The sequence below is a fragment of the Anoplophora glabripennis genome, unplaced genomic scaffold (genome assembly GCF_000390285.2).
Source record: "Anoplophora glabripennis isolate ALB-LARVAE unplaced genomic scaffold, Agla_2.0 scaffold109, whole genome shotgun sequence".
NCBI lineage: Eukaryota > Metazoa > Arthropoda > Insecta > Coleoptera > Cerambycidae > Anoplophora > Anoplophora glabripennis.
The window spans coordinates 915,986-988,074 of record NW_019416246.1 but is presented as its reverse complement, the minus strand read 5'-3'; the positions used below and the strand labels follow the sequence as shown (position 1 = coordinate 988,074).

Genomic DNA, 72,089 nt, shown 5'->3' with positions numbered 1-72,089 from the left:
TTCGCTGAGGGTGAAGGTGTGGTACTCCTCGCCTTTGTCTGTCAGTGTCTTTGTCAATAGTCTGTGGTCATTAGGTGTGTTTGGGTATATGGCTATACCGTCTTTAGTCAATTTGGCTTTTGTATAGTTAATGTTAAGTGTCGTGAGTATTTTTTGTACTTGCGTCCACCGTTCTTGCTTTCGCAAGATTACCGGGGGGACTTGTTTGGTTTTGTCTGTCTGTTTTTGTGTGTTTTGTGGGGTATTTTGTAGGGCGCTTGTGGAGGGTGTAGGTGTCGGGGGGCGCGTGTTTGGTGTTTGTGGTCGTGTTTTGTTTGTTTTGTCTGATTTTTTATGTCTGGGGGCTTCGTCCTCGCTAGAGGATTCCGCTGTGTGTTTTTTGCGTTTCTCTGTGCATGTGTGTGTGGTGTGTGTGTGTGTGTGAGGGTGTGTAGGTTTTAGTCGTGTGGCGATGCCCCCTTACGGGGGCGTACGTGTCTATTGGTATATTAGTCTGTCTGGTATATGGTCTGTCGGGGGTCGCAATTTTAAAGAAATGTATTAAAAAATTATGCAAATAACTGATAAATAAAGTAAAAACTTACCTGGGCATAACCCCGGCACAGATACCTGTAACAAAGATGCCGACGGCCTCTATGCTTAAGCCGGGGATTAAGTCGGTGGTTAAGAGGAAAGAATGGGATTCTTTCCAGGTAGCCTTGATAAAGGCAGGTAGATCTTGCTCGTTGCTATGCACTTTACTTCACAATAAACACGTCCGCTCAGTTCGACCGCTCGCACGAGAATGTCATTTTTGGTCAGTGTTTGTGAATATGAAGTACCTTATAAATATATCGAGAAGTTATCGTATGCCCTTTATGCCCAATGAACTTATGTTATACTCCTCGTATATACAATAATTGACCTTGAAAGTGTTTCGTACTGCAAACACTGATGGCGTATTTAATACATTATTTCTAAAGTCACTAGAACACTAGATATATGTATATCTTGTGATTTTAATTATTTAATTGAGTTGTAATCTATTTCTTACAAGAGAGCCCTTCGATTTGGCAAAAATAGTAGCTATTAGTAGCTAATAGCAACTTAGAGTTGCTCTGAACTGATATTAGTTGCTAATAGGTACTATTTTTGTCAAAACGAAAGACCCCAAGGTATATCTTATCTATGTTTTGTATCCTATATCTATGGCTATGTTGTGTCAGTGGTGTTCAATGGTATCCATAGATAATAGAAGAGAGTGGTATCATCTTATTTGTCTGTTATTTACATTTACAAGTTTGAATAAGGTTTAAATATATTTGTATCTTATTTCGCAGTATTACCTAGAAAAATTAAAAATATTGTCTAACACAATAATATCCAAATACGTAATTTAACACTTAAATGATAGAGAAACTCGGCAGCGGTGGGTATATATTTTTTTGGACTTTCAACTCTGATTAGTTTATTTGCCACATTTAATAAATACTTAATATAGACTTAAATTTGACACTGTAAGTAACAAAAATGGTCCTATCGAAACCTTTGATAAACGCCCTAAGTTTTTATTTTGGGCAATTATATGAACATCCACTTAGGACAAAAGCTATCAGCTGGTAAGTTTATAACTGGAACAGAAAACTCGAACTGATAACTTCTATTTATAGCTGCGTTATAGCAACGGCTGGAAATTATGCTTCTCAAAGGATAGCAGGAAGTAAAGTCCTTGATTATCAAAGTTTATTGGCCTACGGAGTATTTGGGTAATTGCTTAATAATAACTACAGTAGCAATTTTTTTAAATGAAAATTTGTTTTAGTTTACTATTTGGTGGGACTATACCCCATTATTTTTATAATTTCTTAGAGAGTGCCATTCCCGAAGAGGCATCATTTGTGATAGCGAAAAAATTATTTTTTGAAAGGCTTATATATTCACCTCTGTATCAAGCATTTACTCTATATGTTATAGCAAGACTGGAAGGAAAAGACCACAAAACGGCTGTAAAACAATTGCAGTCTCTTTATTGGACCGTCCTTACAAGTAGCTGGAAATATTTGACAGTCATACAGTTGCTTAATCTTAGTGTCGTACCTCCTATGGTAATTAGAAATTATTATTTATTATACATCAAGTTGTACGTAGCAGCGTGTTTTAAGTTTTCTTAAAGGCTTGTGCATACATTTACATTATATACCAACAAAAATCTACACACCAGTGATGGCTTACTAATATTAAAGTGGTCATATTTTGATAGTTAAATATGGGATGCATACCGTTTTTGGCCCACAAAAGGGGAATTGCCCTGAATTTCAAATGAAATTGTGAACTAAAAAATTTAAATGGCTATTCAGGTTTTTTATTTCTTTGCAAAAAATGAATTTTCATTGTGATATTTTAAATTTGAATGTTAATATCAAATAAAACATCCCATTTTTGAAATCTCATAATGCTGCACCTTGAAAAATGAGAATCGGTTGTGAAAATGAAATGGAAATGTACGTACAGTCGGTACAAAATTTGTTGAGATAGAATTCCAAGAAAAGAACAAGCTAATAAAGTTAAATAATGTAAATGCCTCTAAAAAATCAAGGCTAACGTGAATAGTTTTCAAAATATTTGAAAAAAACAGATTTTGGAAATCCGTTTTTTGTTCAATTTCAGCCTTGTTTGAGGTGATACGGAAAAGAGAAGAACACTTTCTCATAGCAATTTATTGCCCTCTATCGAATGGCATAATCAATTTTTTATGTAACGTTTCATCTCTCCAAGACCATCATCAACTTCATTTTTTTAAATACGACCCTGGAAATTTTATTACATTTTTTACAAGCCTTCATGACTCCCAATACTGTACTGCCTCGGCTTGAACGTTTTGTCTATAAAAATTCATCTTCAGTGTATTTGTTCCAAATTTATCCAATTTTTGTTTAGATTTCTGTTTCTTGAATTATCATACATTCTTAAGTGTCGTTAGACCCTATAAAATCCACCTAGTTATTTGAACTATTACCATCACACGTTACAATAAAACATTATTGGAATTCCTAGTCATAGATAATTCGATGTGTTGCGTCAAAATTAAAACATTACTACAATTTTGATTTCATTATGACTAATTATTAAAAATGCATATGAACAACCAAAACTACAAATAAATATTATACAAAACTACAAATAAATATTATACTTTAAAAAATTACAGAAAATGTTCAAAAACGTTTCCATTTTGGCAAATGTTGAATATGAAGATAAGCATAATATGATCGGAATTTATTATGCCTGTAACTGCAACTGTGAAAGAGAAGATGTATTTGTATCAATATCCTGAAAAAAATTAGATTGAAATTTGTTTGAATTTTGAGCACTCGAGAAACCTAGAAATAACTATGGACACAGAAATAAAACTCTAATAGTTTTATTTTAATGCATGGTGGTAATAATTTAAATAACTAGGTGGATTTCCCAGGGTCTAACGACACTTACAGTGTACGATAATTCAATAAATAAAGAAATCTAAATAAAAAATTTAGATAAATTTTAACGAATACACTGAAGATAAATTTTTTGAGACAAAACGTCCGAATCTGGTTCCGGCTGAGGCAGTACAGTATTGGAGGTCATGAAGGCTTGCAAAAAATGTAAAAAAATTTCCAGGGTCGTATTTAAAAAAATGAAGTTGATGATGGTCCTGGAGAAACGAAATGTTACATATAAAAATTGTTTATGTTATTCGATAGAAGGCATGAGAAAAATGTTCTTCTTTTTTCAATATCACCTTAAACAAGGCTGCAATTAAACAAAAACGGATTTCCGAAATTTCCATTTTTTTCAAATATTTCGAAAACTAATCATGTTAGCCTTGATTTTTTAGAGGCATAATATTGGTTCCTTGATTACGCAACTTTGCCCCACATCTCTTACTGTTTCCGAGATCCCTGTAGTAAGAAGCGAATTTGTAACGGCCTGTATAAGGTAAATATACAAATATAAAGCAGATTTTTTGGATTTAAATGGGTTTTTATTTCTTTTACATTACAGTAGAGTACATAATTAAATTGAACAATTATTAATTGAATTATTTAATGTTACTTGTTCTCCCAGAAAATTAATAATTATTCAAGAAATTATTTGGTCAGGAAGAAAAAAATTATACATAATTAAACTAGAACGCCACACCGCCAATATCTTTCTTCCATGTGATACAGGTGTCTTGGAATCCTATCTCAACAAATATCGAAAGTACTATATGTGCAACCCTTTTTGAGATCTTGGGACCAGCCAACCCGACTTTAATTTTTTATTTCATAAATTTCGTTCGAAATTTTTTTGTCAAGAAAATTCTGTGTGGACTTAGAAATCATCCCCTAAAAATTATATGGATTACATGTTTCATTATCAAAATATTACCATTTTAATTTTTGTGTCTTCACTACAGGGTGATCCATTAACAGTATGGGGGAAAAAATCTCAACAAATATAACCAAAAGAAATTGATTTAAAATTTTTTCAAGTTTGTAACTTCACCACTAGAGGGCGCCACTGCTATAGTGTTACCGAAAATTATCATTTTTTCTAAATTTCGCTTATATTACCTAAGTTGAAAATACACTTATTAGATACACTGTTAGACCCTTCAAAAGTTTTGTTTGAATTTTTTTTTGTTATTACAATAGCAACGCCAGTATAAAGGATGCCATCTTGAAATTTTTAAATTGTCATACTTCTAATAATTCCTTAATTGATTTCAAGAAATGATGGCTCATTTTAAAAAAACTATTAATAAAATTTATATTTATATGGGAATAAAAATATTATTTTCGTGCGCAATGGTAGACGACGCTAATCAGAAAAGTTTTGTAATTGTCTCCGTTTACTAAAAAAATTAAATATGTTTTTTTTTTCATGACTTGGTCGACCATTTATTAAGGAAAACAAATATACAAACCAAAAATCGATATCTTTTTTCGTTTTCAAGTTATTGCTAAAATAGTGAAGTTGTGCTAGAACATCCTCCTTTATTTAGTTCTCTTAATAACATTGACATAGTCCAAGCCTAAACTAAATTGTAAAAGTATGCCAAGCTTGTCTTTAAAAAAGTACTTGCTATATTTTGAAATATTTTTGATAATTGCAATTATTTTTTTTATTCTAAAGTATCTGAGTATTTATAAAGATTATTGTTTCCACAATGAGGCAGGCCTATGCAAATAGACAATTGAAAAATGATGTCCAACGAAATGTGACAACTCTTGCTACATGCAAAGTTAGTGTTTACATATAGTTCCTTCTACTTGTGTAGTCTCCCTGGTTGCAACTTTAGAGTTAAAATAGTGGTAGGTGGATGACATCTATTATCAGAACTGTTATATTTTCACGGTATAATTCATAAAAAGCACAAATTGTAGCAACTATTGCAGTTTCTTACTTTATTCTAATCAGTAAATTAGAAACAAATTCAAAACTTGTATTGCGGACAATACTTAGGTAAGTTTTAACGAAAATGTCATAATCATAATTTTCAAAGCCAAAATGGCAAATTTGTGTTACTCTCTCAATTGAGAGACTCCTGACTCTAAGGTGAAACATAAACATCATGTTATAGACAAAGACTAGATTACCAAGTTAGATACCTAGAAACTAACAATAATTTCCCACTAACTCATTGAACTTATAATAAATTCTGGCTATATCGACTTTTTTATCAGAAATGGGCGAGTTAAAGCTTATATCATTATGGTCCTAAGGAAACTGTCTATATCAATATTTGAAAATATATGGGGTCTTTTATTTATAAAGAAAATTTAGTTTATATTTCTAAAATGCAACATTCAATAGTTTCTATACAGATTGCTTTGAAATCACATGAAAATTTCCTAACACTTTAGTTTTTATAATTTTTTTCCTGGATATAAATGCAAAAAAGTGAAAGGTGAAATGTTAGATGAATATTTCTGTATACAAATATTTAATAGTTAAATAAATGTATAGGTAATGAAAGTTGATTTATTTGTGTGATGTTTTTCCTTAGTAAATTTGACAAAATGGTAAAATCTATTATTATTTTGCAGCTTAGAGTTTTGATAATCAATCTAGTGGGATTTTTCTGGACTATCTACATAGCAAACAAAAGGCGACAAGAACAAGAAAAAAGCAAAAAGAAATGAAGTATAATTTTATCAATCATTATGTTAATGTTAAAAAATGTATTGGGTGATTTGTTAGTTTATTTTTTATGGAGGTATATTTTTAATCAAGGTGTAAATGGTACTTGAATTTTTCATTATAATATAGACAATCCATTCCAATATATTATATTGTTTATAAAAATAAAAGCTATTTTAATAAAAATGTATTGTTAATACTGCTTTTGTCTTACTCGTTACTCGTTTCTTTAAAAATGACTGATAATACATTTAGATGGAGATTATTATATTATTTTCTTTTAAAATAATATTTGATAATATATTTTATTTTTCACTTCTCTATTATTTGTTTATTTTGTCTTGGATACGGCTACCATAAACCGAAAACTGGCTTTATGTTATGTAAGATTGTTAAAATAACAAGTTGTCTACAAACTAATGTTCCCTTTGTACCACGAGTCATCATTTGTTAATAAATCTACAAAATTTTAGTTTTGGTCTGTATTTTTGGAGTTTTCCTGTGTACTTTGTCAAAGGGGTTTTGTAAAAATAACGGAAAGTGGTGAATCCATTAAATTAGGTTTAGAAGCCAGAATACAAATGTGAAAAGTTATTAACATTAACAAAAGAACTATTTTTAATCACTCAATCTAAAAGTTAGTATCGACTTTATAAAAAAGCAGTAGTATGCTCAAATTTATCTTTAAAATAGTTATGTAGTTAGGATCACCCAGCATCTCCTCTGGAATAATTAATTTAAATTTTAAATCCATTTGAATTAAATTATTAAGCCCTTTACTTGTTATTAAAACATCAGTTGCATCAAGATTGGCCAAGTAGCATTTGATATAATTGAAAAAAAAAGATATTAATTTTAGCACTCTTATATCTCAAAAACAAAGCTTTAAAACATACAAGTTCATGTCAATTTATCTTTATATTTTTGCGAGGGCTATTACCTATTAAATTTCCCTGATTAAAACCTGAGACATCTCATAATTATAAATGAAAAATTATTTATCATTTAAAAAATTGTCTAGATTTTCACCAATCAAGCGATGGCTCAACCTTCCTAAAGCAACATAATATTTTCAAAATATGTTACCGCAATAAAACAAAACATGGAAATCTAAGTAAATAATTTCCTTGTATTTTGGAAATTGAATAAGGGCATTTAATGACTAATTTCTAAAAATAAAAGTATCTTATATTTGAAAACTGAATCATTTCCCAATTACATATTATTTTGTTCAAAAAACTGAAATATTTAAAATATTTTTTAAAAGCAGTCGTTTAAAAGAATACAGTAGAACTTTTTTTATTCAAATACTGTTTTAAATACAAGGTAACTATAGAACATCGGAATAATAGTTATTTATGGTACTAATGTGTTACGGTATATATAAGTCACGAATTATCGTGAACACACGAGTGCCGTACAAAAATTTATCCAACACTCGTAGAATTTCGTTTTATTAATAAATAAAAGTAACTTAAAATATTATACAAAGGATGCGAGTGTCAACCTAAATTGTGTCTGTAACCAAGGCTTGTCAGGAAACAAACATTATTTTCCGAGTTAAAATCACGTTGAAATCCAAAAACCAAAACTGAAAAAATGGAAAATGTGGAAATTCCATCTGAAATTTTAGAAAAAGCTAATGCGGCTATTGCAGGCATCATTCCGGAGAAATCAAAATCTATATATGCAACAAAGAACTGAAGAAATTTCAAGATTGGGGAATCAAAGAAGGGGCGAAAGGCGTAAATGAAGATGTCTTGCTGGCTTATTTCTTCAATTTAAGTGGGAAATTAGCTCCGTCCAAATTGTGGACTAAATATTCCATGCTGAAGTCAACTTTGAGAGTTTACAAGAACATTGAAATTTCTAAATTCGGAAGACTGGTGGCATTTCTAAAGTCTATAAGCACAAACATTTTCAACCAAAAAAAAATCCTAGGTCTTAGAAAGAGAACAAATCGAACAATTTTTGCGTGAAGCCCTAGACGAAGATCATCTTATGAATAAGGTAGGTTCTACTGAATTGTTTAACTGAGTTATATTTATTAAATTTGTTGTTGTTAGATGTCGTTGATATTAGGAGTTCTTGGCTCTTACCGTTGCGAGGAATTGGACGCATCTAAGCATAGACCATATGAAGGGCAAAGGGCAGTATATCCACATCATGATTTCAAATAGTAAAACGAACAAATCAAGAAGCTTCGCTGTGTTAAATGAAGTATTTTGTGTTAATCCAATTGAATTAATTAGAAAATATTCTAAGCTAAAGCCTCAAAATGTGCAGCATAAAAGGTTCATTTGCAATTTTCAAAAGGGAAAATGCACACGTTTAATGTGTTAGTGTTAATATAAGCTATGGGCTTGACAGATTCTAATTTATATACAGGGCATGGCTTGCGTCTCGTATCTAGGGATATTACAACACTCAAACGCCGCGCTGGATGGAAGTCATCTACCGTGGTAGAAGGTTTGAAGGTTATATAGAAGAGTCAATTTCCACTTTCCAGCAAAATTGATACTGCTGAAAAGATACAAGGGGTGCAGGTGCCTGAAGCAATCACACGCAAAGAAGCAACTTGTTCTATAAATTTACCACAATCACAAGACGATTCCAATAATCCATTGGCGTCAAATTTTGGCTGTACCATAAATGTTAATGTTAATATTAATAAGTAGGTAGCATTTTAGGTTATTTGTTGACTTATTACTGTTTCAAATTGGTTTTCTAATAAAAACTGGAAAAAATAAACCAAACATTTGTCTTTTATGATTTCTACGTCACTAGTGGGTTATAACAGAGACAACCCTCTGGTTATAAGTAAAATTAAGATTTCTATACCTACCTCTGGGTTTTTGTAATAAATTGCGTTTCAAATAGTAAATTTCTAAACATCTTTTTTCCAAAATTAGTTAGTTAATTAGTAAAAATTATTCAAATCTTTATTTTGAATTTAAAAAAAACAAACGCGAAAATATCTCATTTTTCAAAGAAATTGAAAGATCTCGCATTTTTTTTAAATATACCTAGGTAGGTAATTAAAAATTTCACACCAATTCATTTCCAAAATTCTTATCCAATATTAGGAAGTTGCATATATTGTTTCGCTGGTGTAATTACATGAAACAGTTTTTATTTTAGCAGAAATTGCACACAAAAAGTGGAGTCCCGAAAATATGAAAAAAATTAGGAACCTTTTATTCAATTTCTAGAAACTGCTTGTTTTGAGTTTTTTAATTTTCCAATTTAAATTTTAAAATAAATATTTTTGCACCGGAAATGTGTTTCCTTTGTTCCTGTGTTTTTCTTATTAAATGTATATTTTAAGCAAAAGGAAAGACCTGTGTGAAATTAACAGCCAAAAGTTATCCGTTAAATTTCCGGAAATAACCAAACGTTATATTTTATATGGTTCAAGAAACGCTTAAATATGTAATAACAGAAGTCGTGCTATTGCCCCAGAAATCACCAACAGGATGAAAATACTAATGGTAGTCAAAGAAATAGTTGAAAATTGGTTGTCCTAAAGGAAATGAAATATAATATAATCATAGAAAAACTCTTGTACCTCAAGGAAAGTGTTCAAACTTGGAAATAACGAGGAAGTTTACAAAATGTATGGAAAATTAACATCCATTCTAACATTCTCACGAAATCTTTTTAAGGGGCGAAAGGGTAAAAATTACTTAGATGTGTACAAAATTGAATATTAACAGAAAGTAGGTAGCTGATACATCGACATCTGCTCGAAATTGATCAGCGAATTACGGAGGACTATTAAACAGAGAACATTACATTCTCTCAGCTGTTGGCGATGGGGGTGGAAACTGCCAAAGCTAATTATAAATTAAGAGTCACTTGAATAACAGGGATCACCGTGTTCTCAAAGCGGTCGTAGAAGGGGATGAAAACAGCCATAAACCTATAAAATAAATTTTATCCCTTGAGGAAAATCAGGTATCAAATTGAAATTTGCCAGAACGTTGCAGAAAGTCTTATCAGAATTACGGCATAAGAGAACACGATGATCACTGCCATGTTATTTCCGTGCGGCTTTCCTGTAAATTTCAATAATGTATCATTTTTTTTTTCAAGGGAATAAAGTTTATCTTATTTAAGGCTATTTTCATCCCTTTCGACAGCCGCTAAGAGGACGGTGATATTTGTGATATTATTCTGCGTTTCTCTGGTAGGATTTGATTCTGTTGACAAAGCCGACTTCAAGGGGGAGGGGGGGAGGTCTACCGGGCCTCACGGGGGCCTCGCAAGATCTGGAAAATTGAATTTTAGTTTTTTTTACAATCAAACCAAAAAGTGTTTAGTATTTCATTTTTTGGGGCCTGCGTAAAGGTTGCCTCACAATAGATTTTAAATTAGCTTTTAACAGTCTTCACCTCCTTCGGTCGCCACTGAAAGTTCCCTGTATTTTGCTGATGAATTATTATTTATCAGTTTTCTCTCATTGATATTTAATTTTGTACACCGCTAGGTTAGTCCTTTAAAAGGATTTCGAAAGAATGTTGTAAATTTTCGGTAATTTTTTTAACTTTCCCATTTTTCCAAGTTCGATAGCTTTCTCTAGAGGCCATAAATAGAAACTGATTAACCTTTCAAAAATATTTGCAGAAAGTGTACGATGCCGTCATAATAAAAAATATTTTGCTAAAAAGGTCTATTAGGTAAAACCATATTACGGTAGCTATTAGTAGAGTTTTTAAAACAGTATAAATTTCTATCGCGGTTGCTAGGAGATTGTCATTCTAGGATGACGAGTCTTATGACAATACCGGCAAATACCTTCTTTTACTAGATAGGTATAAGTGACTTTTTAGACACTATGTGATTTTTTTGCTATAACTGTGTGCACATTCTTCAAATTTAAAAAGTTGCAAGTAGAAAACAAGATAGATATCTTCTTACATATATAAGTGAACAGTCTCACTATGCCCCACTTTTTACTTTAAAACTTTTTAAATATGAAGCAAAAATAATGAGCCAATTTATGGAATATTTTACATAACATATTTTTTCTTAAGGCTGACATTTTATAGACAAGAAGTCGCATTTTTAGTAAGACAATGATAAAATAAGTAAATCAAAATCCAGAAAGTGACGAAGCATTGTAACGCTAAACTAAAGCAACTTCCTTTAATTTTCCGCATTGAAAGATCATGGAGAACATGTAAATCTCAGAAAATGTATCTTTCCTGTTTTATCCAGCAAATTTGAAAATATCAATAATTGTGATTAATGTATGTGTAATAGTTTCCTGAAAGCATTCTACGGACAATGATTATGTTTATAGTACCTACCTACCGTAAGCGATTTTCTGTATATTCAACAGGAGTGTAAAAGTCAGGAAATCTAAGATAAACAAGAGGTAAAAGTATCCGTATTTTGAATGTATTTTCAGTTGTTTTATACCCCGAAGAAAACTTATGTAAACTGGTAACTGGTACAGTAAAGAGATATGTGTGTTTTGGTACTGACAGAGACCGGTTCTAGGACGGTTCTAATTAGTTGACCATTCCATTCATCAAGAAAATCTAAACCAAGACGTACTGACAATACAGTTGGGTAACTGTTTAGAACTGTCCTAGAACTTCTAGGACTGACAGAACCGAAACAAGCTTATTGTTTCTAACTTGCTTCTATTTTCTAAAATGTTGGACAAAAAATTGGGCATACAAACGCCCCCCCTCAACGTAATGTATGTGCAACACACAAGCTTTTTATTGTATTACTGACACACTGAGAGAATTTCTTTGTTACGGTTAGTAAAAATCCATTAACCGTAGCAAAATATCTGCATTAAATAGGCGCCAAGTGAGTTGCCTTCCTACCACAAGAAAAACTGCTTTGCTGGAAGGAACTCACTTGCAGTAAGTAGACAGTTTTGCTATAATATTTTTGCTACCTCAAGTAAGTCAACTTATTAACCACAAACGACTCAACTCATTAACCCCTAACGAGTGAACTCATTAACCCCAAGCGAGTCCTCATTAAGCCTAAGCGAGTCGACTCATTAACCCCAAGCGAGTGAACTCCGTATTTACTATTTTTCAGTGTTGTTGGCTCTCCTCACTCTTTCGTGCACCATGCAATGCAACTTACATGTTGTACATATTTTCAAACAAGCATAAAATGAAAATCCCCATTCGAGAAGTAAGAGTTTGTATCCAGCCTGCATTGTGTGCATGTAATCACGCATGCATATAAGTATTATTGCATACCTACGCAAATACCCTAATTGAAAACTTTCTGTCGATTATTAGACAACTGAAAACTGACTCAACACTCGATCACAAAATATCTATTTATTATAAAGGACCCATCGACTAACGATTGACGAACGTATATCCAGTGCTTACGTGTTACAGCAAAATGACGATACCTCTAACTTCTCTATGGACGAAACCATGGTCAGTATAAGGCACGCGTAATCCGCATGCGCACTGAGACGAATTCCGGTTTATTCTGGAAATTATTAAGTGAGGCCTCAGTTACAGTAAGTGAGCCCTAATTTGCTACAAATAAGGACTGACTAACCCCAATTGGATTAATTCTAAAAAAGTACATTGAAGTCAATGTACTCGGGGTAAGTACCCGAGCAAAGCAACTCACTTGGGACAGATAGACAGTCGACTAAAATAAAATTTCAACTGAACTATCATATAGCCACAAGACTTTTCTTTGTTGTGGTAGCAAACACGTTTCAGCAAAACGTATTTACTTGTGGCAGCATGAATTTTTTTCTGTGAGAGCAAAAATTGTACCTACTGTAGCTAAAATATCTTAGCAAAGCCCCTCACTTGGTGGATTTCTTTCAGTGCATTATTCAATACGCTATTTGTATGAAAAAACGGGCCCTTGCAATTATGATTACTACGATGATTACTAAAAATTCTACAATTTTTAACCGTTAATAGGTGCGCCTCAACTAATTTATCTTATGCAATGAGTTATCTTTAGTTGAAAAAAATAACAGAAAAAAGTATCTACTACCTATTCACCGTAAGAAGGTGCCCACTTGTTCTAGTAAAGCGTCGTCATAAAGTAGAAAAGTGTGTTAGCAATAATCTTATTTATTAAGCTTGGCATACGATATTTCAACAATAAAAAGAAGAATTGCCATTATAAAACAAATCTTAGTAAATTGGTCGATTTCACTGAGTGTGAGTGTATTAAAGCCTCGATTAAAGCTTTTCTATGATTACAGTTTTCATCATATATGAAAACCGATTTTCAACTATTTTTTGGCTGTTATTAGTATTTCATATTGTCGATTATTTCTATACAGGATGTCTCATAATTAGTGTCCAATAATTTACCACTTGATTCTATTGCCAAAAATAAGAATATTTTTCATATAAACATGGGTCGAGAAATCCCATAAATGGGATATGAACGACTTTTTTTCATTAAACATTTTTTTAAAGCTGTCTAAAGTTAGGCTATACTTTCCTTCATTTGTAAATAATTGCAGTTAATTACAAAAAATCGTTTATGTCAAATTTCGTCATATTGATTGATTAAGTATGCCCCTTTATAGCCAAACTATGGGAACTGGAACGCAAGTATTAGAGACCGTGTTATCTACAAATGGACAATGAACAATTATTCCTATCGGAATGGCATTCGGTAGGCTGCCGGTTATCTCGGTAGCATCAGTTACATATCATTAGCCTGCACCATTAATCAACAGAAATCAAAGTAAGAAAAAATCACTTAGCTACCGCCTGAGTTCGATACAATCTGAACACTGGTAAAACAAAACATTCCTAGTCGGACCACGGCATAATTAGTTATTTCCATTGCGATCTGATTACCATAACAATACACAGATCCATTTTGGTCTGTCAGAAGTGAACGCCACCACACCCTGATGATGATTATGCCCAGCTAATGGTCCTCATTGATTCACATGTCAATGTGATATCTTCCTTTTTAATATATCTCAGGGCTTCAGAACCTGGCTATCTGTTTAGATATTGCCCAAGCTGGTGCCGTTACTTGAAATAGACGAAGATGACCTGCGGTTAACCTGAGGTCTGATTTGTTTGCTGATAATTTATGGAATGGAGATTGGTAAGAATTAAAACAATTAGAATAAATTCAAGTTCATAGAAACATTGTTAAATATTTTTTCATATTTTTCAAAAATTATTTAATTTACTGCAAGGGCGTATTAAATTCTGATTTTTTTATTGAAACGAAATGTTCTATCAAATTTCAAAAAAAGTCACGCGATACTAATGACGAGAATTTCGATACGACCAAACTGACAGAAAGCGACCTGCTATTTCAGAGATGCTATAAGAGCAAGACATGTGTCGTTACAAGGCGAACTGTTTTTTTTCTGACGATATTGCGGGAAACAACTATTCTGCAGGGTAATGCCCCGAATTATAAGGCGATAAAATTATTTGTCACCAGAACTACCAAACACACACCGGTTTCGATCTTATTAGATGAGTATTTCATAAAAAAATTGAATATACAAATACATCTTCAACTTTATCTCTTATTATTTTTCATTATTTTCGGACCGGTTAGTACTTACACAATAAGGGTATCTTTTCCGAAAATGGTTAATAAAGGAAACATAATAACCTTTTACAAGAGGATTGTATGTAGGTATCATTTACACATAGACTATAGTCTGTTTAGAAATGAAAGAGAGTAATAAAAGCTCATTATGTATGCAAATCGTAAATAAATGTAGTACTGGTGCTTATATTCAATATTTTTATATTATGTATTTTTGGCATAGATGAGGTCTACTTTTAACAAAACTTTGTGCGATCGGACTGTACTAAATTGTAACAGGTAGCTAAAATTTAATCCCCGACAATCCGTCTTTGTCTACGCCGCTTCAATTTCTCGGTCCATTTCTCTTATAAGTAAACAATATAAAAACAGCATTTCAAAACATGAGGCTACTTTAAGCATCATAACCGGGTTAAGAGGGTTTTTAGTAATTCAAATAAAATTATTCAATATTATTATCAAAATATTTATTTAAATTTAATGAATAGACTTTTATTCCACACAAAAATATATGTATTTTGAAAAATCAAATTATGGTGAGTAAATGTAGTGTTGTATAAATGTACAATAAAGAAAATAAAAAAGTAGGTATATTAAAATTCATCCTCTGAATATTCTGATGAATTATCTTCGACTCCTAGATTGATAACGATAGGTTCCACAGTAATGTCAATTAAATTATCGAGTTCCCACATTTTCTCCTCTTCTTTTTGTATATGATGTATACATCTTTGCCAGTTATCTGCGTTACTCGTTCCAAGGAATTTTTTAACAAAATTTTCACGTCACTTAATATAAACGTCGTATTATTTCTCCTTTTACTTGCGCCCAGACTAATTCGATTGGGTTAAGTTCACAGTGATAAGGTGGTAACCGTAGTACCGTTATTTGGCGATTTGTTGCCATTTCATCGATAACATATTTTTTCTGATCTTTATTAAGATTGACAAGTGTCAAAAGTTCCTTTTTCACCATATTTGTTTCAAAAGAAATGTTTTTTCCGGATAACCATTGAATTATATCGGCTTTCCTCCAAGCAGTCGTAGGCGTCCGCTCGGTCTGCCGTGAATGGTAACTGGCATTATCCATGACAGTTACAGACCCCGGAGGAATAAGATCCAACATGTCTTCGTGATAGTCACCTGTATTTTTAGATTCAAATAAAAGTAAACCGCCATCTACAAAACCACTGGCAGTACCTATATGTGTCACTATTAATCTTCGACCTTTACCTGAAGGTGCCTTGAACCCTGTTGAAAGTCCATCCAGAAATGCTTGTCGAAAACTTTTACATTTTTATCTTGCCATACTTTTGTTACAGTATATCCCTCGTTGACCCAAGTTTGTTGCTTCTACTGATTTTTGGCAAATCGTTGTCCTCTGAAAGTTCACTTAAAATTTTGTTTAGCGTCGGTATTTCTTTTTTAAAATAAAATGAGTGTACTTTAGTCACTAAACACAAGTCGAATTTTACTCTACTGCACTAGTACGTCTTCGTATATTCAGCTCTATTCTACCCTATGATGTATCCAGTAAAATATACTAATGTACACCGATTACCTGTTAGCATTAGTGTTACCCGATAATTACCTGGAACGAAATATTAGCACGCCCATGGCCGGTTCTTATCTCGGGGTTTTATTACTCTCTTTCATTTCCAAACAGACTTTTTTAAGGGCGTCATCATCAATTTTCGCAGTACTAGTTACGACTCACATGTTGCTTAAGGGGTAGTTTTGAAGACTGACAATCACTATTTCATCTCCTAACTTTTTTTATTTTTACCTCATGCTATTTTTTTACTTATAAAATATTGATCACTAGACTATTAAGAAAAAAATATATGTTTCCGTTTAATTTTTGTAAATGGCTTATGTTTAAAATGTCACTTATTTTAAACAATTTATGTAAAACAATTATTGTACCTACTACTGAGTGAAGAAAAAAGAAGTATTTTTCTCGAAGGAATTAAACAGCTCAAATTTCAAAAATATATCTAAAAACTGATATGTATTATCTTTAATTTTTTAAGTTATAATTTTCTAAAGTACTTATTTTATGGAGATGTTAGACATGTGGTAATTTTTTAATGTCCTCTGTTGTTTAATACTATATAAAATCGAGAAAAATACTTTTTTATATCAGGTCTAGGAATTCTGGAATATTAGAAAAAGAGGGGTATAATAATTATACGAAACATTGAATGCATCGTAAAGCCTCAGTATATTTATAAGTATACAAGCACGTAAATGAGATAATATAATTGACTAGATACATATTAAACACAACTTAAAATAAATATAACTTAATTTATATTTACAGTAAATTAAAACTAGTTAAAAGATAATAATTAGACCTTAAATCTAGAAACATTTGAACATAGAATTTGTATCATAAGTTGTCAAACACAATTTTTAATTATTTTAATTGACAGTTTGTATTATATAAAACAATAATTAATTTCCATGAATTTCATTTCATGTAAACTAAAATATTTTACTTTTGAGTTTTGACCCAAAATGTACAGGGTAGAAGCAGGGTATTAGCAATTCGAGGGGCGTTTCTTTTGTTCTGTCAAATATATCTAAGTTGTTAAACTCAATTTCTGGGACAACTCTAAAATTGTTCACGTATCCAATATTATTTTTAAAATCTGTATAAAATAATATAGTCTTCGTTTCTGTAAAATAAATAAGTGTGCTATAGACATTATAGGTTTCATAGAAAAAATACACGACGCAGAACAAAAAATTTTATCACAAATAAAATATGTAAAAAATTATAGTGTGGTCCTTGTGTGATCTGATACTTAATAAAGACGATGATCATTGAGATAGTGTTAAGGAAAAAAAGTTTCTGAGAACTTGTTTTAAAAAGCTTAGTTTCGAGATAACGAGTGTTGAAGTTTTTAAAAATTTTTGTAAATATCAAGAAAGATTAATGAAATTTGCGCTAGTGACTGGACTAAATTGAGGTAAAAATTGACTACATCGATATACAATGATATCAATCTGTGGCAGAGATTCTGAGAAATACTGTCACTAAGTATTTCGGTAAAACTGATATTTTGAAAATTTCTCCATTGTGTTTGATTCCTACATATTTTTCTTGCTAACGAACAGTTTTTAAATCTGTAATGACTCCTTTTTCGAATAAAATCTAAGAGACATTTTCCATTCATAACCTTTAGTATTGAGAAGGCGATGGACGATAAAAATCTAGCACCGGCAGTTTTTCTAGATATTGAAGGGGCTTTGAATCTATTAACTTGGCTGTTTGCAAGAGGGTGATGACACTTTGTGTCGCTGCATAGATACCATGTTGAAAAACCGAACAGTGATAGTTATCCTTTCGGAAGAGACGTCCGAGTGCAAGGAAAGCCCTTATTATGGGGATTAATAGGGCAAGGCGCTTTGGAGGGTCTCAACTGAAAAGAATTTCATACATAACGCTATGCGGACGACTTGGTCGTTCTTTTAATCAGGAAACATAACAACTTCGTTTCAAAGCTCATGAAGGAGACTCTGAAATGGATAAATGATTGGTGTAAGAGGCAAGACTGTCAGTAAACACGAACAAGACGGTCATAGTACTTTTCATCAAGACATTTGACTGGGTGTTCTTAACCGATATTAGAAGAGGTGTATTCACCTTTCCTGGCAGGTTAAATATATAGGTAGAGATGGAGACTGAAGCTTAGGATGTCACCTTGATAGCAAGACCTAGGATATTTTATGGCTCTGTGGTACGTTGGCAAAAACATAATAGACCACAGCGAGGAAGAAACTAAATAAAATCTAGAGATTGGCCGATTAGTTATAACGGGGGCTATGTCATCTACTCCGACAGGTGTGCTAGAAGTCTTGCTAAATATGCTACCGCTTCATATATTGGTGGAAAGAGAAGCGTAGTTGGCAGCATACCGACTCAGAAATAATAATGACTGGAAAGGTAGTCCCTATTCCAAGATTATAGAAACCAACTCCGACAAGATGGTTCCAAGGTTTCAATTCCATAAGCCATTCGAGACTCGAATAGAGGATCGGAACAAGTGGGAGTTTAATACTTTGGAAACATGGAGCTTGGTATGGTTTTCGGATGACTCAAAAATGGTTAGGTGGGGGGTGCAAGCTCCAGTCTGGGGAGGTTTCCCACTGTATTTTAACCAGAAAATTTCGCGCAAGCATGGCTTTAGGTACAAGGTAAGTTCAAAACTTGTGTGGGAATGTTTACAAATGCTGACTGAACTGTCTGCTACCGATACAGTTAGCCTGTGTTAGGTGCCAGGACACAAATGCATTGACGGAAATGAGAATGCGGATGAACTTGCTAGGAAGGGATCCGAAACAGAATTCACTGGTCCGGAGCTCTTTTGTGGCACATCTACCAATGTGGTCAGAAAGGTTCTGAGCAAAGAGACTAAGTTAGGATATAGGAAATAGTGGGCCTAGAGACCAGGGCAAAAGCCATGCGAAGAAACTTATGGAGTATTCTTTGTAGAAAAGAGCGATTGAGTTGCTGAGCTTGAATAAAATTCGACTAATAAAAGTGAGGGTACTTATAAGGAGACACTGTCACTTTAGGAAACACCTATACAAGCTAAGGCTTGTAGATAGTCTGGTTTAGGATGTGACTTGACAGATGAAACCAGAGAAGTACCTAGTAGAAGAACGGAAAACTCTTTTCGCAACCCAAGGAGCTGAGAGAAATGTTGGTAAGAAAGCTTTTGGTACCATGGGACTTGAGTAGAACCTAACTACAGTAAGAAGAAGAAGAGACATTTCTTATTTAAAATACAATTAAGAATCAAATGGATTGATAATTTTCTAAAATATTTAACGGCTTAGAGATTCATGGGTTCTTAGAGCCGTCTCCCAGGATCTCCGCCACTGGTTGTATGCAAATTTGATAAATTTTTCTCTTTATTTAGCTAAGTAGGTAACATACAACTACTTTTTTTTAATAATGTATCATAATTTTGGATATATCGATTTTAAGAGAATACTGTTCCTATTAAAAAATGTATATATTGCATTAAAACTGAAAAATCTAAAATTATATAGTGAAAAGCATAGGCAGCACTTACTGAATACTAAGTAAATAAAATAAGTAAGTAAAAAGTAAGTAAAACATGGAAAAAAACAACAAATCGAAATATTAGTATTCGAATTTCGCAATTACCTCCAGCTTTAAACATCTTTGACCCTTTAATTTATATTTTAGTAAGTAGGAGAGATAATCGACTTTATATTTACTAGATTCGGCATGGTCCAAGTTTATTTTGTAAATGTGAAGGATTTTAAGGTACTTTGCTATGAGTGGATGATTATTTCAGTATACACGATGTTTGCTAGCGACGAAACCAGAGGTGTATACATATAGGAGGAACCAGAGTTTTAACATCTGCATTTGAATTTGAATCCCTCTAATTTTTTTTCTAGGTGCGCTACTGCTATATGGTTCCAATACCCTCTCCTCCATCACAGCTCCGAGTCAGTACCCTAAACATAATAAAACAATCGTTGTGCTTTCAAATAGACGGTACCGGCTCTAGTACATATAAGATCGATGAAGACAGACCTCATGAAGTTGTTGAAATTGGTCCATCCTGTATATTTCACTATAGTTGTGACAACTTGTGAAAATTAAAGTGGTCATATTTTGACAACGAAACATAGGACCCATACGCTTTTTTAGGGGGAGATTTTCCTGACGAAAAAATTTCAAATTAAATGAAAAGTACAGGTGGCCCACCATGAGGTCTTGTAAAGGGTTGCACATATATTTGGAAAATATTTTTTTTCATAATCAACTGCAATATAATTTTTTTTCATATATTTAAATTTTAATTTATATTAACGTTCCATTCTTCACACATCACAATGCTGTAACTTTAAGAAAAATGATAATTTTGTGAAAAATAAGAAGACCCCTGTTTATATTTATCAGTTTGATCAAGAAAAAAATATTTGTTAATATATGTGCAACCCCTTCCGTATATTTCTTTCATTTCTAACAAATGTCTACACTGTTCTGTGAAAATTTTCAGTTTGCAAGATAGAAAAATAACATTCCGTGAAAAGAATTTTTACTTCTAAAGGAAAGTAAAACTTGAAAAGAAGAGTGCAAACTGAAAAAATTTTACATTACATTTTTATTAGGTACTTACATTGTTGTTACATTGCCAACATTCTGAAAAACTGAAATAAGAATATTGTAGTGACAAAGAAACTTCAGACCTATTATTTTTTTATTTGTTATGAAAATAAACAATTTACTTATTTAATGATTTATAGTTCTTATATAATTCCATTAGCAGATTATAATTAGTAAATTAATTATTTACCACAATATAAATAGCTATTAACATCAATAATTATCTACAAAATTCTAAATTTTAATGTTGTACTTATGCACTGTTTGTGCGTAGAAAGAAACTTATATAACATACATAAATAAAACAAACGTGTAAAGTTATACGCAGTAAAAAGTATAAATTAGTATAATTATGAACGATTAGCATTTATTTTTGGTGAGAATATCATAAGGCAAGAATGCACCAAAGAATAATTTATCGATTCAGAAGCAATTAACGAGATACATGTTTTACAAAAAAACATTATCTATAGACAGAAAGGTTCCAAATAACCATATACTTCTAACATTTAGTCGGGTTTTTCCAATGCCGGATTAAATACATTACGTGTGATTTAAGAAACACATAAAAATACTTAAACTATTTGAAAAATCTTTTTTTAACTTTGAATATAAAATTGTATATTTTAATAACATACAAATTATCAAAAATTACTTAAAAATTAAGATCCTTTTAAAATATCTGCATTTATATGTTATTTGATGCAAAGAGTAACTATTACGCAATTAGTTAATCAAGATAGCACTTTTAGTGAGCGGTTATAATTTTCTTTATGAAGGAGCCTTCATAAATGATTACAAGCTACGTAATTAAAACCAACATTTTGTTTCATCACTTGGTGATTGTCATCGTTCATTGTAAACGAATCATTAATATTGGTGACGCTAGGATTTGGGGATTTTTAGTTGATAGTACCAGCCGTGTAATGTTGGTTGCCTAAGCTCGGCGGTCACGTGGTTTGTAATAATTTATGAAGGCTCTGTATATTCGTTTTATTCAAAATGTAGTAATTTCTTGTTATTTTCATGAGATGTTTATGTGAAGCATAAAATTAAATATGATTACTCAAGATTTAACCCAACATTGTTAAATTAATATTCAGTACAAAGGGGCGTGTTTTTGAGGTCAAAATAAGACTTTTTTTTCGATATAGAGGATGTTAAAGTTTTTTATTTTTTGGATTTTTTAGGAATAATTTCCAAACAAATTTGAATGTGGGCATAAAACTTGGGGGACGGGGTTTTTTTAGGATGCTAAATTTAAATATGTCACCAGGGCGCTACCTATAAGACTACGCTTGAATTAAATTGGCCCTAACTTTTTTGCTACCCTGTACATTGACGTTTCGTATCAGTGCTTTTATTCCCTTATCAATTTTAAGCAAAAAAGGTATAGTTGATTGAAATCTCTCAGGCTAACCGTTTTCGAGAGATTGTCTGATGAAGAGTTAAATGCATACCATATTTTAAAATTTTATTAACTATTTAATGTGAAAAATTTTAAAATTTATTCACCATCTAATCAGTAGTGCAATGATCTTGAATTTTAGCTCTTTACTTTTTTTTTCATACAATTTCGAGAAAATCACGGCTGACTAATGGCAATACTACCGTTTAGTATATTTAATTTTGTTCATCGACAAAGCGACGTGTTCTTTTCTTGTAAAATATACTATAAATGTCAGATTAAAGTAAAATATTTTAAAAATTAGAGGAACATGATATTAAATATGAAATGACTTTTAAAACAAATTTAAATGACATGATAGTTCCAACAATTTTCATTACGTCACACGGGAAAAAAGTTTGACATTTTATCTCTGTTGACAGGTAACAAAATGTCGCTTTTTATGAAATTGCTGTATTCCCCGGGAAAAAAGTGAGTACTTTTTTCCTAGATATATACAATATACATAAGGTAGATATTTAAATTTAGAATATTTTACACTGAAAAAAGGATTTATTTGGACTAAATAAATATCGTTTGCCATGAACTAATCCTAGTTTTGGATATTGCCTAGCTTATATAGTGTGAAAAGTAACTAATAATAAGTTCATAGTTTTGTAATAAATCTTATTTGAATGTTAATTTATTTTTACTGTATTATTACATTTCGCATCTTTATTATTAATCTACATATTTTAAGATGTAGATGACATAAGATTATTAGAAATATGTCTTAGCTTAATGTGAACTAACAGTTTTTCAGTGAAAATAGGTTATTTTAATATTAATAAATCAATGGTTTATAAAAAGTGAATTGTTTTTTACACTAATATTGGACGTATTTCTTTCTTGATTAGTCTCAAAATTATATACTTTCTCAAATTTAATTAAACTGATAATTAGATAACTTAAACTAATTAAATTTGAAAAGGTACATAGTGTTGAGACCTACTAATAGAAAAAGTACATAGTATATATACGATACTTTTATTCGAAAATTAATTTTAAGACTTAAATATATCGTTCAAAACTACGTGTCATAGTTGTTGACAGTTTAATGATTAAAAATAATTTTCGGATTTTTAAATTGGGTTTTATTATAAATTTATGGAACTACAACTGCAACACTATGTCCTTATCTAAAACTGACTTTTTGACGATTGTTACTTGTTTGGCCCTAGCTTCTACAGTTTCTGCATACATTTTAATTACGAGCAAACGGAACACATCACTCTGTAACTATATGCACATGCTATATTATGAATATGATCTAAGAACAACAAGAAACACTACCTTTTGATATAGTCCATACTAGCCTACTGAACTACACAATTCACTACTGCCACCTTGCACACAGAGTCGCCATGATGGCAAAAATACGACTGTCAGGGGAGAGCATAACTTGGTCACGTGATTGGAGTAATTTTTAAATAATACTTTTTAATATTGAACTGATAATAGTTTTAAACTATATAAAAATTTAACTTTTATAACCAGCTGGTTCACATTTAAGAAATTATATATTTGGAATAATTTCCCTTTAAATTTTAATTGTAACGTTTGATAGGCCAATATAAAATAATATTTATTAAATAAAAACGAATATAAATTTGTATTAAAAATTTATTCTTTTAATTCGCCTAACAAATATTCTAAAATCATAAATGGTTATATTAAATCTAATTTGTTAATTATAGACAAATCTATTGTAAACTGTTTCTTTTTTTAATTCAAACAAATCAAATGACTTGTATTGAATGTAGCTGGTTTAACTCAATGTAACCAGCATAAATGTAAACTAACTGCATTCAAAACAACCGACTGCTTTAATAAAAAGTAACTGTTTTTTCAGTGTATTATATAGAAGTTACATTTCCTTTACACCAAAAGTACAATTATTAAATGTACATTGCACAAATGACATGTTTCTTGTGTATTTTTTTCTGTCATGGACACAACAGCCGTTGATGTACCTGGTCGCAAATCAGATGTTATTTCAGCACTGCCACACGTGCTAAACACTTTATTAGCTATTTCTGTCATATGTGCTACCGATTCATCAATATATCCTTCAGCGACCGTTGATGACTTCCAATCGCCATGTTTCTTTAGTGTCATCAAGTCTCCTCCAGATTCAACTAAAAATGTAGCAGACGATCTCCGAAATGAATGACCTGAATGAAATGAAGTTGAAAAAAATTAGCTACTGTTTCAAGTATCTTATAAAACTGATTTTTACCCACAACCTGATTGATACATTTCCCATTGCGATATGCATAAAACAGGCGACGATCTTTTGCTGCTGCTGGACGAAGGGCTATGTACATTCGGTAAAATTTAACATATTCTTCAGTAACTACAAATCTCCTGTTTACATCATTCTTTGTTTGCTTAAGTTTCACAATTAATAGCGTTCCCGAATCTTCAATATCATCTAATCTTACCTGGCTGATTTCACAAATTCGACAAGCTCCTGCAATCCCAAATACAACAACAACCTTGGCCATTAAATAAACTTCATCAGGAGCATTATTTAAAAAATCATTAATTTGTATAATCGTAAAAATCGCAGATTTCTTGGGCGTATAACCTTTCCCATTTTGTTTCAGAAATGTAATTAGTTCGAAATATTTTGAAATGTCTATATTATTATTGGATTTTAACAAACTTTTAATCATTGAATAATTCGACCACACTGTTGATGGCTTTTGTTGTTGTGCCAGTTCCACAAAAAAAAGCCAATAACACCGTCTCCGAAAAAGAACTGCATATATTTTTCATCCTCCATTTCATAAATCTTGAATACGCGGTTTCGTAAATTTTCTGCGATTTAGCTGGCAATAATTTTTGTGACGCTACTTTCGCTGCTTCTACTAACTCCGGTGGAGTCAGAGAAGACGCGGAATCAGACATTTTTTAACTTTGTATTATTCAAAATAACTACTAAACAGCCAAGGATTTTATACAAGAGGATTGCTCGATCCCATTTAAGCCTATGTTCGCCAAATAAAATGTCAAACGCTCGAATACGTGACGTCACTACGTTACCTCCGTGCTATGTTTACAATATGTAAAACGGCTCATTTTCCTTACTTTCCGTGTGTTTTTTGTGGATTATTGTTCGTTTAGAGGATTTATCCTCACTGTTATTATTAATTGATGTTATATACGTAGTTTGTTGTTGTAATTTCTTGTTAACTTATTAATATAGTTTGTTATCATTATGTTACTATTTGTGTTTGTGTTAGTTTAGTGTTCAGAGACTTTAGAGCCTGTAATAGAATTTCAATTTTGCTCAAAAGGTAATAAATTTAATATATTTTTTTAGGCATGTATATAAATACTTAAATTTCTTTGTTTTTAGGTTAATCTTTAATAAAAAAAAAGATGCCTGGTCTTCGATGTGCAGTTTATGGCTGCAATAACAGTTTTGTTGGGGTAAAAGCCAAAGGGGAAGATATCAAATTTTTCCCATTTTCAAAATCTAATAATTTAGTTTCACAAACAGTTTACAAGGAGTGAATAAATCGTTGCAAGAGGCAGGACAGTTTTAATCCGAATCATAGCCGAATATGTTCTATTCATTTTACCAGTAATGATTTTGAGAGAGACCTGAAGAATGAACTTTTAGGTTAGTACATATAACAAGTATTATAATATTGGGTTTCTTTTAATTTAATGAAAATTACTTAAGTAATGTGTTTTTAGGATTACCTACAAAAAAAATGTTAAAGAAAATGGCTGTTCCCAGGATGCATTTGCCACTTCAGAGTAAAAAAAAAGCAGTTGTGCAAGAAATTTTAAAACATAGCAACTTAGAAAATATACCTGAAACTGCAGTTCTATATAGTTTAGGTCAGCGGTCGGCAACTGGCGGACCATGGTCCAGATCCGGACCGCGGAAGATAAAAAACTGGACTGCCAAAAAATTTTTTAAAGTATAATTAGATATCCAAATTATTTAAAAACATATTTTTCTATAGATAAGAATACGTTTGAGGGCCACCTTTATCATTTTTTAATGATTAGTATAAAAAACTGACTCGAGACTGCAAATGTAATTTCTGCCATTGATTTTTGAATACAAAAGCGCCTATCTATTGTATTTCATATTATTTTGTGAATGCAAATTAAAATAAAAAATTAGTAAGGTATACGAGTTTTTTTTCTGGACCTTGTTAAAAATTTTCAAAAGTATGTGGACTGTTGTGCTTAAAATTACTTGCCGACCCTTGGTTTAGGTGCTTAATTCAACTGTAATAACTTAGAAGTGCATAGTGCTATTTTAACAGAACTTCAAAATTTACTACCCTAAAACATATAAATCAAACAATAAACAAATGTTTAATCAAGAAGCAAATCTTAGCCTCATGCAGCGCTCCCATAGGTATAAGCCATGCTAACTGTAGGACCTGCTCGTGAAAGAATATGCTATTTTACTGAGTGCGATTTTATCCATTCCAATAATTAAAATTTTTCCTTTCAATTTTGAATATTTATCCTTACGTAATAACTTTATTGTTCATAGGTTGTACGAGCAGTGATATTCAAATGGTAGGTGTGTTTTTGTAATTCAAACAAAAGTAGTGAAACGACAATCTTGTATATTATATTTTTGGTAACTTTTTTAACTCCATTCCCTATTCTTTATTATATCTAAAAAATAGTATATTTCTAAGTAAACGGCTACTATATTTTTCTAATCGCTGTGCAAATTAAACCACCTAAATATTCTAATATTGTAGGAACGTATCACTATTTTTAATGTCTGTTTAATTATTTGTCAATATTATTAAACTTAATATGTTTTTAAGGAATAAGTTAATTTTTCCTTTCAGTGTTAAAGTTCCCACTAAATTCGAGGTAACATAATGACGTCACACAACATAACCTAGTTTCGCGGAAATAAGTTTGTTATTAAGCAATCCTCTTGTATAAAATCCTTGCTAAACAACCACTAAATTCGCAATTTTTAAATCAAATCACAGAATTAAATTGACAGATATTTGATTACTTTAAAGGTTTCCTTAGCAACGCAGATGTAAATGCCGCTATAAGTATAACAGCCTACCAATTTAAAACTTTAGTGACTAATATATTGTAATAATGTTTTTTCAATATTAAATCGTTGTTTTTCCCGTCACAGAAAAAATAGTGTATTATGCACGGGAAAAAAGTAGATTTTACCTCTCGGTTTTTTGTGTCCCTCCGCTTCGCGTCGGGAGACAACACAACCTCGAGCTAAAATCTAGTACTTTTTTCCCTTGTATAATAAATATCTATTTTTCAATAAACATCGACTTGTCCAGCGTTTTTTTAACAGGTCATTTGTTAAAAATTATCTAATTTATTCATTACTTTATCGCAACCCTGTAATATAGTGTCACAATAGCACTTTAATATTATTTTCAAATCGATACGCTTTTGTGTTTGTATATGTATACCTGTTTATATGATTATATTGTGTGATATTCCCAACCCGACAGCATAATGTGGAAGTATACTATTGATATGAAAATATGCAATCTCACTTCCTGTAATTAAGTTAATAGTTATTATTTTTAAAATCATTTTATAATAACAGTCCGTGGTTTCTTTGAAAAGCAATGAAAGAAACAATCATTACTTTGCAAAATTATTGCACAGAACTGTTTAGTGTTATATTATATATATTCTCATTTTGTTGAATAATACGTATTTCTATGAAACTAGGAAAACCAAATTCTTAAAATAATGTTATACCTAATAAATGTAAAAAATATTGTAAGAATTGTTTCAAATTTATTTATAATTGGCGTAATCTTTCAAAACTGAAATATCTTAAAAGTAGTATAATAAAGTTTCATATTTCAATGAAAATTGAACGAGAAAAATCGTATCAATATCTTTGATCGTTATTTGTGGTGTCGAATAAGTACCTTTTTTATTTTGCAAGAATTTTTTTTAGTAGAACCCTGTGGTGTCTGTGTTCTGTATAAGTAGTTACGTTCAAATTTTGGGAATATGAAGCGGACTAAAGCAGACTGAAAAACTTTGTAATTTTGACATTTTGAAAATGTCATTAAACATTTGTAAAATAAAATATATTTTTATTTGTTTTACGAATTTAAATACATTCATTTACTCTTCACAGTTTCATAAACCTGTAACCTCGAAACAAATAGAGATCGGCCTATCACTTTGCGTTTTTTAGTCTTAGAATTATGCCTAGTTTGAGCTCCCAGGATTTTAACAAAACGATACGGATATTTTTCATTACACAGGGCGTTTGTAAATAAGTGCGAAATATTTTAGGGGGTGGTTGCTGAAGTTATTTTGGGAAAAAAGTTCATATAAACGTAGGTCGAAATATGCTTCGTTTCCGAGATACAGTGTTTAAATTTTAATTTTTTATTTATTTTTATTAATTATTTCATAGAGTTGTGAAGATATTGATTCGAAATTTGATGGTTGTATTTTATTTAGAAATATTGACAGCAACCTACTAGATAATGTATCAATAGAAATTAAAAATACACAACTTGCAATAACTCAAAAACGGTGCATCTTACGAAAAAAATTCAAGAGACCAATTTCATTCAGAACTGATGGCGAATTTTTTAAAAAAATATTAAAACTGGAAAAAGTCAGTGACGTACCATTTTTTTAATTAACATAGATTGTGGCATTCTCGGACGAACGCCACTGGTGCAAGTAAAAATTCACCCCAAAAAATGCACATTTATCCCTCCAAAGTGTTTTTCAAATTTCGACCTTCGAGATCTTTAGAACTAAAATAATTAATAAAAATAAATAAAAAATTAAAATTTAAAGACTGTATCGCGGAAACGAAGCATATTTCGACCTACATTTATATGAAATTTTTTTCACAAATTAACTGCGACAACCACCCCCTAAAATATTTCACCCTTATTTACAAAACACCTTGTATACTTGTACTATTTTATGTACTGTACCATACATATTTTTCATTGTTATGGCATACCTACATGATTTTATCATTAGGTAAATAGTTCAATTATTATAAAAAAATATATTCATTGCGTACTTTTTGTGTATAAAAACATGATAGTTCATATCGTTTAGAATGAAATTTTACTGTGTATTTTTGTTCCATTTTAAAGATATCTATAGTATAAGTTTGGCTTATAAATAAAACACCTGAAATCATAGAAAAATACCACGCACGCCACTGAATTTTGTGCAAAAACTGAAAAAGACGCCTTTATAATAATATATAATTTTCACAAATAAGGATTGTTGTCTTCAAAATCCAGCAGAAGATATTTTAAATACCTAAATGCTTTAAGTACCTAAATACCACCTACTATAATAATTCCCCCACATCTTTATGTACTTTAAGAACCTAAATTGACCAAAGTTAGTTAGTTTTGTCAAATATGATTAAGTATTTTTTTTGCCATATTTGTTCAAGAAAATATTGTTAAAGTGATTTTATTTACACTTTTTGGCACTTGTGACTTTGACATGTTTGTAACTTTATTCAGATTTTATGCATTTTAATATTTTTTATTAAAAAATAATGTATGAAATTTATAAGCAAAAGATTCACTCATCTTTTCAAAGGCTAGGAAGACCACCTGTGTTAACTTTAACTTCTGCATTTCTGTCCAAAAAATATCCTGTGGCATTTCCTAATGCTTTGTTGATTACAAAGATGGTCGAAACAAGAAAACCAAGTTGTTAACATGGAAGTTATATCCTCAGTTTTCTTCTTCATGGAGGTGTTGTGGAAATGTTAAGGGGAAGGATTTAAAAAATGTATATCTCAAAATGGTACCTAGACGATACTTATTTCTCGAAATTCACACAAAGACATACGTAAGTATAATATTTTACCAGCCCATAAAAATAGTGGAATGATAAGGGATAACTGTCAGTGAGGATAAAGCTGAAAAGGCGTGTTTTCATGACTAATCTGATGAATTTGCCGGTCTGGTACCGAAGCGAACTAACTCGCTGTGACATATCCTAGTTGACAGCCGACAATGCCCTTTCTTATGGCTTGATCGATCGCTTTAATCGCCTATTAAAACGCCAGTGATTTGCCATCAATTTGTTGTAAGATATCAACAAGAAAACTTAAAAGGAATATCGTGTCAATTAATCGATCGAATATTCATAATTGATCATTCAATTAAAATAAATATTATATCAACGCGCGCCAATCGCTTTGTTTTTAATTAAGTGTAGGATTAGTCACCATGGCGCTAAGAGAAAAAAAGTTTTCCCCTACAATCTTACCGTACATAGGATTTATCTAATGCGAGGTGGCAGCATAGGTTTAATATTGTTTTGATAAAAATGTTTCGTGATTTAAAAGTCAGAAGGTCCTAATATCAATATTAGGTACATATTTTAGAAAGTTTCTATATTCTCATTAGATACATAAATCCACTATTAATATGAAAGTTATCTATGATGTCACATGGGACAACTGAGTTCAATATTTTTAATATTTTTTCGAGTCGACGTTTTAGAAAATGAAAATATGTTCATATTGTTAGTTTAATAACCGAAGAATAATTGAAAATGGTGTGATTTAATATTTCGAACACAAGAAATATTATATCGGGTAAGTTTAGGATAGATGCCATGTCCGATGAGATGTTTCCTCGATAAAATTCTGATACTGTATAGTTAAAAACAGATGCTACATTTTCTTATAGGCGTGCGGTGCACCCCTAAAAAGATGCTTCTAAATGAAGGTAACCGACTAAATTTTTAAAACAAAAACCTACAGCATGAAACTTTTTTATTTTATAAAGTGTATTTTTCTGATAATTTACATATTTTTCGGCGTGGTCAGTCAATTGTTATAAACAAAAAAGTTGTAAAAAAAACATTAATCGCCGAATGGCAGTAGTTTTTGAGAAAAAAATTATGACAGTGTCGATTTCGTCACTTTTTTCACATTAAATTGTAAATATCTCGGAAACGAAGCAATTTTCGAATTTTTGTCAAAGAACAAAAATTGTTTATTTTGGTCCATTTTACAATTAAAAACTATTTTCAAAGCCATTCCGCGAGTAATGTTTTTTTACAACTTTTTTGTTTATAACAATTGACTGACCACGCCGAAAAATATAAAAAAAATATATAAATTATCAGAAAAATACACTTTATAAAATAAAAAAGTTTCATGCTGTAGGTTTTTGTTTTAAAAATTTAGTTGTAGAAACTAAATGTAGATGTAGAAATTCTGTTTAAAAAAGCGGCTCTGACTATCAGTCTACTACGCCACTGGTGGTTGTAGTGAATCATTTGCAGATAGATGATTTCTATGTCGCCACAAGATTAATTCAGTTTAATTTCGTCATTGCTCTTCCTTTATATATCACGACAAAAAAAAGTAAAACAAAATTAATTTGACATCCTGTATCTCATTTAAAAAGTGATATGTGCAGACCAACCGACTTAGATCAAGCTTAATTTAATTTCGCCTGCTTAAAAATATATGTTATTAATTATTATTAGAGAGTTAAATTGAAGCTGATAACTTTTTAAGCAAACAAAATTGTATTAAACTGGTTTATTTTCGTACAGGAAAACCACTTTTAATGTAGTATCCATTCATTTCTCTTAAAAAAAAGATGCATTTTCCGTAATTTAAATAAATACCTGTTAATAATATAATGACATACACCGGAAAAAACTTAACCCAAGAAAATTACGCAATAAAATGGAAAAGCCCATAGCTAGCAGATGATAAAAAATTACTGACTAAAAACACTAACTAGATGCACACACTTACTGTACCAATTTCAGTGCATTACGTTGTTTTTTTTAAGATAAGCCTAAAATTTAAAAAATCACCACACGAACAAAAGATGGTCCACAAATCCACAACGCCTTCACTATAAGTAGTCCTTTCAAACCGACTACTCAGTTTGGCACTTTCAGATAATGACAGTAAAAAAAATATATAATTTGGATTTTAAAATTATTCAAAAATGTATATATTATTATTTTTCATTTACATTTAAGTTTCGCCTACAACACTTTTCTAAAAAGATACATCCTATCAGCAATTACTAGGCATATTTAGCGGAAAATGGGCAATATTTTAGTAATTATCATTTCAATAATTTCAGTATTCTCTGATTCTTCAGAAATAGAAAAATGTGATTTATAGCTACACTCCTCAAATGTACACGAAATGTAGAGATGTAATTAATCCAAACAGCGTTTTTATCTTTCGGTTTAAAACTAATAGAAGCGTATATTTCCACAGCTTTTTACACTTCCCCCTATTCTATTTTATTTCTATTTTCTTTACAGCTTCTTTTACTTCTTCCTTTCACGTCTGTCTTTCTTTATAGGTATTTGTTTTTATTACGTGACCCAATCATTGGAATCACTTATTGACTATTATTTCAAGTAAACTACATCGTATTAAAATTGTCAGGATATATTTAATTACTGATCCGTCCATGTATACTTTATGTTCATAAGCACTCTTGGGATTATATTTTAACAGTTTTGTTACTGTTTCTGTGTTGACATTTATTATTTCTCTGTTTTTGGTATTTTGTTGTATATACTCTCAGATATTTACAGGCTGTAACATTGCCAGAAACTTCAGGGCTTATTCCTTTCATGAAACAAAAACACGAGAGCAATGATTTTTCTTAAAACGATTCTTCAAGGCTTCGGATTTTTATTACTCAGGAACCATTCAAGATACAGATTTCAGACTTGGTAGAATTAATCCAGTAAGCAAAGTTTTTTTCCAGGAAGAAAATGTAGAAGTTTTTTCTGACCGGTTCTATATGTTTTTTGGGGTGCTGAATCCGAATTTGAGGTTTGCCACCTCGCCAGGCGTCGGCTTCACAAGGAAAATTGCAAAAAACCTCAAATTTTCGGCACTTTTTTCAGTTTTTTAACTATAACTCGAAAACTAAGCGTTTTTTAATTATAACTATGATATACCAAATTAAAGTAGATAAAATTTCCTACAAATATGTACAATAACTCTAAAGCCTGGACAAACCACAACGTCGTTAGATCGTGTTGAAAAAATGGCATTTCTTGACTTTCCGCTGAAAAAGTTGAAAATGTTATTCTAACTGCGCGCTAGTGCCCTGGATTTGATGAAAGGAAACATATTTGGAACAATTTGTATTTACAAGAAAATTAGCAAAAACACCATTATTATTATTTTCATATTCATTCATCATCCTCCTCTGCAGAATTATCACCTGAAACAATGAGAATGGTGACTTTGGATAACTATAATAGAATCCATGTCGTTCATGTTCATTATGGACAAAATTTATTATGTCTTAGTTTAATATTATTTTTAAAAAAGAGAAAACCGAAAATAAGATGAAGAAGAAGACAATACCTGCATAAGGCTTAGGATTGCGTTCGTTGTTTCAGATGATAATTGTGCAGATGAGGACGATGAATGAATATGAAAATTATTAAATAATGGTGATTTTGCTTTTTTTCGTGTAAATATATATTTGTTCCAGATATGTTTCCTTTTATCAAAACCTTCTATATTCCCCTTGAATTCTTAATTCAAGTAGTACGATTTTGTTTGAACTAGGAGGCCCGTTGACAATTATGGACCTCACTCACGTTTGACAATTCCTGTAAAAAAAGAATAAATTTGATATTACAGATAATGTTTTGCAAATTTGTGTAGACCAGTTTCAAATACAAAATTTTATACCTCTTTAGTTAGAGTATTTTATTCATTCAATCTAAAAATTTTAACAAAGTTAGGCGCATTTTTAGTAGCAGGTGTTTGGTGAAAATCAGAATGCCTTACAATTTTGCACAAATTCGCATTTATTTCAATTAAGTTTATTAGACGATTGGATACAATATTTCCAATAATATTATACCTCTAATAATTGTTGAGAAATTAGGTAAGAATAGTAGACAAATATCATTATCGTATTTTTCGTTTTACTCGCATATCGCACATTCTACAAAAAAAAACTGAAAAGTCTCAAAACTTTGATTGGAAATAATGGCCTATCCAGATCTGTAAGACAACTTTAACTTTTTTGTTTGACACATCCCTACACATTTTCTAATGCCCATACCAATGACTAGATCTTTTTTTCAAATTATGTAGAAATAGCTACTCTGAACCGAATTTGATACTGCTCAAAATCTGTATTTCACTTTCAGTCCTTGATAGGTATATTATAATTCTCTTAGAAACATTCTACGAAAAAGTGTTTCTATTGTTATTTTTGTATTATTTTTGATAAATAAATCAACTATGAATTTCTACTATTTATTTGCCAGTTGTAAATTATCTTCTATGGTTATATCTTTTTGTGAGTTATTGTTCTGAATGTTAAATATTCTCTGACTCATAGATGATCACTCATAGTTACGTATAAAAAAATACCTTATTGGATGATAAAGTAATACACAATCATGTCCGCCCCTGGTATGTCATCCAAATTCATCTTATCTAGCTTTATTATTTTTTTTTCTATTAATTTATAGCCAACCGACCAAGCTGTTCGGACTTGATGATTTATATGGCTTTGTTTATTTTATAAAATTGATCATATAGTAATAATTGCGTGGCCGGATGATACAAGCTGCTCTTCTAATCTGACGACCGCGTCAGTACCAAGTTGACATATCTGCTCAGCATCAGGTTCCAATTAAAGCCGCGAACATGCGAGGGAGACTTTTTAATACCCAGATTATTGAATAGGTTCGTACGTCTGTAAGTCATGAGTGGGATGGGTGACAATCCCACACGTACTTTGCTATGCGATTTGATCGGATTTAGAAACAATCGCCTGTAGATTTTATTGGATTTTGTTAAATTGGAGTAAATCAGGCTGCATAGGTTTTACAACATTAACATGATAGTATAATCGGTTTAATATCAAACCATTCATTAAATATGAAATCAAAACAACAGTTTTTATTTCTTATAAACCAGTGGCTTTCATATATACAGGATGAGCCAAACAACTTTCTTCGCCCCCATTCTCTTGCTTATTCAAACACAAAAAAAATACATAATTTAGTAGTGAGGTACTGACTTTTTCCTTATGTAATACCAATTACACAGGCACACAAAATAAAAAAAGTGGTCTGACCTAGAGACCCCACTAGGCTATCTATGCATTTTGAAGCGCTGAATAAAATTCGTCATTAGTTTTAATCCAGCACCCACAGGATTTGAGTAAATCGTTAAAAATAGCTGAAAATGCAGAAAATCTGTACTTAATCGAGTTATTTGAGAAAAATTGACGGAAAAATCCGAAAAATCGTTCGAAAACTACTTATTTGCATTGAATGAAGAAATTTGTTTGAACAGCTCCAAGTCTTATTCCAATGTAGATATTTTGATGAGCTAAACACGAATCTGACACTGGTTCCTTCTATATGTAAGTATTTTGAAAAAATTAAGTAAATGGAAAATGGGAAAAGTTCAAACAATGAACTATTCTTCCGTTTGTACGTACGAACTCATTCGTCCTTTTCGAACTATTGGGTTCAGCCTCTCTTTTCAATAGTCAACAAACATCGTATGAACATCCCATTTGTTCTGGTATCTTATTCCAATTTCTTTCAGATCTTCACCCTGCTCCTCACTATAATTATCTAAGTTTTCAGGAAAGTAGTTCAGGTAAGAATCCAATAAATGAATTTTTACATTTATTAAGCGTATTCATTAAGCGTTTTATCATTTATGCTACAATTGCATCGTAATCATGGCTTTTGTGGTTCCCTAATAAGTATTGAGCAGCGTTACGAATACTCACACATTTCTTCATTTTTATTCAAATCCTTGGCAAATTGTTTCATCAGATCAAGATATATATGATGATGCGGAGGAAGCAGTATTTTCAAAGACGTCGAACAAATGTTGCTCTATAACCTTGTGCTTCCTGTGTTGAGTGCTTATCTTGTCGGCCATTGTTTTTATTATGATTGTTTCAGTTTTGAATAGACGCTGGAAGCAGGGATATTCGGTAAATCCTGACTGCTGCTTCAATATGATTCTAATATCACCTCAAACTTGCCAATTATGTTCTACATATTTAATTTTCTGAACGCATCTCATGTTTCCATAACTTTCTTTTAATATGTTGAGTATGAATTGGGATAACATGTACCTATTTCTTTAATGTATTTATACATTCCTTTATTTCAATGTTCCACAGGAAGGCCTGTTTCAAATACAATTTAATTAAAAATCAAAAGAGTACTTAACAAAAATTGTAATAACATTCAGAAGTTTACCGCCTACAGAGAGAATTTTAAATATTTTGTTAGGGAATATAAGTAGCACTGTTTGCGTCAATGTGAATCTGGCGTAAGAGAGATAATTTATGGCATGCTTTGGATGAAACTTTTAAATACTTATTTTGTACCTGTACCTTCAAAAAATATACAATAGCAACAAACTAGTATAATATATGGTTTATTTTTTAAATATATCTCAATTAAATTAATAATTCATACGAAACCAATCTTCATAAATTTTAATTCAAATTATCATATAAAAAGGTGTTAAATATTTAAATGACAGAACAAATTAGTTTCTATATAAGGTTAGATTTTCGATAATGGCTTAAAATTTATCAATACTAAATTTGGTGTTACTAAGTTTTAAATTATAAGAAGCTGCATAGAAAGTATATTTAATAATAGAATAATTTTTTAGACAAGTGCTTTTCAAATAATTTTAAAAAATGGTGGGTGATTAACAACCAAAAATAACATGTAGGTTAGAGTATATCCTAAGTATTTGAATAATGTCATAATTTCAAGATCTTTATTTCTTAATTTGTCGAATCCTTAGATTATAAATAGGATCTGTAAAAATGTAGAAAATAAAATTATATTGGTGAAAGCAAGCAGTATTTTAGGGAGTGAAAAAAGAAAATAGAACAAATTTTTATTGAAATTTCAGTTTTCGGCATATACAGGGTGATTCAGAACTTATCCAAAAAAAATTCTGTATGTACAGAGGACCCTTAGAAATACAATTTTGTAAAGAAAAAATTAAAAAGGGCAGTTCGAAAATGATTTAAAAATACACTTCTGCGAGGCACTGGAAACTGGTCCACTGTAAATCCTGACCTCGCACAATGCGACCGGCATGGCGGTGTGATAAAAACGGACAAAAACTTTTTAAAGAAAAGAAATAAATAGAATTTTATTTCAACTGCTTTTGTCTTTATTAATTAATAAAATTAATTTGTGTTTTTCAATAATAAAATCATATGACATACCCGATGTTACAACAACAATTGTCCAAAATTTTATCTACCACCGTATAAACAAACGTTGTCTTGCTTCACTATAACACAAATGCTTCACCATAATACAAATGTTGTCTTGCTTCACCATAAATTAAAACGATGTCCATCAACTTCGAGTTGCTATACACGCAAACCATTTTTGACACTAACTACTAAAAAGCTATTGTAAACACCACAGATAACAGGTAAACACTATCGCAACGACAATTGCAAAATCGGATTTCAGTATTCGGAGTCGCTGAGGCCACGTGGCTCTTCACGCGTATTGCCAATGACGTTAGAGAGTTGTCCAGCTATGTAGTGGTTGAATGTACTATAACTTCATTAATTTTTTTCTCGGAAACTATAAGGATTTTACATAATTTTTTTTACGATATTGATTCCATTTCTCATGCTGCAACTATTCCCAAATTTTTTTGGATAAGTTGTAAATCATCCTGTATAAGGAGTATGAGAGAATACGTTCTTTTCTTTGAAATTTGATACACTCTGTGAACGGTCCTGGCTAAAGCAGAGAATGTTTATTTGCATCTTACTGGCATCCTCTCTTTTCTAATTTGATTTTTTATTTAGTCATTAGCTCAGGTATTAATATACAATACATAATTTACCAGTTTAATCTTAACTTTTAAATGTCATAACAATAAGAAAAAGTAGTAACAGTACAGGTAAACAAATAGAAATCATTACATACCTCATTTAATGATACTGAAAACTACAGTGGCTATATGCAAGACAGTGGCGACAATAGCGGCTAAACCCCGCCCATCCGCCATGTTGCATCCAATGTCAAATTGAACGTAACTTTTATAAAAAATAAATTAAGTACAAAAGTATTTTTCTTTTAAATTTTACGCACAGTTTTAGGCAAATAACTCCCTTGGAAAGTGATTTTAAATAATGAATGAATATAGAATCTACTTGCGCAATAGGGAAGGATAAATATATAATAACAACTATTGGTTTATATTTTCTAGGCAGGTAAATTTAAGCAGACCTACATTACACAATGAAATTTATTGGGTTTACATTAGAAAAAGGAATACTTAATACTAGTGATAGTATTTGTTACAATAAATGTCCAGCAACACTTTTACTTGCAAGCTTTTTGCATGCTTTTTGACATTTTTTGGAAGCTATTTTTAATCGGAACATAATAAATCTTTTAACAATTTTATTTTTGATCTGATGACAATTTGGTAGATCTAAATTTAAACCAGACATTTCTTTTAAGAAAAACTCTTAAATTTATGTTTTTTCAATATACAATCGCAAAAAATGTTGTAAAAGTACTTTCCATCTGCAAGAAGAAACAAAATGCCGCTTCATTGCAAAAAAGACTGAATGTTCTCTAAAACTCTCAAGGACGCTAAATTTTGAACATGTTTTATAGATCGGCGTTTTAGAACCAACATCATGCAGATTTTACAAGTTTTTGACGTTTTAACGATACTTTGGGCAATATATCGGCACACATTATAAAGATAATTTAATTCTCTAAAACTAAGATTAAATTTTAGTTCTTCTATGTTAGCAGGAACCTTAACTTCCTTATAAGTAGGTCTTATATGTTTTGTTATGGTGTCCAAAAAGCCTGAAAGAAATTCACGGTCATCGTCCTCATGAAGCTTCTGCAGACATTATAACTATCCCTTAGCACAGAATACCCAATAGTTTCACTAGTAATCACCAAAATTAAAATAAAACAATACAAATATTGAATAACACCATAAGAACGCTCCTGACACCATGACATTTCACAGATGAATTTGACACTGGATGCAGCATGGCAGCTAAAATCACGTGGACCAATTAAAAATGATACACTCTATTGTCGCCACTGTCTTGTATAGAGTCACTGTACTGAAAACTTGCTTAGACACATACGGAATGACATTAATAAAGGAAAAGATTACGTCTGTTTTCAAGTCGTCAAATGAAGTATTAGAAATAATATTAATTGAATTATTATTTTTATTTGAACTTTCTCTTTGTTACTGACTTTTTGGAAGGAAATTTCAAGGATAAAAAACTGAAATTTCAGTAAAATTTAACGCTATTACTGAGGAATAAATCTGTAGTTAAAAAAATATCGTCAAAATCAAATTAGTTGTTCACGAGAAAATCAAATTTGGAATAGGAGCTGAATTTTAAAGACGCGTTAATTTTTATGTTCAATCTCCTGATATTATTACCTCTAGACTTAAATTCCTCCTGGTGTATATGTTGGGATGTCAGAAACTTAATAAAGTTATTCAAAAGGTCAAGTATTAAGAGTTCAAAGGAGGCTGTAGGTGAGGGCTAATCAAGGCCTTATTATTGTCGTGATACATAGTTTTATACACACTGATTTAGAGTTACAGTTACAATTTTTTTACTGCAAGCAGATTGCAATGGTTATCTAGCTATAGGCAAATAAGGTGACATTATTGGCTATTGTTACTAAATAGAGCTTGCGGATGATGAAGTGGTATGTAACGTCTGAAAATGTATTCATAACTATATTTTTAGGCCCATTATATTATAAAACAATTATTTAGAAAAAAAGCTTTTAATTTTTATTATTATTATTTATTTTTACTATTTTTATTATTTTATTTTTTGCATAGTTAAGGTTACTAAAATTCTGTTTGTAGAATTATTTGTAGATACATATGTATATTGAAAATATTAGAAAAAGTGAATTAGAAAATAAAGCAAACCTAACAGCAAAAAAATTGCGGAAGAGTCTTCTAGATTTTATAAATTAGATATTTCAGTAATTTTCAAGATATTCGTCTATTTCCTGTATTATATAAATAATTTTTAAACACCATTTGTAGTATATCACATAAAAATAAATATTTATATGGTTTATTACTAATAATTAGCAGTGGGATTACCAATTAGAGATTAATTATGCACTAGAATATAAACAAGTATATTGGCAATCATTTCCGTTTTCCTTCAAAGGAAATATAAATTTATAGACATTTGCTATTTAAAAACCAGTTTTGTGGTTCTAAAAAATGTGCGTTCGCACCATCATTGTATTTGTTTTACATACATATACCATCTTAACTTATTAGATATAGTTAATTTATTAGATATAGAGAACCTTGTTTAATATTTAGGCCGTATGATTTAAAATTCTCGTTATTTTTGCACATTAAATAAATGCATTTAATTCATTTAATATTTCTAAGAAAATAATTATCTTACATTTTAATTTTCAATAAAATGCATAAGATATTTTTCTTAGAAATTAATCTAGGAGTTAATAATGTGTTTATTAACCGGATTTTTGATATAGTCCGTGGCGGACAAATTCTAGGATTTTTAATGGCAGTACTTTCTAGTATCTTCGATATTGTTTATATCATCGCAGTAGATATTGATTCTTAGCTTTTTTAAACATTAAGATAAAAAACTAACGTCAAGCATCTTCAGATATATTTAAGGGAAATTAATATTTTTATGAGACTCCATATATCTTCAAAACTAGTAGCTTTAAACTTAATAGGCATAATTGTCTAAGGAATCTCCTGACGACAAGATATGAACTTAGAAAATACTTTGTATATTTTTAATATGGTTTCTTAAATCTCCTACGATGTGCCACGACATTTTAATTCGAATTGTGGAAAAACGTTTAAACAAAATTTAGCAGATCATACATGGCCGTAAATGGTTAATTGATGAACCAATCCTGCCCTCACAAATTTGATTGAAAAGTGATTTGTACACAAACAAGAAACATTTTCAATATGAAGATGTCCTACATACTTTCAAAATATCTGCAATACGTAATAAGCATTACTCTGGGGAAACACTGTCTTCAGTATGATTTCCACTGGAATCTTCTGCAGCTGAATCCCTTCGAGGCGCGTTATTGTTCATACATTTCTGACATATGCCTCCTTTGGTAGACCCAGATAGGTACATTTTTCCGCATCTACAGCATTCTTCTTGCGGATCACCTAAAATTATAGTCAAGTTTTATATGGATACAGATTTTTATATCACTTTCGTTATTAGTATACAGGGTGTTCCGCTTAAAACTCCCCAGGCCCATACCTCTACAGTTTGTGTTATTGAAAAATCCTTTGGCTTGCTACACTTAGAATTAAGGTTATTTATATAACACATAACATAATTTTCGAGAGGAGTGTGAATCAGAACACTCTGTATGTTACAAAAAAGTTTAATAAGCAGATGTAGTTGACAACAATTCAGAACGGTTGTTAAATCTAAGAGGATGAGTCTTTGAAAGGAGTAGAATTATACGGGGTGTTCCTAAGTTTGACTACCAAACTTATGCAGAAGCTTGGCAGTAGTTTATGGATAAATGCCGTTATTTTTTTGGTAATGCTACTATATTGCTCTTACGCGAAAAAATTGGTATAAAATCACGGATTTTAAATATTTGCAGTTTCCGCATAAAATATAATTCTATTTATTAACAATTTCTGAATAAGTAAAAGACTATACATAAATATATTTAAAAAAATTCCTTATGGGTGACATATGTTCGAAGCCTCATAGTTTGTGAATCCGCCACAAGTGACATATTAACTAAAACAGAATTAAAATTGCTTAAAAATATGTATTTTAAAAAAAATACATTAAATATGACGAGCAATAATTCCCGTGAATACAAAAACAAACAAAAAATCATTTAAAATAGAAATTTGAACTTTTGTTGAAGAATATGCTTCATGGCTTCAACTATACGACTTCAACAAAAAAAACACAACTAGTAATTACTACTACAAGTATGAGCTTGTTTAATTGCTTTGTTTAAGTACTCATTCGATTATTCTGCCTATGAAGCACACAGTATGAATCACTGCTGTGTTATAGCAAGAGTGACACGCCTGTTTATATACAGGCTGTCACTATGAAAATTTGAAAATGTATGCTTTGAGGTTTTCGGAGATGCTCTTTTTAAATAAGTAAAATAAAACCATTGTTGCAGCACTTCCCGTTATACTGGAAGTTGTCATTTACTTGCTTATTTTAAATAAAACACCCTGTATATTTTTGCATTATCAACCAGATAAATTAAAAATAAGTATCATTTTAAGCTTCCTTGTATCTAAATCTAACCGTTTTCGAGATAATCGACATATAAAAATTTTGACAAATGCATTTCGAAAATTTGTTATATCTTTCTTCGTTCTACAAGCTTTCACTTGTTTTCCGGAACATACAAAGAATATTCCTTCCACTATCAAAATTAACTAAAAAAAAAAATATACCAAGTATATATTTGTTACAGATATAATAAATTCCGATAATATTACGCTGATCTTCATTTTCAACTTTTTCCAAAACGAAAATGTTTTTGAACATTTACTGAAATTTTTTAAAGAATAATATTCAGTTGGTGTTTTGCTTGTTCATATGCATTTTTAAGAATTAATCTGTCATAATAAAATTAAAATTGCAATAATGTTTTAATATTTAAGCAACAACTCATGTATTGAGTTATGGATGACCAAGTGATGGTAATAGTTAATAACAATAAATGTTTCATTATAACGCGTGGTGGTAATAGTTTAAAAAACTAGATGGATTTCACAGGGTCTAATGACACTTACAGTGTACGATAATTCAATAAACAATGAAATCTAAATAAAAAATTTAGATAAATTTGGAACGAATACACTGAAGATGAATTTTTCGAGACAAAGCGTCTGAATCTGGTTCGGCTGAGGCAATACAGTACATGAAAGCTTGCAAAAAATGTAATAAAATTTCTAGGGTCGTATTTAAAAATTAAAGTTGATGATGGTCCTGGAGAGACGAAACGTTACATCCAAAAACTGATTATGCCATTCGATAGAGGGTAAAAAGTGGCCATGAGAAAGTGTTTTTCTTTTTTCAATATCACCTCAAATAAGGCTCAAATGAAACAAAAACGGATTTTCAAAATTTAGTGTTTTTTCAAATATTTCGAAAACTAATCATGTTAGCCTTGATTTTTTAGAGGCATAATGTTGGTCCCCTGATTACGCAACTTTGCCCCCATTTAAGTTACTTCGTACCTCTTACCGTTTCCGAGATCCCTGTAGTGAGAAGCGAATTTGTAACAGCCTGTATAGGCATTTATTTAGTAATATAGTAGAAAATTATTATTATCAAGCAATAGCGTAATTGTTCTCTGACTGTATGGTTTATGTGTAATTTTATTTCTTTTTAATAATCCTGACCATTTTTATCATTTAAAAGTAATAAAACAGTATTTCACAGCCATCATTTATCTACAATTCATAATTGTACCCTGAACGTAATTACTATTTAAGTTATGACCATTATAATCCTTTACTTTATAACGACTATATCTGGAAATGTAACGATGACATTATCATAATCCATATAAGTGTACCCACCTTGCGGCTCTCCCATTATAAAAAAAAATGTTTTCCTGCCAGACAGCATTGTTTTGGTCTGAGCCAATTTAAAAAGACTGTTTCATGTAAGGGACAATAATTGTTGGGAACATAAATCCATCTAATGAATTTATCTAATATAGTTAATGGCATGGGTGTAGGTAGAATTCGTGTTAATTTATTTTATTTATTTAAAATTAGCTTAACGCATGTACATCTATCAAAATTTTTATGTGGATGTACGTAAAATAAAAACAATAATATGGACATAAATAATATGAGCTTGGAACATATTCAAAAAATTATGAAGCAATGAACAAATCTTAATAAATTCAATTTTAGAGCCGGTACTGTAGAAAGCAATGCAATAATTATAGAAGACTGTCATCTAAGGATATTCTTTCCCTTTATGAAAATATGTATGTGTAATCATATTACACTGTTAACATACTGTTTTTCATACACTCCTAACTTTGCTAATTCTGATTATCATGTCTTAGAACTCTTTAATGACTTAATGGAAGTACAAAGATAATAATGGCTACATTAACGTGATGCATTTCTGAATTTACGAAAAGTGTTACGTTTAATAGTGTTAGTACAAGTGATATTACACTGCAAAAAAATTTCACTCAAATTTCACTCAATTTTACTCAATTAAGTGAAATTTTCATTCTCTCAGTATGAGTATAACTGAGTGAAACTATTGCGTCAGAAATGAGTAAGCTTTATTCAAATCCGAGTTACTGCTAACTATCAATTGAGCGAATTTTGACTCTATTCTGAGTATATAAAACCAATTTAGAGTTGACTTTTTCTCTAATATGATTTAAATTTAAGTATTATTGACTCATTTTTTACTCAGACTTGGTTTTTAATTAACTAAATATTGAGTGCAAAAATAAATCACTCATAAATGATATACAGTGTTGAAATTAGTTAGACGCTATACAGCGTGTTCTGTAAATGATGAACTTTCAAGTTAGGAGAGATGTTATAAAAATATTGACTCAAATCTACATTTTTTTTTATAGTACTAACCCTTGAAGTTAAGAGATGAAAATCGGTATTTTGTAATAACTTTTTTGTAATTTATTAAATTTGGATAATTTTTGGGTAAAGGCCATGTTATTTGAAATTAGGTCTACTAATGTGTACAATTTACTTAACAAATGCTTCCATATTATTAACGTTTGTAGAAGCTTTGCACCATTTTATGTTTTCTTGAATTTTTAATTGTCATAAACTACTTTCATTCATGGCGTTTTCAACACAGATTTGTTTTAGAGATAATAATTTAGGTTTCGATTGGTTCACTGATCAGATAAATAAATTAATTGCCATAACCTATATTGTACGTTACAAATACGTACGTTATAAATAACAATCTATGTTTTAACTAAATATTAATCGAGACTTAATATATTGTCTTTAATTATTGTAATTAAATCACTGCATTTAAATACAATTTTCACTAGAATAAACAGATAAACCGATACTTGTCCAACTTCAAAGCACACCATACGCCATACAGCCATCCACCACGACACGGTCACGAGATAACCTAATGGGACGATGGGAACAGACAAAGACAATGCATCTGGATATGAAAAAGGGTGGGAATACTCAGTAATGAGGATATTTACTCTGATTTAGATACAAGTGCACCAAATACGAGTTTACATGAAGAATTTATTTATGGAGTATATTTGAGTGAAAGTACTCAGTTTTAGTTTAAATATAATAACAAATGGGTAAAATGATCAAAATGCCCAATATTGACTGAAAATGTCATAATTTCACTCGATGAATTTACTCCTAACCTTTATTGTTTTCATTCACACTGATTTTTTTACAATGTACACTGTAAATAAATCCGTCTGAGTGAGAAAGGTGAATCCATTGACTGAAATTATAGAATACATTTTCAGTTAATATTGGGCATTTTGATAATAACTTTATATATTTTTGAGAATATTTGAACAAATAAAATTTTAGTTGTACTCATACTAATAGGGGAAAATTTCACTCAATCGGGTGTGGACAGAAATTGATATATTATTGAGTGAAACTGAGTGAAACTAAGTCCAATTTTTCTTACAGGGCAGCGTAGTGAACAGAAAGCAGGGGGTAATTTTAGCGAAGTGTAAGGGTTTTGTGTCTCAAAATATTCAATATGATGTTATTATATTTTGTTTTTTTTTTGTATTTATTGTAATCAAAATGAAAATACTTCTGGTAAAAAATGTTTATTTTTCCACATATTATCTGAAACAACAATCTTTTTTAATAACATGTTTATAGATTATAAATTCGTAAACTGTTTGAAGTGGACCAACCTGTAACCAACTACTACTACTTGTTAAGCTCAAAACCATTACGTCATTTAGGTCGTTCCCGATTGATTCACAACTTTTATCTACTGACGCTTATACGAGACATGTGCCTTGCTTTCATCAATGAACACTAGGTAATTACTTATTAATATTGATTGTTTATTTATTGTATTACTATGTATATTGTAACTTGTTATTCTTATTTAGTTTTAATTTTGTACACGCACTGCTATTATTATATTATTATCTATAGTGCATCCTGTAACTTGTATTGTATCAATATGTTGGGTTGCCAAATCTGTAAATAAATAAATAAATAAATATGAAGATAGCGATGTCTTTTCCCAAACCCTGCTTCTAGAGTGACGTACTTCTATCTCAGTAACTGATCTACATAATTATCTTAAACCGATTTTATATTATTTAATGTGTAAAAAATGCCAATTTTACTCGAAATCCATAAATGATATGTAAGAGACAAAAAATCTTCTAAAATAGTGCTTATTTTAAAAAATATAATAATAATAATAAATAAAACAGAAAATTTATGTATTGAACTGGCAGTAATTAGTGTATATAATGTATTATAAATTGCATATGAGAAAGGGGTAAAAATGAAAGAAGGAAATATCTGACCGAAATCGCTTGTCAAAAAAAAATAATAAAATGTAATGATAAAATTGAACTGATTTTTTTTATATAAATGTGAAAGTATTGTAAAATAGTATTAAGTAAATTAAGTAGTGAGCAAGGAAAAATTGAAATGTGAAAACAAGAATGCGGTTACTTAGAGACGAAAAGAAAAAAAGGGAGTTATTTGATTTTCGAAAAATTGAAGGGAGGAGAATTAATCAGAAAGTTGAGAGAATTACTAAGAAAAGATAATAATTTAAATAATTAAAAGTTCAGAAATAAAGAAGACAGAAAATGAGTATATAATACATACATTAAAAGGAATTGAAAAAGGTAAATCATTGACAAATATTAACATATCAACATTTCCCAGAGGATAGTCTCCTGTGGAAGATCAGATACCCAATATCAAACCGAATACCAGCTGTAATATAGAGGAGCAGATAGATGGTAGCAGAGTTATTCTTGGAGCATAGCAGTTCAGTACGAGAACTGAAGTAGAAATATAGAAAAACGAATCAGGAGCACAAAAAGTGAACGGAAGGATAGAAACTGTGTCCAAAATTGGAAAATTATTGTAAGAGATTTGATAGATAATTGTAATTAGAAATAAGTTAATTAGTAAATAGTATTGGCGTAGGTTGCGTAGGAAAAATATAATTTTATTTAAATTGTCTCAAATTAAAAAAAATCAGTTTAATTTAATATAATTTTTTTTTGAAAAGCAGGATTTCATTCAGTGGTAGTTTCTTCTAAAGAACCACCCCTAGAGATAATAGAATTTTTTTTTGTTTTACATTTTATAGAAAAATATTACTTTCAAATTTATTTTGTTTTGAAGAATTTTAATTTCAAAGTTAATAGATATTCATATTAACCAAAATTTTATTGAAGAATAGTTTATCGTGATAAAGAGAAATATAAATTTCACTGAGACTAGTGTCTACTTTTTTAAGCAATTGAAGGTAAGTAGATTTTCCCATTTGACAATTTGAGATAGGTATCCAAAGGTACATAAACATAAATTATATAAACAAATTAAATTACACGACTAATAAAAATAACATTACAATATTTATTCATTCCTTCAGATCTTACAAGAAAAAGATATAGGACAAGTCAATATAACAAACAGAAAAGTATATAAATTATGTCGTCAGTGGCGTACACTCAAAAAATTACGGGATATCCAGTGGTGCACAGACACTAGAAAGACAACATCTTATATGTGTGTTCTCACCAAATTCTGTATTTACATTGCCCTTAAAATTGGTGTACCAAATTTGAAGTTTCTAAGAAAAATTTCAAATTATTTGAAAAAAAACTAGGTAATCTGTTCTATGTTTAGCAGGCTATATCTCAGTAGGCACGCACTTTTGCATATAGGTAAGTTAAGCTAAATAGTCTTATATTCATCCTAGGAACCTGTGGCCAAGCATTGTCCATCCTTTTCAAGGACACTCTGTATGTAGAATATAACCCTGTAATACCTTATCCTACGCCTCTGCGACCGATTTTGCCTATTATAATCTGAGATGTTGTGCTAATGCATTATAAATTGTTCCAAAGCAAGGCGGATCCCTGGGCTAGAATTATAATAGATCAAACATAATGGGACCTAGGGCTAGACCGAGTCCAGAAAATTACGCCTTTAATGTCTCGGTCGGTGATTGCAAGGGGACCCCGTCGGAATTACATAGTATTTGGATGACATTTAATTAAAGGCAAAAGCCTGTATTATACTCGTATTAGTAATGCGGTTATTGGAAATCCGAGTGTTATGGGAAAGACTGGTTTGGTTTTAAATTTGCTACCTGCATCAGTTCGTGTTTTATTATCATAAGAAATTATACGCTCCACTTTTGAGAACTTCTAATTTTAATTCTAATTTTAATAGATATGAATTTAATAGCGTGACTATCTGTTCAGATTATCTGCAGAGCTTGAATATTTTGTAAATGAACGAAAGCTAAAATGTTATGATATTTGTACAAGGTGTGCCAAATTTAAATAGAGGATAACAAACATATTTTTAGTATTTACGAACATGGGACCGAAAAAACTTACAAAAAAGTTACAGGGTGATAAATGCGCACTGCTAATATATTAAAATATAAGTATTTAAAATGGCCGATCAGATAAGTACACATAAAAGTTGACATAGGTCTTTAGGTTATCGATTGCAATAATTCAAGGTAATTGAGGGCAATTTTTTTATCTAAAAAAATTGCCACGAGTACTGTAAAAGACACAAAAATCTACTTTTATTCGATGTTATGATGTATCATTCATGAGTGAATTAGTAACAAACATTTTTATACATTTCGATGGAATATTGTATAAATTAAAATAAAAAGACAAACTGAGAAGATGAACTATGCATCTATTTCAGGAGTTCCCAATATTCAATAAACCTAAAATATTGATTGGTGAGTGTAACGTGTAATATAAAATCTGAAAACCGTCACAACACATAATCTAAATCATGGAAGAATATTTTTTAAAGTGCCCTGCCAGAAAAATGTATTATTTTTTATAGAAAATGCCAGGGATATTGTTTTTAACTTGATATCTCTCTATAATGCTTCACATTTCCGAAACCGTGAAAGAAAGAAAATTATCCCTGCATGAGGTTACTATAATCGGTATTTTAAAGAATTGTGTTAATTTTAATTATAATCTTATCAGCCATTTTGAAGTTATTTGAAAATTATATGTTTTGTCAGTACACCTTTGTCATCATGTAACTTTTTTACTAATTATAAGCATTTTCCAACTTATATGTAGGTACAGGGTTAGTCACTATAGTCTTATAGTGAGTTTATTATTAAAATTACAAAAAAGTTTTTAATACAATAGGTTTGGCTTTTCTATAAATTTTTATAATACAGTATTAGAAAAAACAATTGAATAATGGAAATCACTAAATTAAAGAAAATTGTTTTAATGGAACACCCTATATATTAGTGCATTCGCTAAATTTTTTTCTTTTCAAAAATATACAATATGTTACTGTTTGATTCAGGACTTTTCAACATATTTCAGTTTAAAACTATTTTTAAAAAACGAGGAGGGAAATTTATGTCTGACGAATCGCAGTGGCTATGGACGAGGCATGCGAAAGAAACAAATAATTTTGACAGTTTATTTACCATCGTTAATTTAGTTCCTATAACAAACTATTTAAAAAAGGAAATAATGTTTAGTGAGAACGAAAAATTTGAAGTTATCCGCTTATTTTACAAGAATAATTATACTCTGAATGTAGTGCACGAGTATGTTCGTTTGCATCCCGGTTTTCCAATTCCATCTCGAGCTGCATTTTACGACATTGAGCGCCGCTTTAGAAAAACAAAATCGCTTGGAAGACAGAAACGAAGAATTATTCCAAATGAAGAATTAGATCTAATTATATTACTATACAGGCTGTTACAAATTCTCTTCTCACTACAGGGACCTCGGAAACGGTACGAAGTAGCTTAAATGGGGGCAAAGTTGCGTAATCAGGGGACCAACATTATGCCTCTAAAAAATCAAGGCTAACATGATTAGTTTTCGAAATATTTGAAAAAAACCGAAATTTTGGTAATCCGTTTTTGTTTCATTTCAGCCTTCTTTGAGGTGATATTGAAAAAAGAAGAACACTTTCTCATGGCCACTTTTTGCCCTATATCGAATAGCACAATCAATTTTTATATGTAACTTTTCGTCTCTCCAGGACCATCATCAGCTTCATTTTTTTTAAATACGACTAGAAACTTTATTACATTTTTTACAAATTTTACTAATGGCAAAGTGTTCAGCGCCTCAAAATACTGCGAAATTTATATAATTGGAAAAAATCAGTTTTGATCCATATTTGGGCCAGTTTTCTCCTAAAAATTTTACTTTTCTCTGAAATTCATCGGGAGTTATGAATTTTGACTACAAAATCGTGTTCAACACATCGAATTCCCTCGGTAATAATATGTAGGTCTCTTGGGTTAGGACTTTATTTATTTGCCTGTTATTTGGTCAAAATTCCGACCGTGTCATTTCTAAACGTGTACTTACCAATTGTCAGCATGTTAACCGTTTGCTTGTAGTGTTGATAGTGGTGTTTTTACATTAGTGCAGATTCGTTTTCTTTGATTAATATTTACCTTTTCCTAAGCGATCACATACCGAATAACATTTACTCCAAATTTGACAAACAAAGGGAAGCTTACGAATATAACGATATGCATCATCCACAGGATATGCATTAGTATCCACTTAACAAATATATTCAGGTAAATTTACACACATGCTCGTATTCTCCATAATTCAGTCGTCCACAGCACATTTAGCAAGTGATCACATTTTTTAGAACCTACAGAGGTGTGCGTAGAAAAAAGGATTTGCAATTAGTTGTCAATTAAACAAATAAAATGTTATTTTTTTTACATAAAGATCTACTTAAAACATAAACATTTCATTGAGACAAATAAAAGGATTGCATTGATCGTCACTTGTATACGTTAGTGATGGGCATAATCGACCAATTTTGATAATCGAGTTATCGGTAATCGAGTACTTCTAATAATCGAGTAATCACTCGAGATACGAGATATTGGTCGTTTTCATCCCAGCGGCGCACAAATATGTTAGTACTTATGAGCGTAGCTAAAAAAAAAAAGCTCACGCACTTCAAAACCTAACCACTTTTTCGTTTTATTCTAAAAAAAAGGTTACGCAATCAGTGACTATTTGCAGTATGCACTAACATTTTGGGGTGCAACCGTAGGGTAATAATCACTCGAGTGGTGGGAGTAAACATCTCGAGATACCTCGAGTGATCTCAATAATCGAGTACCACTCGATTTTTCACTCGAAATCTCCCATCACTAGTATACGTTTTCAAAATTAATTTTTCCCCTTTTAAATAAAGCAAGTAAACTTATAATTTTCTGAATGAGTTTTTGTTGTTTAAAGCTACATAAACAAGGTAGTCGGTATAATCATTAACAAAATTACAATAACATTAATAACCTACAAATGAGAAAGTCAATTTGCACACACGTTATGACTATTATTATATAAAAAATCCATGCATATTAAGAGCCACCGTCTGTCGGTAGCCGGAGGAAAATTGATAACACAACGCTGTTATTATCTACATCCTACATGCAAGTAAGCATCGAAAAAGAACGTAAAAATTGATATAAGCTTGGGGAATTTATGGTAAGTCGATAGCACACCTATAATTTTATAGAATTATTGGAATACTTGCTGCTGGTGTTTACATGATCCGATCATGTCTTAATTACTAGTATTTTATTCTGATTACTTTTATAATAAAAAGCTGATGCAAATCACTGACTGCGGTTATGTGTAAATATGGAAAATTTCAGGATTAAATAACGTACTGCTATTTGCTATGAATAATTCACTAATGAGGGATTAGTCATCTTAATTGACACGTGCAAAGCATAAAAGATGCGCTTAGAGATGTCTCTTCCCAGATGATACAAGAACGCGATGTCCATTCAAGGTTTCTGATTAAGCAAAATGCCAAATTAGCAGAAGACTCACGATTCACAGATCCACAAAAAAAAAAGAAATGTGGTCTGTTCCAAATAATGGAGCTACGTATTCCTATGTATTTTGACGCGCTCAATTCGAATCCGGGACCAAAATTGCTCCATCATCCTCCATTTTTTTTTAAATCGCCAAAAACTGCTTTTAAATGCAGAAAATGCGGAAATTCTCGCTTTGGAAGGGTATAATTGTAGAAACTGTAAATTACTGCAGGATCATATTTATATGTATTTTGATACGTTAATACCATCACTCCTCCCCCAGTTTTTTAAATCGCCGAAAAAACACCCTTAAAGATGGAAAATCCCGCTCTAGGAGAAGGAAGGAATTTCCCAGAACTTAGGATTATTTTGCAAGGTTTAAAAATACTGGATAGAGTTATTCCGACTTCGGATTCGAATTCGGCTTCAACACATCAAAATACATATATACATATATACATATATATATATATATATATATAAAATTCAAATCGTAACAAACTGACNTATATATATATATATATATATATTTATATGGTAATTCTGTTTTTAAAATTGTCTCCTTAGATTGGGATTTTTCGTATTTAAGGGTGGTTTTATGGCGATTTAAAAAAAACCGAAGGGTGATGGAGTAATTCTGAATTCTGGTTCGGATTCAAAGCATCAAAATACTTATAAATTTGGGCCTGCAGTCATTTTTAGTCAGTTTCTAAAATAATTGTACCTAATCCCTCCAAATCGATTATCCGAAACGATACTGAATTTTCGACTTATCGTTATAATGAAATGAACTAAAAACTGGGTTCATAAGTCATTTAGGCCCAATGTAACGTAATTAATCGAATGAAAGTTCCCGAAAATATAAATAGAAGTTATCTACTATTTTTATTAGAACGTATAGATAGTTGCTAGGAACCTTCTGAATGCTTGAAGAAAATGAATTTAAGTCTTGTAAAAATTATCTACAACACAAGCAAAAAGATTCTTCTGATAGTATTGCTGATAAAGATGAAGAAATACAATCTCATTATACATGATGAAGAACTGACAGACGTAGATTTTATGGAAATAAAATACACAGCCTTCATAACTGACTATAAGCCACGTGACTAGTAACTTTGTAACAGTAATTTTATTGGCAATTAAATTATGGTAAAATTAAAAATTACTAAAACAATAAGACTACATTTAAACATTTCATTTTACGGTCTCATGATTGGTGTAATTTTTCACGGCATCTCAATCAACCAATCGACGATCTCAAGTGTAGGCGTAACGGTTTGTTACTGTTCATTATAAACGAATTATTATAACTGATGATACTAAATTGACATTTGTGCATTTTTCAGTAGCGTCCGTCGCCGTCATACGTGTCTGTTACCGGTTTCATTGAATTACTGGTAAGTTGTAACAAAAACAAAATTTCGAGGTTAATAATATTTTTATTTCAGAACGCATTATGCCTTTTATTCAGGAACAAGATGCCTTTATTGTAATGGCTTATTTTCAAAGGGGAACTAGAAATGAAGACGGATCATGAACATACTCTTTGCAATCCTGTATTGAGTAATTTATGATGGAATTCCCAGATAAAAACATTGAATACGACACTTTCTTAAATCGGTAATGTGCTACTGTCAAACGATTAGAAACCAAACGCTGCGTTTGCAAAGGAAAATCTACGGGCACACCAACTGTACTTACAGAAAATGTTACCGATAATGTACAGCAACAAATAAATTAAGATTCTACAAAATCTGTATCAAAGGTGTCTGCTCAAACAGGTAGGTAATTTTTTTAAGTTCCTGCAAATATTTTAGAACTTCCACTTAAACCATTCCATAAAGCTATAAGTTTAATTTTTCGTAAGTGTAATACTAAATGATAGTAGGTATATGTATCAAGTTTAATATCAACAGTTCACTTTAATCAATTTAAAAAAAACAATGTTATTTAATTACTTCTAACCCATTCAAGCACTCCCCTAACGTTTAGGGATCTTTAGTTGATAGTAGCACCCATGCAATGTTGGTTGCCTATGCTCGACGGTCGCGTGGTTTGTAATCATTTATGAATACTCACAAATATGAACATGTATTTGAATATTAATTGTTTCAATATATTTTTTAGTTACTTTTTACATAGTGTATGCATAGGGTGATCTATAATTCTATTTTTATTGCAATTTACTCCTTTGCTTTGAATTATATTACCATACAAATTTCTGCAAATACAGGGTGTTACGAATTAGAAGGCTAAGCAGTTTACCACGTTTTCTTTGAACTAAAATAATGGGACATTCCTTATGCCACTTTTCATTTCGGAGCCCCATTTTCAAAATACAGGGTGTCAAAATTAAAATTTAAAAATTTTTTATTTTTGATATTAAGATTACTGTATCTTTTTAGATACGAGACATCAATTTGGTCGACGTTAGACTTTAATTTTTGGGATTTTATGACACAATTCTTTTATATGGTACCAATACTAACTAAACAACAGTTAAAGAAACGAATTGTACGAGGTAAAGAGCATTTTAGACTGAAAGCACATATTTGGTTTGGGGCTTGCTGTACGAGATATTGCAGCTTTTTTAGATATGTTAGATTTACCTTAAATTAAATATCGCTGATTATGATGATGATTATTTCCATTTTATTCAGTAAGTTGAAATAAATTACGATCGAAAATCTTTCATATACCTAGCCCCAAATAATAAAATCTAATGTCGATTAAATCGATGTCGCGTATCCAACAAGGCTACACTATCTCATAAATGAGACCCCACATTAAAATCTTACAAGAGTAAAAGAAAATAGAATAAAAAAATATTCGGAAAACATAGGCGTACCTACTCAAAAATAAAAATGGGGGATCCAAGGGTACTGCAACCCCTCCGTTCGCGTTTTGATATTTTAAACAAAAATTATATAAAGGTGTGCCGACTGAAGATCAAAATATGTGCTAAATTTCAAATGAATATCTCTACAATGACCGGAGTTACCAATAAAAATCATTTTTTAAATCTTAATGTTGACACCCTACATTTTAAAAATGGTCCTCGAAATGAATTGTGACATAAGAAAGGACCCATTATTTTAGTTCAAAGAATATGTGGTTAACGCGTGGACCTACTAATTTGTACCATCCTGTATATACAGGATGTTTATTTCTCAAATACCTAATCAACTGATAGTCAAAAAACTTTTTTGGCTATATCTTTTTAAATTGTTGTTAAATTGTTTTTTTAACAACACATTCCAATTCCGCAGAACTTTTCACATATGTCTACATCCACATTTTTGACCCTTTCAAATATATTTGCAGAGGAATAAATTGCAATAAAAAGATTAACGATCAACCTGTACATTTGCTTACACAATTTAATGAGAAATCAAATTTGTTTACTTGAAGTCAACAGTTTTATTATGCCTACTTGGTCATGTTGAAATGGCGTTTTATCATCTAAAGACCATTAGACAACTTAGCATTATCTGAAATAGGTTTAATTCACATTATTTCGAAGTCTATCGTACCTAGAAGATTATTCTAATGGTTTTGACAGTTTAGGGGACATAAAAAATTGCCATAAAATTTGATAACCGGAGGTTTCCAACGAAAATTTTTTTATATTTTTTTAATTTGTAAAGGTAAATAAATGGTACTACATAAGATTTTTTTAGTACACTGTAAGCATCAATTTAAAATAGATTCTTTTTCTACTTTTGATATTCAAAGAAATCATACCTTGTTTGTAGTAAATTATATATTACGTACTATTTAATTAATAAAAATGTTTAAAAATAATGACGTTTTTATTAGGCAAATAAAAATGCATAAGTAATAAAATGAAGGAAAACGAAGTCAAAATTAAAAAAAAAACAAAATGTAGTGTTAAATATTTTTTTTAGTGCACAATGATAATAATTAATAAAAGGTATAATAATTAACACACAAGATGAGCTTTTGTACAGAATTACCGTACCTTGTTCGGCGTTCTTGCGGAGAAAATTGATTTGAAAATCCGAAAAATTACACGTTCTGTACAAAATACATATATTATTTATTTTAACATTATTTTAGTATAAATTCTAGTTAAGAATCTTCCTAAAATTATATGAAATATGGATTAGTTCCTGATGCAGTATATATCGAAAACTGAATGAACAATTATTAATATAAAAAAATACTGCAAAATATCATAATTTGGCAACATAGCATTTAAGTCAAAAAAACATTTAGAGCTACATAGGAAACTTAAGAAAACTTTAGTCAGAGCAGGAGCATGCATAGTTTTCCATTTAATAAAGTACACTTTTATGAGCCACACTTTTTCATTGTAAATTTCAAAAAACACTTTTTCAACCTCATTAATATCCACTTAAAATTGTTCTTGCTAAATTAATAAAAAATTACTATCTATAATAATAAACGAATATTAAAAAAATATAATCTTCTTCTTCGTGCGAAGACAAATCGAAAATACGATATTACAATTTAGACTTCCCCAACTATCCTCAAATACTCTTCGACTCTTGAACTTTTTTCTTTAGTTTCCTGAAATTTTCTTTTGTCGATTTAACAAAATGTAATATATTTGTACATTTTAATATTAAAAATTAGGTATTCTATATAGTTTCTAGTGTCATTAAAAGCTTAAGCTTTGATGTTATCATAAAATGTTGTAATTTTCAGAAAAACAGATTTGTAAGAGGCCTAATTATCGTATTAGGCTTGGTATTAGTCTGGGATTCATATAATCTACAATAAATTATATTTAAAAGTTCACTTCACAAAAGATAAGTAATAAAACTTTCTAGGAACTTACCCTCATGGGTTTTCATGTGTGCCCTTAAATTGCAAGCCAAAGCAAATTTCTTATTGCATAACTCACAGGAATGAGGTTTATCCCCTGAAACAACAAAAAATATTATTAAAATAAAATCTACTTTATAGTAATAGATAGTTGACTATTTTTATTAATTTCATTAGTTGAGAAAGAAAATAAAGTATAACCCACTTTCAGGATGTTCAGGGTCATATAATTACTAAGTAACCCACAATTATAATTAATGATGAATTTTTCATCCTCATTTTGGGTAGTTAATTTGTGGGCCACTAAAATTTTGCCAATATTTCAAGTCCTAAAAGATATTTGGACTTGCAATTTTTGTTGTTTTTTTTAACTAAACTACAAAAATGCATCATTTCATTCGTTTTTTTTTTAAGAAAATGCAAAAAATTTAAGTAATTTCATATAATAAAAATTTAATTAAATCAAAGAATATATTTCTAACGAGACTAAGACTGCTAAAGTCGAGATAATATCCGTCACGACTGACGAATATTAGGGCATAGTAGGTTAGTAAAGTTCAAAATGTAAATCTGGAAATCCAGTAGACACCATATCAGTTTACAACAAATAATCGTGCTTCTAATTTTACAAATTACTGAGTAGGTATTGAGGATTGGTGAGATATAACCTATAAGGTATACTTATATCATATATTTAAATGTCAATGTTACTTTATTCTACTGGCACAAAGCATTACTAGATATTGGGGATGTAATTTAATGCCAGTAGGGGTACACAGCTAATCCAAGGAAGTGGTGTTGTAGCAACGTCATGCAAAAAGCGATATTTCCATGAAACTAAAGGCTAAAAATTGCAGCAAGAGCATTGAAGATAATAAAAATATAGATATATATTAAAATACTAATTGGTACTCTATAATATGTGAGGCTCGCGAAGAAAATATCAAATACTATGGCATTTTCTTGGTGGTATGTGATGAATACATAGAGATGTGTACGAGGTCTGGTCAGAAAATAATAGAACCCTTTGAATTGGAGGGGAACACTTTGAAGGAGACAAGGACCAATAATGTATAATTGATAATTAAGTTTTAAAAAAATAAAGTTCGGTTATTTTCTGAACAGACCTCGTATAAAGCTCTGAAAATTCAAAAATATTACTTTATTGATCTTCTTGCATTGGTTAAATGGTTTTAAATTATTATTCGTTTCAGTTTAGTTCAGTGGAATGATCATTTGTACGAATAGAATTAAAATTTTCCATAAAATGCAGTATTCTGATGAAACACGTCCCTATTAGAATAAAGTAAGTAGACTTAGGAAATTTAAGGTCGGCGAAATAAATACCATAGACAGTCCAAAAAATTGTAAAAATTAACCACATATTTAACTCTTCAAAAAACAACTTCTGTTAAATAATTCAGTATTTGGTACCCCTTAAAATACTGCTATGTTTTATGAAACGATTCACAACCTTAACATTTTTGGTAGACTATACATTAAATGCTAACGCTAAACTATTAGTTTTAGTTTTTGTTCCTTACTGTTTATTATTAACTAAGCGTTTCTACTAATTTATGTATATTCTAGTAGCGGGTAATAAAAATTTAAAATAAAAAACAATTTCTTATAAACTAAGTACAAGGTTTTAGGAAAAAAAATATTAGACAAAAGTTGTTGCTTTTAATACGTTAAATTGATAGTTAAAATATTTGCACTTATTTTTTAAATACCCTGAACAAAAATTTGTATCAGGCAGAATGAGAAAGATGAATTCGATACTTCTGTAACCTGACGATTACTTAAATATATGCTTTATCTTATGAAAACAAAAATAAAACTTAATATATTATGTTAAATCTTAATCTTTGTTACTCGCCTTGAGGTATATCTAGTTATTCTCTAATTACGTGATACGAAATGCCTTGCTAAAATAATAATACATCACTTTATTAGCGGCACTATTTATATCAAGTAAAGAGAGTGGTGTACAAAGTCTGAAATTAGGTATTTAAATTAAGTCTCGATCGGCAGACAGGATATTATGAAGTAAACTGCGTTTTCTAGAAAACGACGTCAATTTAAAAAGGAGACAGGAAAAGCACCTGATCCATCAGAACGAGCTTATAGCTGTAGTTGTTATTTTATTTAACATAATAAAATGAACGAGATAATGAACGATCGATCATAAATAATTAATCGAGTCATGCATTATTGATTTTGAACTATATGATAAAACTTGGACAGAAACGGATTAGCTTAAAGGACGCTATTTTTTTTACGCGATTATGATTAACAAGTTCAGACAAATTACTACACGACATAAATCATTTCTAGTTTAATTACAGCTATTAGATATTTGTTTCTATGACTTTTTTCTGAGTCTTTGTAATTAATTAGTCACATATACCTATCACTCTTCATTTACACAGAGTGTCAAAAAATAATGCAATAAAACTGAAAACTGATTGTAATAATATAAAATAAAAAATGCCTACCTTTCAAAATGTGTTAAGAAAAATTAATGTTGTATTTGATAAATTAAATATTATCTCGATAGTAGTAGAAAATTTTTGTTCAAATCAATGCTTATTGGCATTGTCGTTCGGAAATGTATTGCCTTTACTACTGTCTCCACAATATACTATTTCTGTATGGAAACATTTTTAAGTTCAAATATTAGATCTACCCATTACAAAAAAAAAGAATATCTTTTAAGGAAAATTTTCTAATACCTATGTAAGTTGAAAATAAAAAATTATAATAAAAATTTGCCACCAATCTCCGACAAATCTATTACTTTTGGAATGTGTGTTAATTTAATTTCAAAACCAAACTAATTTTAGGTAAAATTTAACATAGTAATATGGTTGTACCAAAATTGTACTTATAGTTGAAGAAAAACGTAAATAATTTTGTGCCCTTTAAATTTCTTTTTTTTTTCTGAAGGAAAAAAGAATCGTTCTTATTTTGATGAGTACTATCAGCAATCAAATTAAAAGTTACAGTTCATATATACAAAATATTAAGCTGATTCATATAAATTAAAAAAATTTCACGTTTATTTTTGACAAAAACTAAAATTTACGAAAAACTGAGGTAAGTGGGGAATAAGACGAAGTTAGTAACATGTTTTAAGTGTGGTCACTAAGTTATAATGACCTATTAATTATAAAGCATATGTCGCTTAAAAGGTAATTTAAACATAATTATTAAGTGTAATTGTGGTCGCCAAGATGTAATACGGACCAAATAATACCAAGTAATACTAATATATAATACTAAATAATAAAATTGTGTTAAAACTGGTAAAATAAATGAATTGTGCTGTTTAAGTGAAAATATAAGAATTAATAAATAATAAAAGTAAAACATACACTATTGGACAAAAGTAAAGCAACAAACTGCCAATTTTGCATTTTTCTTTTTTTTATCAATTTAAAATCGGGGGATGACCAGAAATAAACTTTTATACGACTGGTTCGTAAATCTTAAAAGTAATTGTCGCCCATAATAAACATCGCCTTAATGTTAAAAATGTTGTCATCGCCGTTCTTGGTGGTGAAAATTCGAAATACTTAGAATTATTCAAATTTCGTGACTGAAAACATACATAGGTATTGTACTTTTGAAACCGAGAGAATTGCACGAAACTAAATTTGTACATAACATAGCTAATACGATGTGAAACATCGCTTTAATGTTAAAAATGTTGTCACCGCCGTTCTTGGTTATGAAAATTCGAAATATTTGGAATTATTCAAATTTCGTGACTGAAAACGTACATAGGTATTGTATTCTTGAAACCGAGAGAGTTGCATGAAACTAAATTTGTACAGGACTTGGCTAATACGGTGCGAAACAGCTGAAACAGGTGAAAATTTGAAATATTTGGAAATATTCAAATTTCATGGCTGAAAACGTACATAGATATTGTATGTTTGAAACCGAGAGAGTTGCACGAAACTAAATTATACGCCAGTGTATTAGGTATTATTATTGTTATTATGTATTAAACATTAGGTACTGGGTTATGAAGTAATAAGACAAAAGTAAAGTAACATTATTTACATAATTAACAAAAAAAATCTGACAAATTTGTTAACAAAAACTAAATAATCCCAACTTAAAACTTAATTATTAATAGTTGATTGCATAATCATTATTTGCAATAACTTTTGCACACCTTCTGGGCATGGACAAGATTAACTTTTGGATAACGTTTTCTGGTATACTTTGCCAAATTTCAATTACTTTATTCTGTAAAGCTTCTTTGTTTCTGAATGTTTCTGTCCTTATCCTCCTTTCTACTTCTTCCCACAAGTTCTCAATGGGATTTAAGTCAGGTGATTGTGATGGCCAATTCAAAACTTTCACAAGCTGCGAGGTATGCTTAGGATCAGTGTCCTGCTGAAATATGAATCTCAGAGGCATTTCCCACTCTGCATGTGGCATCGTAACGTTCTGAAGGATATCTCTATACACAAAACGATCCATAATTCCATCAATGAAATGGATAGGACCTATTCCGTTTAAGGAAAAACATCCCCATAAAAATACAGTTCCACCGCCATGCTTAACAGTTGGTGTTACATAAGCAGGATTGAATCTCTGATTTACGAGTCTTCTTACGCGACGCATACCATCAGAACTGAAATTATTGTAACGTGTTTCATCGCTAAATAATACTTTTTTCCAGTCATTTTCAGTCCAAGTCAAATGAGCTCTGGCAAACTCTAGCCTGGCAGCTCTATTCCTTGCAGAAATTATAGGTTTCTTGGCCGGCCTTCTATACTAAAAAGCTTCCCCTCGACTAACCTTCTACGAACTGTGCGCTCACAGATGTTTAAATTTCCAATATACGCCATAATTCTGGGACCTGACTTCCATGGATCCGCGCGAAAAATGCGTTTAATCAATCTATCGTCATTTGCTGATGTTTTTCTAGGCTTGCCCGACTTCGGCGTATTATTTAAATGTCCTCTTTCTTCAAATTTGGACAATATCCTCGAAACTGTGTATCTGCCCACTTCAAACCGACGTGCAATGTCTGCCTGACTCTCCCCGTTATTAAACGCATTTAATACTCTTTGCTTTAAGTCAGTACTGATAGCAATAGCTTTAGGCATTTTGAGGAAATATCGTAGGATTAACGGTTATTCACTTAAACATTAAAGAAGAACAAATATCGAAAATAATAAATAAAATTAATAACTGTTGCTTTACTTTTGTCCGCTTAAAATTAGCACACTTAAGACAAAAACCGTATAATAACAAAACTGAACTGTCAAACCTAAAACCAAATAATTGAATGACAGCAGCCTACTACGTAGCGCTTGAAATTACGTTATTTCCTTCATTTTTTGTTATGAACTTTAGACAAAGTCAAAAATGCATTTTTTACATAAATATTGCTTTACTTTTGTCCAATAGTGTATCTTACAAAAATGTTATGAAGTCTGTGCTGACATACTAATCCTTTGTACTTTTTTATTTTTTTGCCCGTTATCCGATATACAGGGTGGTCCGTAAGTAATGGTCCATAGAGACATACTACATTTTTTACTTCAAAATATTGCGATTGGAGCCAACATGCCTTAATAAAATGTTGATAACAAAAAAGATACAGGGTGTCAAAGTTGGAAATTAAAAATTGAATTTTCGTAATAATTATAATATTTTTGAGTGTATGAACGTGAAAATTTAGGGGTAGATGTTTCTGTATACGAGAAATCATAATTTGTTATCTATTTCGATGTATCTTCTAGAGGGCGCCACATACGCCGTGTTTATGACGTAAATACGAGCATAATTTTTTTATCCACAACGTTAACGCTTCTTTTTTTTAAAAATCTTAAACCTACATTATTTTCGTGAAAAAATGGTATACTTGTCATTAGCTCTAGAAATTGTCCGTTTTCAAGAAAAACGCATTTCAACAATCTGCTGCATGTTTCATTACAGGAAATTTTATCGTAGTGTGCGACAATGCCAAGACAGTTTTGACAATTAGAAAAAATCATTGTGACAGTTAGCAATTATTTCAAATTGTATTTATTAATTTTTGGTAAAAATCAATTAAGTATTTAAAAGAAAATAACGAATTATGCCGAGACATAATAATTTCTCGAATTTGGAAATGAGAGATATGACGGTTGTTTATTGTCAACAAAATTTCAATGGACGTGCTGCGCAACGTGAATATTGCCGAAGATTTCCAAACAGATTGCAACCTGGTAAACGACTGTTTCAAAATCTATTCAGAAACTTAGGCGAAAGTGGTTCATTTCGTCCTAAACGTGATAATTTAGGTCGACCAAAAATGATTACGCCTGACCAGGAAGACGAAATACTAATTCGCATTGCAGATGATCCACAAACTAGTTCAAGACGATTAGCTGCAGCCACGGGAATTAATAAAACATCAATTTTAAAGACATTACATGAAGAAAAATATCATCCATATCATTTTACACCAGTTCAAAATTTATTACCTGTCGATCTTCCTTCAAGATATCAATTTGCAAGTGATATTCGGAACAAGCAGAATACTGACTATACATTTGTCAACAGAATATTGTTTACAGATGAAGCGACATTTACTCGCCGAGGTATTTTCAATTTAAGAAATAAGCATTGTTGGGAAGTTCAAAATCCTCATGTAACTCGAGAACGGCACTTTCAACATGAATTTAAGATTAATGTTTGGTGTGGGATCATTGGAAACCATTTTCTAGGTCCATATGAGTTGCCAGGAAATTTAAATGGTACAAGTTATTTAAATTTTTTAGAAAATAGCTTTGTTGATCTATTGGATGCGTTACCACTGAATTTGAGGCAAAATATGTGGTTCATGCAAGATGGCGCTCCGCCACATTTTACTCATCAAGTAAGAACATATCTAAACCAACACTTTCCTGAACGTTGGATTGGCCGTGGTAGTATATTTCCTTGGCCGCCACGTAGTCCAGACTTCAACCCTTTAGATTTTGGTGTATGGGGCACAATGAAGGAAATTGTTTATAAAAACACTATAAATACTCGCGTCCAACTTTGGCAAGAAATTAGTAATGCCTCAACTTTTTTTGATCCAATGGTATTATTTAATATTAGACGATCTTTCATAAATCGTATGGACAAGTGCATCGAGGTGAATGGTGGACATATTGAAAATTTACTTTGAAACATTTCCTATTTTTCCTTAGGTACATATTCAGTTTTTTACTTGTTAAACGCTTGATAAAATCATAGTTTTGTTTAATTAAATTTCTCCTTTAACTGGTTTTGTAAATAAAATTTATCAACTTGATAATTTGTATTTTAATGTGTACAAAGGGATAATGTTTAATTGTCAAAATTAATGTTTTCATTAGCGCACACTACGATAAAATTTCCTGTAATGAAACATGCAGCAGATTGTTGAAATGCGTTTTTCTTGAAAACGGACAATTTCTAGAGCTAATGACAAGTATACCATTTTTTCACGAAAATAATGTAGGTTTAAGATTTTTAAAAAAAAGAAGCGTTAACGTTGTGGATAAAAAAATTATGCTCGTATTTACGTCATAAACACGGCGTATGTGGCGCCCTCTAGAAGATACATCGAAATAGATAACAAATTATGATTTCTCGTATACAAAAACATCTACCCCTAAATTTTCACGTTCATACACTCAAAAATATTATAATTATTACGAAAATTCAATTTTTAATTTCCAACTTTGACACCCTGTATCTTTTTTGTTATCAACATTTTATTAAGGCATGTTGGCTCCAATCGCAATATTTTGAAGTAAAAAATGTAGTATGTCTCTATGGACCATTACTTACGGACCACCCTGTATAAGGTGCAACAGTGATATTGCGATAAATTGAAACATAGGGGCACTACACTCAAGGTTAAAAACACAGTTTTGGATCAATTATTCACGAATCATTCAAGATATAAGGCCAAATTCAAAGACTTTCCTAAATCTGAACTAATCTTTCATTCATATCAAACTTATGCTCCACTCAATTTAGGGTATTCTCATCTAATTCTCAATTGTGGTATTCAGAAATGTACGAGCCCAGGCTCATAATAGTTCGGCCGGCCAACGTTTTTAATTAAATACTTGAATAAATTACAAATTCTACCAAAATGATGAAAGATTTCCTTAAAACTACCTCACTTGTAATAAAGTATAGACTATCAATTTACTAAATTTAATCACTTTTGACAAAATTCAAATTGAGGAAAACATAGTTAACAAAAATGCAATCCAACCAATGGGTCATTATAGTTCGGCCACTTATCATATCTGCCATGAAACTGATATACTCCATCAAAACAAAACACATACTGAATAATTCAACAAAATATCTGTCATTATTAGTTTTACCCACGTTTTGCTTCAGATTTAACGTAAAATGCCTCGTGGTAAACCTCTAAGTAAAGATTTACGAGTTTCTATTATAAAAGCCCATGAGAAAGGTATTTCGGCCCGCCGAATATCAGTTTCTCATTCAATTCCGCGTTCTACAGTGCAGGATATTATTAATTTATACAGAAGAACCGGCGGAGTCGACCAAAAAGTCAAAACCGGCCGACCATCTACAATTACAGAAGCAAATAAAAGAGCTTTACGCAGAATAGTAAAAACAAATCGGCGGTCCAATACTAAAGAAATAACTGCACTATGGAGGGACAGTATAGCAAAGCCTATTTCAATGTCCACAACGAAAAGAACTATTCGAAAAATAGGATTCAAGTTTTACAAGGTAACTTTTTATCTTTTTTTTCTTGTTTAAATTCTTGGCAATTTTTTATTTTTTTCCAATAGGCAAAAGAAAAACCTCAATTAACAAAACTGCAGAGGAGAAATAGGTTAAAATGGGCACGAGAACATAAAAATTGGACGAATCAACAATGGCACAGCGTAATTTGGAGCGATGAGTCAAAATTTGACGTTTGTGTAGGTGACACACGAAAACGGGTTTTGCGTACACCTTCAGAGGCCTATCATAGCGATTGTTTAGTCAAAAAAGTAAAGTTTCCAGCATCTGTTATGGTCTGGGGTTGCATGTCTGGTAGAGGTGTTGGTAAACTGCATTTTGTTGATGGAATTGTTAACGCGCAGAAGTACAGAGATATTCTGGAAGAGAGTCTGTTACCATCTGTTGAGATGTGTCAAACGGCGGAAGGGCATTTCATATTCCAACAAGGCGGTGCACCGTGTCATACGGCAAAAACTATTAAAACGTGGTTGCAGAATCATCAAATACCAGTATTAAAATGGACATCTTCCAGCCCAGATTTATCTCCTATTGAGACCTTATGGCACAATATGAAAAAACAGCTTCGGAAACATCCAGCACGTTCAGTGCCTGAATTAAAAGTCACAGTACTGAATATTTGGGATAATATTCTACCAGAAGAATGTGCTTTGTTAGTAAATACAATGTCTAGCAGAATTAAAGCAGTTATTAAGAACAAAGGCGATGTAACTCAATATTAAAGAGTGGCCGAACTTTTATGACCCCTGAGACGGATAAAGTTTTCTATTGTGTAACCATTAGTCGATATATATATTGAATAAAATGTTCATTTTTGTAACTAAAAAGTTTATATTTTACTGTAATTAAAAGGGTTTTCAGAAATATTTCGTTATTTCTGCATAATTCATATATTATTAAAGTATTTAGTTGAAAACGTTGGCCGGCCGAACTATTATGAGCCTGGGCTCGTATATAAATGAGTGACTAACTTGAGTGTTCATCAAACCACAAATTACTAGATAAGGAAAAGTGCTACTCGAATATTACCAAAATATAAAGTCATTAGTGGACATGGGCGTAGTTAGGGAGGCTGGCACGGGTGTGCACGGCCCACCTCAGACAGCCCTGTGCCCACCCTAGAAAAAAAGATCCCTTTCTCATATCGATAAGTCGCTGATTGCGCGACCTTTTTTATATCGGTACGTCGCTGATTGCGTGAGCTTTTTTTTTAGAGGCCTCCATAGTTTGTAGATCTGGGCCCACCCCAAGCAAAAATCCTAGCTACGCCTATGTTAGTGGAAATCTAATGTCACAGCATTTCTTTATTTTAAATTTGAATAACTCATGTTGAAAATATATTCCTACAGGATAAATTACAATTAATTATAAATAATCAAAATCAAATTAAGGTCTAATTAATTATTCAGGTAAAAACGATCCTCATTAAACCATGATATCCCAAGTAATAATAAATCATATTATTTAGTTCATTTTCCCTACTATGTACTTCATACAGAGTAGAATAAGTAACAAGGGATCGTTTCTGACTGGAAAGGAGATTATGCATGTAATAGAACCAGTTTCTAAAAAATAATTACATTCTACATATCGTTCACGTACAGAATATCCTTTATTGAGTACCTGGACTTAATTATTAGTAAAATGTACTGTTAGAATATTATGAAACCACACAATTAATAAATTAGGAACATATAAGGACATGTCAAACATTGTTTATAAATACGGTTAGGGTGAGCTTAGTATGAGATAAGTGTGAGTGGAATTTGGGTCACAGACTTCAATTTTAATACAGCGCTGTTCTCTCAGTAGTTATCCTCATATAATATACATGCAAATACGTATAGAACAAGTGGTGTAGGAATTAAGAGAAATCAGAGGGACTTCAACTGTACAGGAAGTTACTTTATCTTAAAGATGATCATCTTTTGGATGTTCGTTGCATTACTTCCAATAATAATTGACTTCAGTTATTCCTTAAAATAGTCGCTTATACTATTTCTCTAATTTTTGCAATATAACCAAGCAGATATCTAATGGTCGTAGTTAATCATAGTTTCGAGTTATAAAGTGATGTCTTGGATGCGCTTTTGCGAGGCCATCTACCAATGAAAAAATCATTAAAATTGGTTAATATACAAAAGGATTTTGTGTTATTAATCCTTAAGTGCAAAATATTATATACAGAGAGATCCACAGAAAACGTAAAATAATTCAGAAGAGAGTAAAATCTGTTGGAAGTTTGCCTTAACAAATCCATGTCCAATTACCACTTTAGTCACAGGATGTTGAAGTTAAAGAAAATTGAAATTATGTATTTTTTATGTATAAATATTGTTTTGTGGTGTACACATGAGACATTTCAGTCTATTTCATCTTGCATTTTTTAATATAGTTACTTATAGCACTAAGCGCAAAAAGCAATTCAGTAATAGGAATATTTACTGCTACGAAAAAAATTAAGTATCTATAAATTTCCAAAGCACACAATTAAAATTACAGCACTCACCAAGCAGTACAGAACTTATAAATTGACATACCAATACAATTTTTCTTTTACTTTAGAGGGTCGTTGTCTAAAACACTGCGTATAAATAGCATTACTTGGATTTTTGTAATTATTTATATCTTAATCAAATCAATCTGTATAAAATGTTTGAGAAGTCCTTGTTATACCTACTATCGAAAGGAAAATAAGATTACCTTTGCGCAAGATTATTTTATATAAGTAAATTATTAGGGTGTTCCACATTTTGTTCTGTAAACAAAGTCAGTCCGGTCCTGTACAACGGATCTCGTTAACATTATAATATAGAACGCGCTTCTTGTTCGATCCAAAATAGTCATTCTTAATTGATGGCTTTTTGTTGACAGAAATCATCAAAAGTCTTGTTAGGCTCGGTTCGTGTCCGTTCTGATTCAATCCTGATTATTCCATATATACCTGTTGGAGAACAACTAATACCATCCCGTTTTAAAAGTATTTCCAAATAAAACTACAACTATCACAATTATTTCTATATAGGTACTAGCCTTATATTTTCATATAAGGTAAGTGATATTCAATTGTAATTCATCTAATTAGTAACTTTATGGATATGTATTTTACTTTTTTATTATACAGTAAGACAACACATGTATATTTATATGTGCAATATTTTTTAATATATGTATAGGCAGGTAGGTATCTGCGTAGGTTATGTTATGGTATTATATACGAATAAACATTTCCCTTTTCTTAAAATGATGTTTCCATTTGTTTCACACATTATAGCTTGGCTGTGACAGATAAGTAACAATAAACTGAAATCCACTGGGTATAGGGAAATTTTAACAGTTACACTTAAGTTTGGTGCAGAATGCGAATACTTTAAAAAAATTAGGGGTTTCCATTTAAAAATTTCGAGTTTTCCACATTTCCTGAATTTCATATTCGATCATATTTCTTTGACCACCCTGTATAGAAACTGGAAAATTTTCGTGTTAAATTCGATAAATTAGGTCTTCCTCTACAAAATGTCAAATTTGCACAAAAAAATAAACCTATGTTTCCGGGAAAACTAAATTTTGCTGACAGTCTGCATCTGTCAATTTTTACTTAAAAATCAAAATATCTCGGAAACGGTCAATTCTAAGTATCGAGTGTGCTATATGTTTTCAATTTAAAAACAGATGCTCTTTCCAAAAATGCAATAATATACAGGGGTTCCATTTAAAATAAGAAAGAAAATCCTTCGAGCGGTGTCCCAGATATCCATCGATGGAGTTCGTGGTGGGACACCCTGTAGAGTGCTTCCGAAAAACAAATTCTAAAAATAAACTTGTTTCTCTCGATACATAACGAGCGTTCAAATAAAAACGTGGTCAAGTTGGTTCTGAAAATTTGGACGTAGGGCGTAGCGTATAGCAAATGAACTTAAACGTCATCTGTCAAAGCGCTATATCGCCGCTATCAATTTGAATATTTTCGTTTTAAAAAGCGTTTAAAATGGTGTTTTCTCAAGAACAAAAAGTGTTTATCATAGAGTCCTACTTTAGAAATGGACGCAAGATTAATGGAATATGGAAGTATTCTATTGAGGAATGTTTCATAGAATTTCAAAATCAATTTCCCGGCGTTGTTGAGTACAAAATTTTTCAAAGTGCAGTTCAGCGTTGTGTTAATGTTTTTCGTGAAACGGGCAGTGTAACAAGAAAAGAAGGAAGCGGCCGACCTAAAACGCGGACTGAAGAATTAAAAGAAAATGTCCAACAAATAATGGAAAATGCGCCAAGAACTTCTGTACGTGTTTTATCACAAATGGTGGGAGTATCATTCGGTACCTGCCACACAGTGTTAAAAAAAGATTTGCGTTTGTTCTCCTTTAATTGTTTGTGATTGTTGTCACGATTATTCTTTAAAATAAAGTTATATAGTCATTAACGTTATTGAAACTGACAGCTGCTATACAGCTCGTTGAGAAATGAGGTTAAGTTGGTCGCTATAAGCTACTCCCTACGTCCAATGTGTCAGAGCCAACTTCGACCACGTTTTTATTTGAACGCTCGTTATATGCGGAAAGCTTTTTATACACAATAAGATTCATTGCATGAGAAGAAACTATACCTACAAGGGTAAACCACATAGTCATTGGACGAGAACCTTTCCGGAAAAAATATTTCAGCATTTCGCACTTAGTGGGAAACTAAGGATATCTAGATATGCCACAGGTATGTTTAGGGATTTCGGAATCTTCGGATTGTGGTGTTGACGTTGGAATCTATTTTCGACATATTGCAATGAATACTTAGTTCATACGTAAGCTGAGATTTGTACCCTCAACAAAAAGTGTTACGGGAAACTATATTTCGTTTTCAACTAAATGCGGAAAAAATATGTAATGTAGGTACTAATAAAATGTATCCGAGGACATCCAGCCATTGTTGCTTCTTCCAATACCCCAAGAAAGTAAACATAACTGTAATGTTTTCTTTAGATGATCATTTATCTATGCTGTATACATTCTTTGTCCCCTTCTGAGCAAATACTTTGCCAGTATCTGGACAAATCTGGCATCCAGTTTCATCTCCGTTGAATACGCGAGATGAATCCGTTATTACATTAAGCAAATTTTGTTTCTATGAAATATTCCTCGGTTTCTGCAAACCATTTACGAATATCTGCTTCAGAAATGCACAAACTTGCCATTGTCACGGCCCTGCTAGTTCTGTCAGAGATTTCTAGATATCGTTTTATAAACGCCTGTAATTATAGGACTAGAAATATGGTGTCGATTTACTTAAACTAACCATCGCCCGATTTATTATTTTTGAACGGGTTGACACTAGGAATCGAGAGAAATTTTTGCACAGTATCAAAATGTCGCCTTGTTTTCACGGAAATCCTTTTTACGACAAACAAATTATCCACCTGATATAACAATCATGAATCGCCAATTTGTGATATGGTAACAAAGGCTTACTGCACTAAAGTATTTTCTTCTTCCTCAGTAAAAATTGAAGAAGAGCTAAAGATTATCTTAACAGAGAGAGTATCATAAAATGGCACTCCTTTGTATTAAGAATAAAAAATCATTTATTGGACACTACAGGCGGTTAGCAGCACTGCGTTAATGCTGCTAACCGCATATCTGTAAATATTTCCATTAGCGCATAATTCAAAAAGTTTGGTTATATTCTAAACACACCTCGTATATATGCATTTTTGATCAGTTAAATCAACTGCTTTCCTTTGGTGTCCTATGTCGATTTTTGAGATCCTACGCATACAGGATTCTACACGGATTCTTTCGTTCCTCTGGTCACATCAATAATACTAAAACTTCTTCAAATCAAAATTGCCCGTTCATATTTTAAAATTACTTTCAATTACACAGAATCCAATTTTCCCTGGGTTTTACCTAACTTCATATTTTCAAGTGGAATACCCTATATATTATCCCAATTTTTAATCTTTACTTTACCACTTTAATAAAGAAGTATTGGCGCTAATTTGTACTGTTTCTGTATTTTTTTTTTATATTTAAAGATTGTTG

General features: G+C 31.0%; 1 protein-coding gene and 1 long non-coding RNA gene across 2 annotated transcripts; both read left to right on the top strand.

The window, feature by feature from the left end:
• The first annotated feature begins 1,223 nt into the window (after positions 1-1,223).
• Positions 1,224-6,230, top strand: LOC108904932 (peroxisomal membrane protein 2). The gene is made up of 5 exons (XM_018707655.2): positions 1,224-1,473; positions 1,506-1,598; positions 1,650-1,745; positions 1,802-2,084; positions 6,054-6,230. Exons 2-5 carry the CDS (start codon positions 1,510-1,512, stop codon positions 6,147-6,149), a joined length of 564 nt encoding a protein of 187 aa, XP_018563171.1. The 5' UTR covers positions 1,224-1,473; positions 1,506-1,509; the 3' UTR covers positions 6,150-6,230.
• An 18,949-nt stretch (positions 6,231-25,179) lies between these two features.
• LOC111692288 lies at positions 25,180-26,452 on the top strand. The gene is made up of 3 exons (XR_002763191.1): positions 25,180-25,602; positions 25,665-25,931; positions 26,009-26,452. It is a non-coding gene; the product is annotated as an uncharacterized LOC111692288 (long non-coding RNA).
• Positions 26,453-72,089: the final 45,637 nt, after the last annotated feature.

Coding starts and splice junctions, on each gene's coding strand:
- LOC108904932 (XM_018707655.2), top strand. CDS start 1,510: ATGGTCCTATCGAAACCTTTGATAAACGCCCTAAGTTTTTATTTTGGG. Junction 1,599..1,649: donor AGGACAAAAGCTATCAGCTG/GTAAGTTTATAA, acceptor TTCTATTTATAG/CTGCGTTATAGCAACGGCTG. Junction 1,746..1,801: donor TTGGCCTACGGAGTATTTGG/GTAATTGCTTAA, acceptor AATTTGTTTTAG/TTTACTATTTGGTGGGACTA.